Source organism: Myotis lucifugus, unplaced genomic scaffold, assembly GCF_000147115.1.
Source record: "Myotis lucifugus unplaced genomic scaffold, Myoluc2.0 scaffold_1136, whole genome shotgun sequence".
Classification (NCBI taxonomy): Eukaryota; Metazoa; Chordata; class Mammalia; order Chiroptera; family Vespertilionidae; genus Myotis; species Myotis lucifugus.
In genome coordinates, this window is record NW_005872184.1 from 1 (window position 1) to 68,916 (window position 68,916).

Sequence of the window (68,916 nt, forward strand, 5' to 3'; positions counted from 1 at the left end):
GGCGAGTCTACCTTGCTCTCAAAATGGGAACCTTGAGTTTAAAGTACATGTAAGTCAATGGTCTCTTGAGGGAGTATAGACCCAGCCAGTGCGATTTGCTTCCGCAACCAGAGGGGAAACAGCTACCAAAGCTTGCAGTGTTCAAGGCCCGGCTCCAGCTGGGCTCTGCACCTGGAATTGCAGGGCCTCATTCCTGTAGGATCATCTTTCTGTGCAGCCCTAAGGCTCTGCTTTTCTCACTCTCAGCCATGCCCACGGCAGAGGATGGGGACTTGGGGTACTGGCTAATGGCCTAGCATTCGCATTCCTCAGCTCTCTTTTGTGCTCTGGCCACCTGCTTCCCTCTGTGTGGCCATTGGATATCGACCAGGGCTGGGGCACAGTCAGAGCTGGACTTGTATTTGCATGTGGCAGAGGGCCTCTGACCTGGAAGGTTGTTTGTCCTAATTGTGTAACTGATCTGTCCATTAGAACCTGCCAAGAATCACGGATTCATTTCCCATTAACCAGGAAGTGACCGAATGTCATCATGGGGATGTTGGGAAGTGAACTTTTCAAGGTGATATTGTATTTGTAACCCTGAGTGCCACTATTACTGAGTACCAGAGAAAACCAAGCACCGTTTTGAAAAATGGAGTGACACTTTATTATTATTACGCGTGGGCCCAGAGAAAAATGCCTTTTAAATTCTGGTCTAAGAAACATGGAGAAAGCTTCTCTATTTATACTTTTTCTAGCTCTTTGTCCCCCAAATAAGGGTTTTTTCTGGTCTCTTTGCAAGTTTTTAAAGATCCCTATGTGCTGGGGTTTTGAGACATCAACCAAAGGCCTGGCCTGGCCAGGCCATCACTGATAACTTCACCCAGGGAAGGTTTATGGCCTCTCTGGAATGGGAGTAGTCTTATTTTTCCTATTATTTAAGCAAGCAAACATTTATAGTTGCCAAACTAGCAGAGTTAAAATTTCAAACAGCAGTTTTTATATAAGATGGATGCTTCATTTTCCACTGGTTTTATGTACATGAGTGAAATCATTGACTCTTTTGGGTTATTGTTGGGGACAGAGTTATATTGACCCCTGAGGACAATGTGCTTGATATAATTAATTTTCTGCTGAATAAAGTTTGTGGGCCTTTTTATAAGATAAGGGCCCAGAATGAGGGCCAGGAGTAATCTTAGAGGGTCCAAAGAGTCTTGGACTCTCTATTTTGCCTGGGCTGTCTTAAGCCAGGTGTGATGAAGCCACGTCAGGATCCCATTGGCCTTGACTGCCATGGGGGTGGTCCTTTCCAGGTAGGAGTCCGTCCTTGAGTGGAAAATTTCTTTACCTAAACAGAGTTACCAGGGCGGAAGGGATGAACCGGATCAGAAGTTGGTACAGGCAGAGCATCTTGGACGTGCTTCTGGACTGCTTTCTGGGTTGACTGTAAAGCCTGTAAGAACCCGAGTAAAGATTGGTTATAGATTGGGTTTCTGTGTAAGCTGGTGAGGTGGGTAGGTCAGGGACTGGAAGAGTTACTAGAATCTGTAAAGGCCCCACTGGTTTTAGGGTCGCTCCCCAGGTGGCTTCATCTGCAGCCTATTTTCCTCTTGCTTCTGGGGATTCCCCTTGTCTCACATAGGTAGAGGTGGAAAGACTTAGTTACATTTGGTGGTGCTATTTGGCCCATCATCCTTGCTCTGCTCATGTCTGTCTTACTGCCTAATATATTACCTCAAGGATCCTGGCTTTGAATTCTTTTAGGGAAAATGGACGTTGGATTTCTTCTGTAATTACTTCCTGCTGAGGTGGGTCAGAGGTTTCTCTCAGAGCCAAGAGATCTTTGTTATCTGTCAGATGGACAATGAGGCCTTGGCACAGAAGGAGGTGGGCTTGTGACCTGGCAGAGACAAACCATATTATAAAATTTAGTATTATTGAGCAATTAGAATAGTAAGAGTTACAACAAATGGTCTGGTGGAAGGGAAAGAAAATATTTCACTTATAATAATTCCTACTGAAATAAAATTTTTCTCCTTAAAATTACCGCTCTGTTTATTAAAAGAGCCAAATCAAGACTAATTTATCTATTGTAATCTATTTGGTCTGATTCTTTGGATAAGAGTAACAAGAATGGTAACTGACTACCTTTGCTGGAATTTCATGATTGAATCTTATGTGCCCCATAGGACCAGGAAGCCAAGCCATCCAGCAGCCGTCAGGCCTGCCTGCAGTATCTGCTGAGTTAGGTGAATTCCTCACCTATAGTGACTCCACCTGGGCCCGGGTCCTAGGCTTCAAGGCCCATCTAAGCAACCCTTCTACTCATCATGGCTCAGAGTGTGTGGGGGTTCTGCAGGGATGCAGAGGTGCCCTTATTGCTCCCCTTCTACTCTGACCAACTGCCAGTGATGGTAGGATGTGGGCCTGATGCTGCAGTGCCAGTAATTTTCAGGGCTACCAAGCAGGATACCAGGCTTTTTCCATCGCACTCTTATTGACTTCAAGTCTTCAGAGCTCAGACAGGATTCTTTAAAACATGATACTCCAGTCAAAGTTTTCGGTTAATAAAACCACTATTGGAAACTGGTCTTATTGAATTTATGAAAATAAATGTATTGCCATGATTTATTAAGTATTTCCCAATTTTGGAGGAATTGTATAAGGAGAAAAATATACTGACCTGCTTTAAGATCTTCTGATTTTCCTTACCAGTCCTTTTTATGGACTCTCCAGAACAAAACAGTAACTGTTGGATTTCTTTTATCAGTACGCCCTTGCATAATTATTTACCCTCTGTTTAGGGAGGCAGAATGTAAATTATTTACTCTTCCTGGCTTACTGGCCTGTATTATTTGATTATTTTCCTTTTAACATTTCTCTTCTCCTTCTTATTACATACACAACCTTTATAAATTTTACACTTCTAAATTAGCCTTCAAATCTTTTTTGTATGTCCTTTAAAAACGCATAGCCTTGCTTCAGACCTTCTACTCAGTAATTCCTTATTCTTAGAAACCTTAATCCTTTAATGATTACTAAAAAGTAAACAGCCAGCATTTCTCAGATTACTAAGAGAAGGTAAATTAAAACTTGTCTTGTAAAAACTGCTATATTCTTCTTTATGCATTTTTAAAATATATTTTATTGATTTTTTTTACAGAGAGGAAGGGAGAGGGATAGAGAGTTAGAAACATCGATGAGAGAGAAACATCGATCAGCTGCCTCCTGCACACTCCCCACTGGGGATGTGCCCTCAACCAAGGTACATGCCCTTGACCAGAATCGAACCTGGGACCCTTGAGTCCGCAGGCTGACACTCTATGCACTGAGCCAAACCGGTTAGGGCACAATTTTTAATTTAATAAGGAAGGGTTAAAGAGAACAAAACGGGGCAGAGAAAGCTTATTGTGCTTAGGAGCAGCTAGCAGCCTTGAGTCCAGCATAGTTCAGATAAGTAAAAATCAACAGAAACCTATCTCTTCCCTCTTCCTGCCGGTACCCCCACTTTTCTGTATTAACCATTTACTCTGTCCTTAGCTGCTCTCCCTCCCAGATTTTCCTTCTTTACTCTAAGCCCCAGAGGATCTCAAATACTCCTCCTCCTTTACCACTTTTGATCTCTCCAACCATCCCCCTGTTCCCCAGCCCAGGGCTCCTCTATCTCAGCAAGCTGAGAAGCCTACCACCCTACCCAGCAAGTCCTACCGCCACCACCCTATTTCACACCCGAAGAATAGTTTTCAAGTCTCCTCTTCCCCTAGTCAGAGTGGATGCTGCCCCTAACAGAGACCCACTGTACATCTATCAGGAAGGGCAGGCAGGTCGCAGGTCTCGGAACCACATGATAAAAATTCAGTAGTCCCTCTCCCTCACCCTACACAGCCCATGAGAAAATGTACCAATCTTAACCAAACAAGCCTTTGTTTAAACTTCTCTGGGTTGCAACCTTTACAAATTAACCCTAGAATTCCAAAATGTTAAACTAACACAGCAAAATCATAAATCAGGGAAAAGCAAATTAGAGTCTCTACTGTACAAACATAGACAGAAATTCCATTAGCTAAGGGGGCTAATTATCTCCATGATAGAGAGCAAGAACAACCTTGAGAAAAGAATTCCTAGCAGTTGCTTCGGACAGCCTCACCATACACAATGAGGCTTCCCCCTAAAGCGGGGATTGCCCTATATTTAAACAAATTAAACAACAAAAAGAGATAACAAATACTCTCATGTGGACAGCCAGACGGCACAAAGTAGCTTTCGCTTCACACAGACTGTCACACTTACATTTATATACCAGACAGTCAGAGTTTTTGGCTTCTACCAGACATTAACTCAGAGTTTAAACAGTCCACCTGATTCCTGATTAATTTGCCTGAGGAAGTCGCATGACCTCCAGGGAGTTGATCAAGCTCCCCCTTCCACTCACTCGGAGTGGGCCTGACTGATAGGGGCACCTACCTTACAGTTTTTGTTGACAGGTCCAGAAGTGTCCGTCCACTCTCTCCAGATGCTGGCCGAGTCCTAGACTGAGGTCCGGGAGTGCCTAGAGTCCCCCAGTTCAATTCTGCTAAATCACCAGAGTGGCGCCTCCCAGAGGCCTATCTGGCTTCCCCAGTCCCCAAACATGGTCCACTCACCAGAGGCCAAAAGGCCAGCATGTTTGGCTTTCTTCTCGGTCAGGGAATCATTAATGTTATAGAAGAGAGGAGAAAACCCATGCAATGCTTAGAAAAGGGAGTTATATCTTAATTATGATTATGCTCAGGCTCAGAGAAAAATGTGTCTTTCAAATTCTGAGCCCCCCAACATGGAGGAAACTCACTCTATTTATACTTTTTCCAGTTCATTGTCTCCCAAATAACGGTTTTCCTGGTCCCCTTTGCAAGTTCTTAAAGAACCCTATGTGCTGGGGCTTTAAGACCTCAATCAAAGACCTGGCCTGGTGCCAGCACTGATAAATTCGTCCAGGGAAGGTTTATGGCCTCTCTGGTATGGGAGTAGTCTTATTTTCCCTATTATTTAAGCAAGCAAGCATTTACAGGAGCAAAATAGTAGAGTTAAAATTTCAAACAGCAGTTTTTATATAAGATGGATGCTTAACCACCTCATGTGGCTCTTCAGTGTAGTGCCAGCAGAGCTACCTGGAAGGCTTGGCTGAGTCATAGGGTCAAGTTGGTTCCACTCTGGACCCAGTGCATCAAAAGCTCACTACTTTACCGTTGTGAGGTCCCTAGGCGATCCAGATGTTTGGCCAGTTTTGGAAACCAATGCTCAAGGAAAAACAACCATCCTAGCAGCTCTCTGGCTGTCTTTTACCTCCACAAGGAGAACCAGAAGCCGTGGGGCCCGGGCTTCTCCATCCGTGTAGCCCTTCAGAAGGTGAAGAGGGTCCTGCTTAACTCCACAGTGTCAGATGCCAAATAATCTCCTATAACTGCCCATGTCCCACTAGTAAAAAGCAGCTGCTGACACAAATCCTTCCCTCTGCATTTCCAGGGTCTGACTGCTTCCTGGCTTCAGGTAATTGGCCTGGGTCTGGAACATCTCTGCCGAGTGTCAGAGAAGGTGAGGCACTGCGCAGGTGAACCCTGAGTAGGGAATTGTGTGCACATGAATTTGGGGTCTTTGTGCATGTGTGAGAATGTGAGTTTCTGTATAGGAACCAGGAGACCCAGTGGTTGAAATTCCCAGCATCCTGCTGTTGACAGATTCAGCCCCTACCTCCCCACACCCCACCTCCAGCCTATATCCAGGTGCCTTACTCTAAACACCCCTCACTGAGGAGCATTGGCCTGGGGTGGTGTCAGGGACTCTGGGTGAGGCACGTGCATGCTTGGTCATGGACAAAGTGCCCACAAGTGGCCTTGAGCTGAAAATTACAACCCCTGGGCTCAACAGAGATCGGGTGGGTGATAACCTGAATCCCCTCCTGCAGGTCCTGGCTCTTATTGTCACCATTGACCTCCCCTTCAAAGCCTTTATCTGACCATTGAATGTAAGGCTACTCCAACCCCAGTCACCATTACAAAATCCAGGTTAATTTTCTTATTGGCAGTTGTGGACATCTGAAATCATCCTGTTGGATTTTGTCAGTGTAGCAAAGTCATTAAGAGGACGCTGGAGCCCTGGCTGGATTGTCTCAGTGCACAGAGCATCGGCCTACAGACAGAAGGGTCCCAGGTTTGATTCCAGTCAAGGGCACATGCCTGGGTTGCAGGCTTGATCCCCTGTGAGGGTCATGCAGGAGGCAGTCAATCAATGATTCTCTCGCATCATTGATGTTTCTATCTCTCTCTCCTTCTCCCTTCCTCTATGAAATCAATAAAAATATATTTTAAAAAATAAAAAGAGGAAGCTGGAGCCAGACTGCCTGTGTTCACACCCTGTGCAGCTGAGGTCCTGAGCAAGTCACACACACTCTGTGCGTTAGTTCCCTTCATGGTAAACATGGAATATGAATAGTGCCCCCCTCACAGGGCTGTGAGGAATAAATGGACTGGCACAAGTAAGGCAGCCAGAAGAGCAAAGGCCCTGATGAATGCCGTGCAAGCATTCCTTCTTGGTGTTACTGTGATTAGTATGATCACCTGAGTCATACAATGAAGTCCCAGGGCCTATAATAGGGCTGGGGACCACCTCACTCTCAATAACTGTTGAGTGAATAAATGAATAAACAAATAAATGAACTGCAGTCCTCCCCCAAAATGTGCGACCCCACAACTTCTCTGTAGCTTGACTCAGCTCCTAGCTGGAACCAAGAGAGAAGCTGTGAGACTTATTTTGGAATATGGTTCTGGGCACAGCTTCCTTTCTTGAATAACTGGGTTTAGCTGGACAGCAGGAGCAGTGGCTTCATGCTGCCCTCTGCTGGTGTCTATAAGACAGAAATAGCAAACTCAGAGAGCCAACATGGAGGGCCAAGTGAGTGGTGGGGCCTCTGTCTTCAACTTCAGATAGTCCTGCTTTCTTCCCTTCTGCCCTGACTGCTATGCCCAGTTAGAATGCATTTCCTAAATACCCCTCCCCTGTAGGGCCAGGTCCAGACATACTCTCCCACTGGGTGACCAGATAGCCCTCATGTCCAGCAATCCCTGGAACTGGTGGAATTCTTTGCTCCTTGTCTGTGTGTCTCTCTCATGTCCACACCTTCACTGTGAGCTCTTTAGAGTGCCACCCCATCCTCCTTCTTATCTGCCCGCCTCAGATCTCTGTGTCTAGGCTGATGTCAGAATCCCTACAAGGACAGGACTGGCTCTGTGGAGGCTGGATGTGTGGGCCTCCCCTTTAGCTACCTCTGTGTATCTCTGTGAATTTCAACCAGAATCAAGCTCTATGCTGCCCTCTTTCCCGCTCTCAGCATCAGCCAGGAGAGACTGTGCACTTCTCTCAGAACCAGGTTCCTTTTTACAACATTGCTAAGCGTTTACCTCTGACTTTTGTGGTGCAGAGGAGTTCAGGCTGAGGACCTGTAACTAAGGAAACTTGAGAGACTGTCCTGGGACCCATGAGGACACCTAGGAGACCTCAGCCCACATAGAGATGGTGGGGATCTCCTGCAGGTCTCCAGTGGCGATGACATTGTTGTCCCACTAGCTGTCAGTCTGTGTTGTAACTGAACTTGGGCTTCCTGGAAGCCCAGCTGATGGGAGCACCAGGATTATTGCAGGAGACCCAGAAGGTGCCTTCACTTGCTCACTGATGCAGCTCAGTGACTCCCCCTGGTTGGGTTCCCTGGGGTCCTGCAGAGCTCTGTCCACTTACACCAAGAACAGCAAACACTAGCACACGTGTTGCCCCTCTTCTCCCCCATATCAGCAGCAGACATGGCCACTCAACTGCCATATACTCAGCCGGGATGAGATCCCGGGGCCATTTTAACCCTGCAGTGACTACCAATGGATCTGAGATGGTGTGTGGAAAAGAACCTATTTCCCAGCTCTGCCTGGTGCTTCTGCCAAGTTCAGCTTCTTGTTCACTTAACAAACCGTGGCATTGGGACCACAAAAGCACTATCAGAGTCCATAGGAGAGTTGCCTGTGTGACCCGTTACCCAGCAAGTACATCCTCTGGAGAGAAAACCTTGGCCACCTGTGCTGACCCTTTCTCCTGCTCTGTCTGCAGTTCCTAGGTGAGCCTCTCTCTTTACTTGAGGTCTGGTTCCCAAGCATTCTAAGGGCAGGGACCAGGAAAGGTGGGGTGCATTTAGGATGCACCATGTGGAAGGGGTCTGAGGAGTCCAGAGGCAGAAGCACCCACGGTCTGAGATGGAGGATGGATAGATGCTTCAGAGATGGCTTAACACCACACTCAATGTTCATGCTTTTATTTTGTCATTTTTAATAATGAAAGTAAATTACCTTTTCCTCTAGTAGAGTTTGAACTCTAGTCCATAAATTTTTGGAAGCTTATTGCTGTTTAATTTGAGTTTCTTTACTATTAATATTTTACATTTTTCATGTTTCTTTACAATTGGCCATCAGTATATCTTATTTCATGAATTTTCTCTTCTCATTCTTAGCTATTTCTCTTCTCATTCCTACTTCAATAGTCATCAATTTCTTCTTGATTTATGTTATATACTTTGCAGATAAATAAGCATTTCAATTTTAATCTTACATTACTTCATTTTTGGCAGAGAAGTTTTATATATTAATTAATTCTGATTTTGAATTTTATATGTAAGTAAAAAATCTGATTTTATTTTTCCTCTAAATGCTTAACCATTTAACTGTGAATTATTAATTGAATCATTCATTATTTTCCTATAAACTTGGTAATCTATTTTTATCATGCATATATGACATATATGTATAGACATACTAGGGCCTGGATTTGGTGACCTTTACATTTGGTCCATCTATTTCTGTGTTAGTAACACATTATTACAATTATGTTAGTTTTATAAAACCTTTTGACATAAGAGGACCAACTCCATTCTCATTGTTTTTTAAGTAATTTTTCTGACTGTTCTGGGATGTTTATTTGATCATAAGGCCTCCTGATGAGGTCTTCCAGCCTCACTCCTTTTTGGAACTGAGTCTTTGGAGAACTCACATCTCTCTCCTCATCTTCCTATCCTCTCAGGCCCTCTGTGGCCAGGGCCAGGCGTCCTGGGCTTGCTCAAAACTCAGCAGCACTTGTACCCTCCCCTTCCTCCCCCAATCCAGCCCTCTGATCACAGAACTTATTCCCTTGGCCTGAAGTTGTCATCTGACCTTTGGCCTTGGCCTGACACCAGCCACTTACATGTGAAATGAAGCATTCAGGGAATTAATAAAAGTGCAGAGAGGCTGGCAGTGGGGTCACAGTGCTATTTCCTCAGGTCAATGGGCCTGGAAATGTCTTAAAAACACTTTATTCAACCGTACAAACAGGCTTACAAATAGGAAATCAGGATTTCATTCACTCAACTCTTTCATTTTTTTCACTCTGTCTTCTCACTAAACAAATATGAAAAGTACTGTTTTGCTCAAGTAGGGAGGACCTTCATGAATCCCAATGGGCCCAAGGTTGTTTGATCAGGCAGCCTGAGAGAGACTGTATTGCTTAGGTAACTGAAAGTCAAGTAGGTTAATATTCAAAATTTATGTAGTAAAAATGGGCTACATATGCTGCAGTGACTACCTCCAAATCTCACTCAAGGTCCAGAAAGATCCATCCTGATGAATATTTAGCTTATAAATATTTTGTTCCCTTTAGTAGATACCTGGGTTCTTGGCTCTAGTATATAAACACCGGTAGCTTGAAAAGGTCAAGCACACCATTAAGCCTGAATTAAGGATATCCAAAGATAAGAGTGATTGAGACTATTCTGAACTTCAGCAACTCAGTTCTCAGTGTTTTATGTCGAGGGAATTCAGGACAAAGATAAAAGATCCTAACACCAGCAAACATCAGAGTGTGCCCCACTGTCAGCTCATGATGGGAAGTGGGTTGGTTGAGTAGCAAGAAAGTTGAGAACCAGGAGGTGATCTGAGACTATACTATTTAACTGAACAGGGCTTCCCCATGGAGTTGCTGTGGTTTTCACTCTCTGCAAGTGGAAGGACCCCAGGCTGCTCCCAGGATGACACCTGGCACTGTGAGGGTCATAGCATCTCCTGAGAGGTCAGAGTCATGCAGTCCTGGCTTCACTTGGCACCCAGGCTACTACACTAGGGACCAAGGCTACAATGGGTGGGGCAGGGCTAATAATGTTTTTTTTTTAATTTTGTTTTATTGCTTAAAGTATTACAAAGAATATTACATATGTCTCATTTTTTTTCGCCCCCTTGACATTCCTCTGGCCTCCCCTATCCCCCGGTGTCTTGTGTCCATTGATTATGCTTATAGGCATGCATACAAGTCCTTCGGTAGATCTCTTACCACCCCTCCCATCCCCCAACCCTCTCCAACCTTTTTGCTATAGTTTGACAGTCTGATCGAAGCTCCTCTGCCTCTGTATCTATTTTTGTTCAACAGTTTATAATGGTCTTTATTATCCATAAATGAGTGAGGTCATATGGTATTTTTCTGTCATTGGCTGGCTTATTTCACTTAGCATAATGCTCTCCAGTTCCATCCATGCTGTTGCAAATGGTAAGAGTTCCTTCTTTTTTACAGCAGCATAGTATTCCATTGTGTAGATGTACCACCGTTTTCTAATCCATTCATCTGCTGATGGGCACTTAGGCTGTTTCCAGATCTTAGCTATGGTAAATTGCGCTGCTATGAACATTGGGGTGCATATATCCCTTCTGATTGGTGTTTCTGTTTTCTTGGGATATATTCCTAGAAGTGGGATCATGGGGTCAAATGGGAGTTCCATTTTTAACTTTTTGAGGAAACTCCATACTGTCTTCCATAGTGGCTGCATCAGTCTGCATTCCCACCAGCAGTGCACGAATGTTCCTTTTCTCCGAATCCTCTGCAGCACTTGTCATTTGTTGATTTGTTGATGATAGGGCTAATGATGTTTAAGGCCCGTGTTCACCTCTGGCCATGAATGTGAGTGTAGGAGAGTCTCTGTGCTAAGAAAGGGTGAAAACCTGAATTTTCTGAAATACTTGCCTTAGTCCTTGCTTTTCATTGGGCTGTGTCTACAGAGCCCAAATGACCCTCCTTACTTGTTCTCTGTGCTGCAGAGCGAACCGAACCCCTTGCTGAGGTGGATCTAAAGCTTCTCCTAGGGCCCGGGGTCTCCACATTCCTGGCCTTCAACCCCACAGGACACATCTTTTCTCCCTATTGAGTCAGTTATACCATTTCCCTCCACTCTTATCAAAGAAATAGGTTACCTTATGAGTGGGGATGGGAAGAGGTCAGTTTTAGAGAGACTGCCAGACTACCATGACCTTCCATGGGTCCCAATGGCCATACTGTGCTGTGTGGTCCACCCTCAGGCCTAATCTGTTGGGCCAGAGGCGGGCATCTGAGACAGGCAGATTCACTTCCACAGGAATTTTGACCTGATATCAAGCAAGCGTTTCTGATCTTTGTGTGACACATGACTCTGTGCTTGGGCAGCTGAGAGCCTGAAGCAGAAGAAGGTGGTGGCAGAAAGAGGAAGAGAGGCGAGGATGCACAGAGGCAGAAGCAGGGAGACCGCACAGCGCTGCTTGTGCACCCGCAGTCCTTGAGCCACCTCAGAACTCTTCATTCTTACAAAAAAAAATGCCTCCCTGGGCTTAAACCATGTCCACTGCTTTTTCTTTTGTATTGCAATGAAATACCTTTCTAAGCTCCCTGGCAGATGGAGTCTGGTGTGACTTCTGAATTGAAGAGTATTTGCTCACTGTTGCATAAGTGACATCTTTCAGAAGCTGCCAGGACTTGGGGCTTTTTTTTTCAGTAACAGGAAAAAGGTCTTAGCAGAGAGACTGAGCTGTGTGCTGTTGGGAGGTGTGGTTTTTGTTGTCCTTTTCCTTTTTTTTTATAACCTATCAATAATCACTTTATTTAAATTATTTTTCATTTTTAAATTATAGGTGACATACTGTGTTATATTAAGTTTGGGTATACATCCTACTGGATAGTCATTTCATAACTTACTAAGTGATCATCTTGATCAATCTCTTCCCCATCTGACACCATGGTTATTACATGTGGCTTTTTGCTTTCAGACCTGCTGTCCTACATCTGAGGTGTGGCTGCCTGTGGTGGGAAGAGGGGTGTGGCCTCCGGTCCCTGGGAACAAAGGAGGGCTGCTTTCCTGTCTTGTTGCCTCTCCTATGAGCCTGGGCTTCATCCAGGTGTCCTTCCAATTTCTGAAGCACAAGTGTCATTAAAGTCAACAGAGGCCTTTGGTCTAAAAGTTGACAGGCCAGAAATATAAGGTTTGGGATCTGATGACCTTTCAGGAGACCAAGTTGTAGCACTGACACACCTGGGGCCTTGAGCAAGTCTCCCCCGCTCTCTATGGGAGGAGGAGGAGGAACTGCCCAGCTGTCTCTGAGGCGGCGTGTGGGAAGAACCTCCTGGAATGAGGCCAGGGCAGGGATGGGGGTGAACCTGAGCATGGCTGGACCCTCTGTGCCTGAGATCTCGGCTGGAATGGGGATTGTGCAGGTGGGACTCCCTTCCATGAGCCAACAGGCAGTCACAATGACAGGGTAGAATGAGGTCCTGGTGTGCAGGGATGCGGAGGAGGCTACTCAACTGGGCCACACAGTCCTGCCAGGGAGGCAGATGTCCTGTCAGGTCATCCCATGGTGATATGCACCTTCCTGGGCTCAGGCCTTGAAACAAGGAGCAGCCACTGGAACCGCCCAACACTGGGGCTCCAGCTGGCATTGGCCAAGGGGTCCGGGGCTCCGGGAGGTCCTGGGAAGGCATGTAATGTGGGTGCCAGGGATCTGAGCCCTGGACAGAATGAGCTCATCCCTGGAGTGAGGGTGAGGAGGGGAGAGAAAGGAGAGCTAAGGCTTGAGCAGGTCACCATTAAGTGGTCAAGAGAGGAGGAGGGGCTAGCAAAAGAGGAAGATAAGGAACTGCCATAAGGGGACACCAAAGCAAGAGGAGGGAGTGACAGCGGAGGGAGTGACAGAGGAGGGAGTGACTAGCTGGGTTGACAGTTTGAGGAGGCAGAGGGCTGAGGAGGAGCCTTTGGATTTTGGGACCTAATTTTATCCCTTACAACTGAGAATGCAGGCTGGCCCCTTCTTCCTACGACAGAGCAGGCAGTATATGAAGCCAGTTTCATATTTTATTCTGAGAGAGGAGTTCCATGGGAGCCCTTGGCTGGCGTCATCCCATGGCTCTGTGCAGAAGCCCAGCCACAGAGCCCTCAGCTCTTCCTTGTCATGTTGGCAGCACATGTGTCTGGGCCAGCTTCCTGGTCCTTGGCTCCCCCACCCACCCCGAGGGCTCAGAACTCGCAGATCACAAGGCGCTTCTCCCCACAGGGCCTGTCGTTCCACTTGCCGTTGGTGTACATCTCCACACAGTGCTCATTGCCTCCGTCGTTGTTGGGCTCCCAGGGGGCCCAGTTGGTATAGACCAGGGACTCCCCTCCTGGGTAGGTGAACCTGCCCTCCACCTTGGAGAAAGTCATGCTCAGGAATGCATTACCCTTGTCCTCAACCTCGACCAGCTGTTGCAAGGCGTGGTTCTCAGCTTCAGAGCGTGGGGAGGGCAGCTGCCCCCCAGCCTGTGCGCACACTTGCTTTGCCTTCTGGAAAGGTTTCAGAGAGCCTGCTGACTTGAAGACCTTCTGGCCAACAACTCGGCCGTGGGGGAAGAGCTCCACTAGGAGGAGAGCACAGTCAGGTTGGGGTTCTGGAGGCACCTGCCAAAGCTCCAAGGCTCTGAGACCTCTATGCTCCAACCAGAGCCTCAGGCCTCCCATATAGGGCCTCAGAGCACCAGGGAGGACAATGGTTAGACCCCAGGTCTGCGGTGCACTCTGGGAGATGGATCTGCCTGTCTAGTTACAGGTGAGAACACTGGGCTAAGAGAGGTTAAGTAAGAGGCTCCACATCATTTGACCATAACATGTAGAGCTGGGGAGTCACGCTTATCTGATCTCACACTAGAGCTGAGACGTGCTCTTTCTATTGCACCCCATGTTGCATAGCAGAATCGGTTTCCCAGTTACTGGGTGGGACTGGGATGCTTTGGCATCGTGCAGTGAAATGGCATCGTGCAGCCTCTGAGAGCTGGAAACAAGGATGGTGCTCCCTGTGATCTCACCGTGGACCCTGCATAACAGCAGGGCATGTGGCATTGACAGCGAGGTCTCTGCCGCGTGTGGATGTGGGAAAGAAGAGGAGAGGGTGGGCCATCTGAGGGCAGCGCTGTGCTAATCTCTGCACTGTGTGAGCCCAGTGCTGGCCTCTAGGTGTGCATGTGGGGGAGGCTGGAGAGCTGGGAGAGAGGACAAGGACAGCTGAGAGGTGTGCATGGGCGTCAGGGGCAGGAGAGAGTCAGTGCTGAGAGAGGCCTGTCTGGGAGTCAGAGGGCCAGGTATTGAGCCCCGCCTTGGCCATGACTGTCCAGGTGGACAAGGGAAAGTCACTTCCTTTTTCAGGGTTTCCAGTTCCTCATCTCTAAGATGGGAATACAATTTATAAAAGCATCATCTCTGTGACATTCAACTATATGTTCTCATTCTATCTCATTTTCCATCCTTTATGTATATGTGTGTGTGTGTGTGTGTGTGCTTTAATATATTTTTATTGATCTCAGAGAGGAAGGGAGAGGGAGAGAGAGATAGAAACATCAATGATGACAGAGAATCACTGATTGGCTGCCTCCTGCCCGTCCCCTATTGGGGGTCAAGCCCACAGCCCAGGCACATGCCCTGACCAGAGATCAAACCATGATCTCCTGGTTCATAGGCCGTCGCTCAACCACTGGGCCATGCAGGCCAGGCTCCTTTTCCATCCCTTTAACTTCTGGGTTCCTGCATAGAAGCCTTCAGGGCTCCTGAGAGGGCTGTGCTCCAGCCCCAAAGGGCTGGTGAGGAGCCCAGGCTGCACCCCGATTCACTGTGACCCTTCCACAAGGGTTCAGGGGCCAGACTCTCCACAGGCTCAGGAGGGCACCCGGAGCAGCCCTGGACAGGAGTTCCTCTGCCATTCACTACATGCACCCAGGTGGGTCTGTGTGTGCATACATGAATATGGCCACGTGCCCATCTGGAGGCACATGGGAGCACTGAAGGTCCACCTGGTGTGTGTGAATATGCGTGTGTACTCATGGGTGTAGATGATGTGAGGTGAGTGATGGCATGTGTGTAATACACACATGTGTGTCAGGTGTATACCATGAATTTTCCTTTGTTTGCATCAGTGTGCATGTGAGTGAGTAAGCACACATGCATGTTTGTGGAGAGGGAGACATACCAAATGCTTGAAACCTCACCCTTGGTACGTGGGTACTCAGTGGCCTTAAGTATGTAAGAGCCAACCCTATGTCTCACCCCTGCATACTCTCCTCCTTAAGAAACTCCTCTTTGGATCAATGAGATTTGCTGAATGATTTGAGTTCAAAGCTGACATGGGGAAAGCTGGGAGGAGGGGAGGGAACTTAGGGACTGAGGTGGAGATGCCCACAGGCACAGGCACTGGGCTGTGCTCCTGGAGCCTCTGACTCCTCAGCACCCAGGTTAGGGGAGAGTCTCCACCATGAACACCCAGGGAGCAGCGGGAGAGCCCAGCACTGGCAGAGCCCAGAGGCAGCCTGCCCCCTGCCGGACCCAGGGCCTGTCTCAGGTGAGACTCTCAATGGCCACATGCCAAGGTCAGACCCTCACAGCCTTGAACCCAAGCATCCCAGCCCCAACTCTCAGGACAGTGTCTGGAGTCACTTCTGCTGTGACCTGGGCAGCTACATCTTGAGGGGTTTGCACACCCAGCCCCATAGAGATAAGAAATGCATCCTGGGTAGTGGGGTGTCCAGGAACCAGCACAGGTTGGCGGGAGGGAAGGTCTGAACTGCACTGGGCTTGGGGCATTGATCTGGGTCAGGTCACAGGTGGCTGTGATGGTGGGGGCTGGAGCCTGGTAGCCTTGACCATGCTACCGCCAGCCCAATGAGTCGGTGTAGAGGCCATGCCCTGCTCCATGTCCCTTGCATCTGCTTCCAGCTCCTCGAACATGTGGCTGCCCTGCTGTGCCCCACCCTATCCTTAGCCCCAGGTCCTGCCCCAGTCCCAGGTCCAGCCCATTGTCCAAACCCAGTAGCATCCTAGAGCCCCCAGTCCTAGAACCAGGCCTGCCTCAGGCCCGGCCAACTCCAAACCCAAACAAGGACCCCGCCTGGGGTCTGCCCTTGGCGACTGGCTCAGGTTCAGTCCAGGTCCAGGAACTCACCTTTCTTATACTGAAGGAAGGCTATCTGCAAGGCCTTCATCTGCCGCCACAGAGCAGCGATGTCTGCAGGGGAGAGAGGCCCAGTGAAGACCAGTCCCTCACAGTCAGGGATCAGCTCAGAGTCCGGGTCCCAAGGGAAGGGTGCTCAGTGACAGGCTTTCCTGGGGGAGGTTAAGGAGCTGGGCCCAGGAAACCCACAGCCGCTGACACAGCTGCCCCTCCTGCCTACAGTTCCCTGAGGCTCTGTTGTGAGCACACTGTGCCCTGAGCAAGTCCTGTCACCCCACTAACTCTGATCCAGATGGCATTTCACAGCAAAATCTGAGAGTCAGGGAGCACATCGCTGGGGGGAGAGATGGCCTGCACATCACTGAAGTAACCCCCATTCCTGGGTTATTTGGTGCTCCAGGCTCTCTTTTGGGAGTTGGTTTAACTGGGGGTTCTACATTGCCCTGCATTCCTGAGGGACCCTCTATTCCAGCAGGCTTGGGCACACCTGCAGGTCCAAGAGGTCCTGGGAAAAGAACCATCCAGTCAGTGCACTGAGTCTTCTCAGAAGTGGGAGAGCATGAGAAGGTGAGAGCAGTCATAGAGGTCAGAGAACAGCACCGTTCTACAGACACCGCCCAGCAGTACTACAGCCTTCCCTGCCTGAACCCAGTGCCACCCGCAGGGCACCCTCCTTCCTGGGATGGGTATGTGCATCCTCCTGCATGGCCTAGTGGCAGGCATTGCAGTCCACGCCCACTGCTCACCACGTGGCCCCGAGTCTCCCTTCCATCCAGGTTCTCCAGCAGAGTAATTTTCCCCTTTAAGGACATACATCATCCCCATTGCCCCTGTCTCTCCTGGTGAACCTGTAGCAGCAGAAGAAATGGGCATAAACCTGGCCCTGGGCCTAGGAGGAGCAGCACCTGCAGGTCAGCCCTGCATTCCTTCAGGTTCCTCAGGTGTAGACATTCCACCTCCACACTCCTCAGTCCAGCGGTGACCCAGGAGACGGGTGTGCACATCCCCGTTTCACAGGCGAGGAAACAGGCCTGCCAGAGCTGGAGGGGGTCATGCCAAAAACTGTCTTATTTCCATGCAGTGCACCCTCCCTGGCCTGAGGCTGCAGGATTACAGCAGGGGATCTGCCAGCTTTTGCCGGGGATCATGGGCTCCTGGCTTTCCCCTTCCTAGGACCAAACTTTATATCAGAAATGATCCCTGACAAGAGTCACCAGGGAAATGCAAATCAAACCCACAAGATATCATCTCACACCTCCTAGAATGGCAACTATAAAAAACACAAAAGCTCACAAGTGTTGGTGAGGATGTGGAGAAGAACCCTTGTGCACTGTTGGTGGGATTATAAATTGATGCAGCCCCTATGGAGACCAGTATGGATTTTCCTTAAGATATTAAAAAGATCATTTAAAAAAAAATTATGATCCAGCAATAGCACTTCTGGGTTTTATCCAAAGGAAATAAAATAGGTGAGAGATATCTGTACCCTCATGTTCATTGCAACATTTTTTACAGTAACCAAGAGATGGAAACAACCTAATAGTGCCCATAATGGATGAATGGATAAAAATGTCACACACATACACTGGAATATTATTCAGCCATAAAAAAATCCTACCATTTGCCACAACAGGAATGGATCTTGAAGGAATTATCCTAAGTGCCATAAGTCATACAAATTAAGACAGACAGTATGATCTCACTTATATCTGGATTCTAAGAAACAAAATAAAGAACCTGAACTTACAAATTCAGAGATCAGATTATTGGTGGTTACATAAGATGGGAGCTGGGTGGTGGGCAAAACGGGTGAAGGTCAAAAGCTACAAACGTCCAGTTATAAAACATGAGCTCCCTTTCCTCCCCTCTGTAGTGCATTTAGGTTAATCCTTTTGATCAGGCCTGAGTGTGGGGCCACAGGGCCTCATCTTTGCCAACCTCTCATGCAGTAGAATTTAGTTAGATATTTCACAGACTGCACAGAAATCATTACACCACAATGAACAACTATAAGTGCCACAGCTTGGTTCTACGGGGCCCCAAAGACCAGTCATTTACCCATGATATCCTCATTCTTGGGGTGAGAAGAATCAGAAGATCCTAGGGGAGGAATCCTGACAGCTAGGGGAGGGGAATAACACCTTGGGGCTCAGGGCAGCCTGTCATTTGCCAACTGGTAATGAGGTGCTTTAGGTGGACTGCATGTCTAGGGGACTTCTTCCCAAGGAGGTGGGCTTCCATTACCAGGGCTTCCACGGCAGAATATCGAGTTGCTGAGTTGGTTACAATTCCAGTGCCCACCCATGCCCACCAGGACAAGCCCATGGTCCCAGCTCTACCTGGATCCTCCTTCTCGCCCAAGGGGCCTTCTTTTCCATCAAGATCAAGCAGTTCAATCTCCAAAGGGCTACACGTGACCAGGGTGCAGTTTTCAATCAAAGGTTTCTGGGGAAGGGTTGTCACTTCTTCTCCCCATGACCTTGGAGGCTGTGTGAGCAGGACCAGCATGGAGAGGAGAAGAAGCATGGCCTTCGGGGTGGACAGAAAGAGAAAGGACGTGCTCTTGATTCCAGAACATGGGTTAGTGCTTAGCACAGCGCCCTGAATTCAGAGAGGCACTTTCCAACCGCCTTGCAACTTCTGTGGGATCAGAAGCGGCAGGACTCCAAAAGCAATTTAGGACAAGGCAGCCATACAGTCTGGCCTGGGAGGGCATGAGTTACCCAGCTGAACTCTGACATGGTTATCAGCAACATCTACCTCTTCTCAGATGCCCCGTTTTGTCCCTTCTAGTGACTTCCCTTTCACTGCCATCTGCACGGCTAGGATGTGAACTCCTCACTGAGGCCACCTGTCACATCAGGAAGGACTCATGAAGTGCCTTTGGGCAGGACTGTTCCCTCTTTGAACTTCCTTCTCCCTCTGTGTATCAGCAAGGTGGCCGGGCAAACCCATTTCCTGTCACTTGTAGCCTTGGATGGACCAGCACTGGTGGTTTCAGAGCTTGTCTGGAAAGAGCCAGAATGCTCAGTGACATCTTTCCTAACACAAGATGGGCACATGGATACATGTTTGCCAGGTGGTCTGCCATTCCTGGACTAGACACTGTCTCTATGAAGAAAGTTCCAGATGGAACCCAGAAAAAGTTCTCAGAATAGCTAGAGAGACCCTGGGATGCTTAGAGTGCTGCCCCTCCACCTGGGACGACTTGGGAGAGGGGCCTCGTGGAGGAGGGCATGTGAGGTGAGCTCTGTCAGGAAAAGGGTGGTTTTAGGTGGGGAAAAAACAGATGTTCAATAGGGTGTCCAGTGACAGGTGAGAGGGTCTCTGCAGCTAAGTGAGGTCAGGGTGGGTGCAGGACCTGGTCACTCCCAATGGTGGGCTTCTTTCCTCTTGAGAGAAACTGTAAAGTTATCAGCCAGGAAAGCATACACAGGAGTGGCAGAGGCTAAGAACAAGCCTGAGGGACAGAGCAAAGGGGAAGGGATCGCCAGGCAGCCTGAGGAGGAGGCAGTGGAGGGCCTTCCTGGTCATAGAAGTGTTTTCTTCTGGACCTGCTGGTGGTTCTGGGCTGCGGGGGACCCTGTTTGCACCAGTTCTTTCTCATTCTGAGTTTACCACTTCCTTGGGCATCATGGGAGTCTCTAAACACCAGGCAAGCTCACAGGCCAGCAGCATGGCACTTGCTGGGGCAGAGGCTCAGCCATGAGCACCAAAGGCTCCAGCCAGAGCCAGGACATTGCCCCCTGGTGTGCAGCTGCCACATCTAGGGCCCTGTGCCCACATCTGGGGAAGAATGAAAAGCCACAGGCATTCTGCCCCACAGCTCAAGATGGCACAGAAGGCACCACAGCTCACTGTAGCAGAAAGGGCCTGGCCAGGAGCCCCCTCACAGGGTTGGGGACCTAGGACTTGGATGAGGCCTCCTCCCTGACCTATAGAGGTATTGGGCAGAGCCACATCCCCTTAAACCCACATACTCTTCCCTTTATGCCTCAATGTCAGACTAAAGTATTATTGAAATATGACGCCTCTAAAAATTAATAGGAAATTAGTAAACTTGTTCAGTGGGTGTATTTTTAGAACAAAATATGAGCTAAAAGAAAATCATGTTTATCCATGTCCAACGGGCAGTTGGTCCCAGGATGGACTTTGACCCCAGGCCTGGGAATGCCGGGGCTGTTTCTCCTCCACCACCTTCTTTTCTGAAGAAATCAGGGATGGAGAGAGCCAAGCGAGAATTTGAAATTGCATTCCCACCTCAGGCTTCCTGACAGTGGCATCTGGGGTCCTGATGGGTGTCATATCCCACTCACCCACCCTCCCCCAGCCCAGAAGTCTAATCTCCCACTGAGCAAAGGAAGCAGAGTGAGGGGCATAAGAATGGTCCTTCTTCCCCCACTATGCTGCCCTTTCATAGCCACACCCACACTCACACCTCCCAGAGCAGAAGAGCTACATAGACCCTGTCTTCCTCAACACCAGTACATTAGAGCACCCCAAATGGGCAGGGGGACATTCGCTGGACACAGAGGAAACAAAAAGACAGTCCCTCAGTGACACTCACCATTGCTTCCTCCAGGGTCAGGGTCTCCAGGCAAATGAGCGTTTCCTTGGCCCACAGGCACAGGCTATTTATGCTGAACCACCAGGTGTTGGTCTTCTAAGAACTCTTTTGGACAATTTTCTTCCTTGTTGACTCACTCTCACCCCCACCTGGGTTCTGGAAACTTTCCCAACACCACACACATATGCCACCTTAGAGTTTACAGAGCACCCTCAGTCCATGGCCTCATCTGCACCTCACTGAGCCCTGAGAGTTCAGCGGCATCATCAAGGTCTGGGTTTTACAGATTTCCACGAATCTGAGTTCCAGAGAAGACCAAGCCATGGAAGCAGAGTGAGGGGCAGATGAGAAAGCAAGTTGCACAATAATCTACAACTATTGCAAAAGCATATGCATTTGTATATTTCAAGAGCATGGCTTGTTGTACCAACTTCTCTTTGTCCTTCACGTCAACATTACTACCCAGATAGTGGGAAAGAGCTGGAAGCTTCTTGGCATTTCTGGGCAGGGGTGGAGGAGCGAGAGGGGTTGCAGAGGCTGCAGCATTCTGTGAGGACAGTGGCAGGGGAGCTGCCACCTGCAGGGGTCACTCTTTTGCTTCCTGGTCTAGATGTTGGAGAGCCCCTCACTTGCTTTCTATGGGATGGAGTTCTTACATCCTTGCCTTCATCTCTCCAATTCCATAGCTGGTGTTTCCTCTGTGTATTGCTTTAGGAAGCAGTTTGGACCCCTGAGCCTCTGATACACTATTGCGGGCGTCCCCCAGGAAACTCTCACTTCCAGTGGCCATGGGGCAGTTGCCTGACCTACTGCTGTTGCTGTCATCTCTGCTCCCTTCTAGATCCCTGTGACTTCACCTCTTGCATCAAGCCTTTGCCTAGGTCCACACACCAGCTGCCGAATGCCTGCAATGCTCTCCTTTGGCCACTCCATTGGTGGTGCCGAATGCTCCTGGGTGTTGTTGCTGCTGTGGCATCTCCTTGTGTATTGTAGAGGCTATAATGCCAGTTTCCTCGGCTGGTAGGAAAGGGTCTTGTTTCCCATAATGCAATTTTTTGAAGGAGGATCCCATAGTAGAGCCACTTGTGCCCAAATGATAAAACTCTTTCAATATTAACATCCCCATCCTAGGATGTTTGTGTGCCTCCCAGAGATCTGAATCAGCATGGAGTCTGAACTGAACCATTGCTCTCCACTCCCCACAGAGCCTTCCTGACAAGTCTTATCCTGGTTGCTAGACAAACTCATATTATTTTCAGTCTTTTATTTCAAAAGCTCTATATGTTTTCTCTTTTTGCAACTTAGCTTCTATTAACTGCTACCGCCTAGCCTATTAAGTACTCCCTCTCAATGCCCTGGCATCCCCCTATAACACAGACTGTAGTGTTTCCTTCATCTAACTCCACATTAGAACAGAGTCTAATTTTATTTATGATCCAACCCAGACACTTCTGTTACAATGATATCCTTTGCCTTCCTCAGTTACACCAACACAGGTGAGAAGAGTCAGATCTGAAATGATGATCACAATGGCTTTCATGAATAATAACCAGTCAGAAATGAAGTGGCCTGTAGTCCCATAGCTGACATCAAGAATACACTGAAAAAAAAATTTAAAATAGGCTGGAAGAAGCAGAGGAGAGAATCAGTGATTTAAATGACAATGTAAGAAAAACAGTCAGAGCAACAACAACAAAAATTTTTTTTTAAAGAGAAACACAAGGATAGTGTAAGGGAACTTTGGGACAACATGAAGCGTAACAATACACACAAATAGGGGTACCAGAGGGAGAGGAGAGTGAGCAAGGGAGAAAGAACCTGTTTGAAGAAAGAATGAAAGGAAACTTCCTAACCTGGACAAGGAAAATGTCATACAAGTTCAGAAAGTCCCAATAAACATGAGGACAAAGAGACCCACATCAAGATACAACACTATTAAAATGGCAAACTTTAAAGACAAAGACAGAATCTTATGGGCAGCAAAAGAAAGTCAGTTACCTACAATTGAGCTCCCATAAAGCTGTCAGCTGATTTCTCAACAGAAACACTATAAGCCAGAAGTGAATGGCATGAAGTATTCAAAGTCATGAAAAGCAAGGATCTGAATCCAAGACTACTCTAGCCAGCAAAGCTATCATTCACAATTGAAGGTGAAATAAATAGCTTCCCAGACACACACACAAAAAACACATACAAAAGCTAAAGGACTTTATTGCCATCCAACCAGCATTGCAAGAAATGCTGAAGAGACTGTTTTAAGAAGAAAAAGAGAGCCCTAACCAGTTTGGCTTAGTGGATAGAGCATTGGCCTGCAGACTCAAGGTTCGATTCTGGTCAAGGGCATGTACCTTGGTTGTGGGCACATCCCCAGTGGGGAGTGTGTAGGAGGTAGCTGATCGATGTTTCTCTCTCATCGATCTTTCTAACTCTCTATCCCTCTCCCTTCCTCTCTGTAAAAAATCAATAAAATATATTTTTAAAAAATAAAAAAGGAAAAGAAAGAGAGAGAAGGGAGGGAACGTAGGCATAAAGACTAAAAATGGCCATCAAAAAACATGCAAAAAATAAAAATACAGCACCAATGGCTTCCCTAGTAAATTCCACCAAATATCCAAAAATTTGATGCCTATTCTTCTGAAAACTTCCAAAATATTGAAGAAGAGGCAATACTTCCTAACACATTTTATAAGGCCAACCTAACCCTCATACCAAAACCAGGCAAGAATAACACAGAAAAAGAAAACTACAGACCAATATCATTGACAAATGAAGATGCAATAATCCTAAACAAAATACTAGGCAATGGAATGCAATGATACATTTTAAAAAATAATACATTGTGATTAAGTGGGGTTCATTCTAAGGGCAGAAGGATAACTCAGCCAGCAGATAAAATCAATCAGGGTAACACACCACAGTTACAAAATAAAGGATAAAAAGTCTTATGATCTTATCAATAGATGCAGAAAAAGCATTTGATAAGATACAACATGCAGGGATGATTAAAATACTCAATAAAATGGGTCTAAAGGGAAAGTACCACAACATAATAAAGACCATATATATGATAAACCTCCAGCCTTTATCATACTTAATGGTGTAAAACTGAAAATTGCAGGATATAAAATCAATGTAAAAAATCCACTGCTTTCCTATATATTAACAACAAAACCTCAAAAAAATAAATGAAAAAAAAGTCCTTTTGCAATTTCAACCATAAGAATAAAATTCCTTGGAATAAACTGAACAAAGGATGTGAAGGACCTATGTACTGAAAACTACAAAGCATGATTAAAAGACATTGAAAAAAACACAATAAAATGAAAAGATATTCCGTATTCCTGAATAGGAAGAATCAATATAGCTAAAATGGCCATATTACCCAAAATAATATTTAGATTTAATGTGAGTCCTATCAAAATCCAAAGTCATTTTTTTAAACAAACAGAACCAAAAACATAAGTTTTGTATGGAACCAGGAAGACTCCCTAATAACCAGAGCATTCCTGAGTGAAAAGAACGAAACCAGAGGTATCACACTACCTGCTTCAAATTATACTACAGAAATATAATAATCAAAACAGTATGACATTAGCAGAAAAACAAACACACAACAGAATTGAGAGCCCAGAAATAAAACCACATGTATATGGGCAAATAATTTTTGACACAGGAGCCCAAAACACCATAAAGAGTAAAGAAAGCCTCTTCAATAAATGGCACTGGGAAAGTTGGAAAGCCAGATGCAAAAGAATAAAACTAGATTACAGTTTTTCCCTAGGTACAAAAATTAATACAAAGTAGATCAAGAACCTAAATATAAGATCTCAAACAATTAATTGCATAGAAGAAAACATGGGTCCTAAACATAGGGACCTTGGTTGTAGAGAACATTTTATGAATTTGACCGCAAAGGAAAGAAAAGGAAAAAATAAATGACATGAACTATATCAAACTAAAAAGCTCTGTGCAGCAAAAGAAACTGACAACAAAACAAAAAGGCAACCAACTGAATGGGAGATGATATTTGCAAACAACAGTTCCAACAAGGGGCTAATATCCAAAATACATAAAGAACTCAGACAACACCAAGCAAACAAACAATCTGATAAAGAAATGGGCAGAGGACCTAAACAAGCAGCTCTCCCAAGAAGACATACAGTCAACAGAATATGAAAACATGTTAAACTTCACTAGCTACTAGAGAAAGGCAATGAAAAACTACAATGTGATACCACATCACACCTGTTGGAATGGCTATTATCAACAAGACAGGTAATAACAAGTGTTAGAGAGGTTGTGAAGAAAAAGGAACGCTCATTCACTGCTGGTGGGAATGTAAACTGGTACAGCCACTATGGAAAACAGTATGGATGATTCTCAAAAAATTAAGAAGAGAGTTATCATAGAATCCAACAGTCCCTCTTCTGGGTATCTACCCCCAAGCTCAAAAACATTTATTCACAGAGATATATATACCCCTGTGTTCATTGAAGCATTATTCACGGTGGCCATGACATGGAGACAACCCAAGTGTCCTTCCATAGAAGATTGGATAAAGATGTGGTACATACATACTATGGATACTGCTCAGCCATAAGAAAAAATGAAATACTGCCATTTGTGATAACATGAATTGATCTTGAGAATATTATCCTATGCAAAAAATGTCAGTCAGGCCTGTTCAACATGGCTCAGTGGTTAAGTGTTGACCTGTAAACCAGGAGGTCACAGTTCAATTCTCGGTCAGGGCACGTGCCCAGGTTGCGGGCTCGATCCCCAGAGTGGGCTGTGTAAGAGACAGCCAATTAATGATTCTCTCTCATCATTAATGTTTCTATCTCTTTCTCTTCCTCTCCCTTCCTCTCTGAAATCAATAAAAATACATTAAAAAAGAAAAAATGGAAGTCAGAGAAACATAAGAACAATATGATTTAATTCATATGTGGGATATAAAACTGAAACTCATAGACACAGACAACACTATGGTGATTACCAGACAAAAGAAGGTGGAGGGTAGTAGAAGGGGGAAAAAAACAAAAGCCAAATGTATGGTAATGGAAGATGATTTGACGAAGGTTTGTGGGCACACAATGCAATGTTTATGTCATGTATCATAGAAATATATATTTGAAACCTATATGATCCTATTAACCAATGGTACACCAATAAATTTAATACAATAAATAAATAGATATATTTCAAAAGAAAGAAAAGAATTAAATTATTTCATTCTAGTTGCCAAATTAATAGGGGCATTGAAATCACAAGGGTCTTGGCTACCTGAGGACACTGAAGCACAGCACAGAGATTACCTTGCCTGAGGTCCAACTCTAAGAAGAGGAATATGCCCAGAGGGACATAAAGCAGGTGAAAGTATGATTTTTAATTGGGGAAGTCAATGGCTGAGGTGCAGGCAGAGGGAATTTCTGACTTGATTCCAGCATAGATCATGCCTCCCCCACCAAAATGAAGAATAAGCACCAGGAACAGCTTGATGGGCAGATGACCTCATGGAGGCCTGTGAGTCCTGCCTGTAGATGGGTCCTGGCTGCTGCTGGGAGTTAGAGGCCTTGAGAGCTCAGCCAGTGCATCTGGGCAGCACTGGGTGTTCTGAGGTAGGAGAGGCGACATGTGCGAAGCTGGAAGTGTTGAAGGAGTTTGGAGACTAGGAGAGCAAACCAAAATAAGGTTGAACCCAAACTAATTTATCTGGCTGCTTCCTCCCTCCCCCCAATAATCCAGAGTTCATATGAGGTGTTTTTGGTTTTATTTTTTCTCTCAGTAACTTGAATTCACACCAGGTGGCAACCTTCCCTGTGACTCCTCTATCAAGCTGCTTCCAAAAAACATTTCCAGCAGACTTTCAATTCCTTGCTTTAATTCTTTTCTCAACTCCAGTCACTAGTGCCTCTGTGCCTACTCCATTATTTCAATCTCATTGGCAAAGGTCAACAAAGGCCCTAAGTTGCCAGCCTTATGGTTAATTTTCCTCCCTCAGTCATCAAAACTTTTTTTTAAGACTCTCTTACTTCAGATTCTTATTTTAAGCTTAGTTTCATGGTATATGCACCGAGTCCTTTATGCTTTTGGAAATATCCCATAACATATACCAGTGTATGGTATGTGAGCCTCGCACCCTGTGGGACTCTGAGGAAGGCCATCTGGAAGTGGACCGTGGGACCTTGGGAGCCTGGTGAGTGTGTGAGCCCAGACTGCAAACTGCAGGGAAACAGCTGGCATTTTGGTCTCACACAGTTTTCACACAGGTACACCCCACCCCTGCCCAAACCTCCTTGCTTTGATTTCTGGACTCTCTATAACCATGAGGTGTGAAAGCCTGTGATGCGGAAACCTTCACCAGCAGGCCCCACCGGTGTCCACATAAGTCTAATGAACCCAGGTCCATCACAGCCAGTCCTCTGGTTTATTTCTTTAAAACCAGCAGGCAAGCCCTAGCCGGTTTGGCTCAGTGGATAGAGCTTAGGTCCCAGGCTCCATTACTGTCAGGGCACATGCCCGGGCTGTAGGCTCTATCCCCAGTATGAGGCGTGCAGGAGGCAGCCAATCAATGATTCTCTCTCATCATTGATGTTTCTATCTCTCTCTCTTGCTCTCTGAAATCATAAAAAAAAAAATCAGCAAACAACATACTGATGTTTTTCTCAGACCTTAGCTCTTTGCAGAACAAGTCCCGTAGTCCAGTTATTGGAGGCAGGACAGGAGGTGGTGTGAATGTAGTGGGGAAATCTCAGGTGGCAACCATGATTGACAGTTGGGGACCACCTGGAAAATGCCAATAGGACTATTTTTGGTCCTGGAATCAGTGGTGTGAAAGCTGCCACTGGCAAATGAAAGGAAAATAAAGAAAATGGGTCTCTTGCCTGGCCAGAGTGGCTCAGTTGGTTGAGCATCATCCCATGAACTGAAAGATCACCAGTTCAGTTCCTGATGAGGGCACATGCCTGGGTTGCAGCTTCCATCCCCAGTAGGCAGTGCGCAGGAGTTAGCCAATTGATGTTTCTCTCTCTGTCATTTTCCCTTCCTCTCTTTCTCTAAAGTCAATAAAAACATTTAAAAAAAAAAAAAGTAAATGGTTCTTTTAAACCCCCAAAATTCTTCTGGGGGCCCTGAGGAAGCTGTGGTTCCAGGGACAGTGCAGGAATTGGTGCCTCCCCCAAACTCTGTGTGGGCAGTAGGAGCAGTAGGGGTGACTGCCCCACCCCACTGTGAGAGGCAAAAACTGACACTTTTAAAACTGAAGTGGTGGAAGTTGTCCAAGCCTAATACCCTCCCTCATCTCCAGCCTTTTTAAAAGTTGGCAAGGACACTAGGTAATTAAGTAACACACTAAAGGAATGCAATAATCACCAAGAATCCAAATGGTGGTTTAAGTTTAGTGAAGGTCTTTCAAAGTTATTAACATAAAATACATGTTTGTTTTGCCTGGGTTTACAAAACAAAGTTCATGTTATTTATCTCTGTTACAAAATTTGTCAATAAAATGGCTTGGGTAATAATTAACTTTAAAATCTCATACAGTTAATAAGAACAAATAAATTTGAATCTGGGAATGAATATATTTTGTACTTTATTTGAAGTATGTCGCTTGAAAATGTGAGTCTATTTGCCAATGAAAAACACCTATTTCTAGAAGTTGTAAAATGTATTCATAAATTTGTCAATCCAAAAATATGCTAATTACTTGCTTTTAGATGTCACTACAAGTTAAGTTTTCTAAGGATTAAGAATTCTAATTCAGTTGGAAAAAAGTATATGGTTTTGTAGAGGCCTTGAGAGCTCAGCCAGTACATTATGTACATGAAACCATATTATGGTTTCCTGAGTATTACACATTACAGTAGTTAATGTGTAAGTTGTCTGTCTCCCTAGCAGCCTGGGAGAAACTCAGAGTCAAAGCTGGTGTGTCTGTGTCCCGAGCACAGGGGCCAGCACACCAGAGGTGGTAGCGGATGTTGGCTACACGGGATGAGATGCAATTCTTTCCCTCACTCTCTCCACTACCAGGTGAGGACCATGTTGTGGTTTGTATCACTTCCCACCCTTCTGTGTGTGGTGACAGTGTCCTTCTCAGAACCCACAACCAGTGAAGATGCCCAGGAGGCCTGCTCAGTGATTGCCTGTGACATCCCGGTCACCAATGGCACCCCAGGCAGAGATGGGCGAGACGGAGCCAAGGGGAAAAAGGAGAACCAGGTACCCAGGCTGGTCTGACTTCTTGAATCTTTACTCCCCAGAGGGATCTGGGACAGAGCCATGAGCAGGCTCCCCTTACATTATGATGGTGATGAATCTCTCAGGATAATTCCTGTACATTGTCATTCTCTCCTAAACAAAGACGCTGCTGTGACCTTCTTCCCACCTTTCCACGCAGGAATCGGTGGTGTGTGCTTGTCCGTAAGAGGTGGTACCTGCAGCCCGGGCTGCTGGCACTGGAGGCAGGTGGTTTCTAGAGTCAACGTGAATCTAGTGCTGAGCTTTTGGAGGAAAAGAATGACACTGGGCCACATGTCCTTCATCTTCCAACAGGGCAGGGCTCCGAGGCTTGCAGGGCCCTCCAAGGAAACTGGGGCCTCCAGGAAGTAGAGGGGCTCCTGGGACGCAAGGAGTGAAGGCCCAAAAAGGAGATCGTGGAGACAGTTCAGGTAAGGAGCTCATCTCAGCATGGCGTGGGCTGAGGGGCCAGCCTGGGAACTGGAGGGCCAGGTGGGAGGGGCCCTTCTCCGCTGCCCCACTGGCAGACCTCCCCTCTGCTTCCTGACCCAGCACTCTCACTCCTCCCAGTCCTACTTGGGGCCAGAAGGGATTCCCACAGGCGCCTGAGAACAGACTTGCAACCCTGCTGGCCACCCCTGGCGTCCCCTGCAGATGGACCAGCTCCCTCAGCTGGAGCAGCCTATGCCAGGCTCCAGGATGCCCAGGAGGAAACCGGTCCTCTCGGGTGTTGGGTTTAAGTTTGTTGTCACAAGAGTGGCATGAAGATGGTCTGCTTCATAAGATCCCTGGTGCAATAGAGTAATGAATAGGGTAACTGAATAAATTCATCCAAAGTGAAATAAAGTAATTAGTAACAAAACAAAAATGATGCCCTCACAGAGATATTTTCCCACTGGCCCATCACAATGATAAGAATACTAATGATCCACCACGCCACGGGACACCCCAAATCCCACTGGGCCGGGAGATCCGGAGTCAAGACCCGCCCACCCGCCCTAGCCTTGGCTTGCACACAGCCTCCTGGTGACCAGTCTTTCTTTGTCACAACGTGACAGCGTCCCGGCCAAGGGGTTTTTATAATAGAGATTAAAGAGCTCGCCTAGAATAAGGAATGAAAGCATGGTTAAGAAAATTTTTCAAAACAGAGATTGAGTTCGGTCTTTTCCTATAAATGAGTGTAATATTACAGTATTTAAGCAGTATGTGAAGAAAAGGATCCAGAACTAGAGTTTGAAAGTTACCATTATTGCTAGTGTTATTCCTAGTTTCAGAGTTACAGTTTATAAAAGTTATGAATTATGTCTGAGAAGGAATACAGTTGTTTTGTTTTCTCTCTTCCTTTTGTTTTCTTATTTTTCTATAAAAAGCATACTTTTCTCCCCCCTAAAATATAATCTGTTCTTGAATTTAGGGTCTTTTTCTCAATATGTGCCCTTCTCCCGTTGCTTTGCAGTTACGGAGACTGAGCTGGCTAACTAAGAGAGAGAGCTGAGCAGCCTGGCGGAACTGGACCGCATCAAAAAATGTAAGCCTCTTCCTGCCTCACTGGGTTCCCGCTCTCCCCTTGTGCTTGAGTGCTCTGGGCTTTCAGGAGGTGGAATAGAACTAACAATTGTGTACACGGATTATATACCAGGACCTGTGCTAGGCTGGTAATTTCTCATAATATGGTTTCATTCTGTCCTCTCAACACTGCTGTTTGTGAGCATTATGCTTATTTAACTTACAAGTTAAAGGAAATAGGTCCAGGATTTACAGATAATTCATTCACCATCACCCAGGTGGGAAGCAGCAAAGGAAAGCTTGCATGGAGGTCTGCTGCCTCCAAATCCTTGCTCCTTCCTCAGCACCCACTGTTCTCAGATGGCTGTCCCTGCCCCTTTCTATCCTGGCATCCAAGCCTGGCAGCGGTGCCCACACCTGTTTCCCTGTCCACCTGCACTGGGCAGTTTGTGCCATAAGACTGTCTCCAGGACAGGCTCCCCCAGGAGAGGCGGGGCTCTGCCAGGGCCTTCCCTATGCTGAGGAGCTCCCCCTCACTAGGACCTGACCCGAGGGGCTTGCACATGGGCTCCTTTTCAGAGTCCTGACTCCCCAACAAGGGCGTGGTCACCTACTGGCCTGGGCTCCAGGCCAAGTCAATCCCACCCATCCTTTGTGATTTCAGTGCACACCTTCTCCTTGGGCAAGAGATCTGGAAAGAAGCTCCATGTGACCAACGGTGAAAAGATGCCTTTTTCCGAAGTGAAGGCTCCGTGCGCTGAGCTCCAGGCCACCGTGGCCACCACAAGAACGCCGAGGAGAACAAAGCCATCATGGACGTGGCCAATGACCATGCCTTCCTGGGCATCACAGATGAAGCTACCGAAGGCCAGTTTGTGTATGTGACAGGAGGGAGGCTGACCTATAGCAACTGGAAGAAGGATGAGCCTAATGACTTTGGCTCAGGGGAGGACTGTGTGATCCTTCTAAAGGATGGGATCTGGAATGATATCTCCTGCTCTTCCTCCTTGGTGGCTGTCTGTGAATTCCCAGCCTGAAGAGGCAGTTCCTCAACCCCTCCTTGGCTCTGCTGAGCTCTCTGCTGCCCTAAAAGAAAATTCAGTGATGTTTTTCTCATGCCCAGTGTTGACTCATTCTTTGGTGGGGATGGGAGGAAAATGAAGGGATGGATTTGATTATGGGATTAGGGAGTGAAAAGAGGCTGACATGAGGGTTTCTCTTCCAGTTCTTGGCAGAGGACACCCTCTGTCTTGCCTAAGAGCATAGCACTGGGTCACAGTCACACCATGAAAAGGGCCCAGCCTAGCCCTCTCCTTTCTCAGTGAGGACACTGTGGCCTGTCACAGGGACTCATGGAAGGCCACATCTGTGTCAGTCAGCAGCGGATCTCAGCCTCCGAGAGATCCAATTCCTTTTCCCAAAGCTGCCACCACTTGATGCCCTTGATCCTTCCCCATCGCTAGCCCAGTGCTGTGACATGGATATGTCTTTAGCTGCTCATGTGCTGCACCAGAAAACCCTTCGCCTACTGTAACACCTCGCAATATCCAATGTCCATGTTAGAAGTCCAAACCAGTAGAGAATGTTTATAAAAGTTTATCTGAACTGACCAGAGGATACACCTGGAAGCCAGACAACAGCCCGAGAAAATGTTTCTCAGAATGACAGTTGTAGCTTCCTTTTTGCACTTGGAATTGAGGAGGGAACTAAGGGAGAAAACTGAAAGTGGAGGAAAGCCAGGCAGGAAATGGATTGCAGGGTAGGTGACGAGATTCCGAGCTCCCTTGAGGGTGGTTTCTCTTGAGGGGTCTGCAAAGAGGCAGTTCAAAGGTGTGTTAACCCTTTCACTAAAAAATTAGATGCCTGGAGTGTGACTACTCACTGTGACCTGCCCAGTTAGAAATCTGTCATCTGATCACCCTGTGAGGTTACAGTCCATGGAACCCCTTTGCTTCCACATCAACACGGTACCATGTTTAGTCCCAGGAATCCCGAAGTGGCTGTGGCCTCCTTATAGCCACCAGGGCAATCATGAGGACAAAAAACAGGCTTTCCTCCCAGCATACTTTTAGGACTGATTTGATATGACCCCTGCCAGCATCACTGTGGGGACAAAACGTCAGGCAGACTCCTGACCTCCCTCTTCACAGGGCACTATCAGTCTCAGTCTGTCCATGGTCAGTGTTCCCTTCCTCTAGGGACACCCTCATCCCATTATAGGTCAATGGGTCCACTATCAGTAGACACAAGAGGAAAAACTCCCCAATGGTGAGCTTCACACCCTGTGGGTCAAATGATGCAGCGTCAACCAGTAGGCGAACCAAACCCCCTCTGAGCAGGATTCTGATGCTGTGGGCTCACAGTCCTGCTCATGACCATGCATGTTTGTAGCAATTTCAGGGTTGGTGGAGCTGAGATGTTGCAGAACCCATTTAGCCAATTGGGGAGAGAGTGAATTTCAGCTCCACTTTGAGGCCATTCACCAAATAAGATTGAAATATAGTTCATGAATATCCCAAATGACACTTAATAAAATGTTTTTATTAAAATTAGTTTTCTATTCTATTTTTCTTTGTATCTGAACTACCAGAGAGAGCATCATAAACTTAGGAAGTGCTTGATGAGTATTTGTTGAATGGGTACACCGCAAAAAATCCCCACATGGATGCATGGATTGGATCTGACAAGTGAATGTAGGGAGGGGCCTCTCCCAGGTGCCCTCCTTCTGCAGGACTGCAGGGCAGGGGTGAGAGGTGGCCTGGGAAATGCTGAAGGCTGGCAAGGTAGGGGTGACAGGGCAGGACCTGGCCTCTAGCACACCTAGACTGTCACATTTCTGTGTTTTCAATCCCAGGAGACTCTCCTTCAAGCACTGCACTTGGGTGCAATAGCAAGAATAATTTTGTGATGTCGAGCAGAATAATACTCTATTTTCAATTAAAGTCCATTCTGCTTACCAGAGGAGTGGGAGACTACTTCAAGTTTAGAGGCACCTATCAAACCAATGGTCAAGGCAAATAGAAAAAGGGAAGAACAGAAACTTTTAAGAAGAAAGGAAGATACACATATGATGACTCAGCAAAGAAAGATTACTGCAACCAAGCATGAAAGTTAAGGCCTAAATTTTCTCACAGCCAAGAAAACCAGGAGAACACGGACTGGTAACCATCATATAATTCTTTTTATTTTCTGTAAGGGGTAGTGGGATTATGTTCTCCCCTGAGGAGAATGTCTTTATGTTTATACTGTGCATAAAGGACAGTATCTTTAGATATAAAATTGTAGAAGACAGTCATGTACTTCAAATAGATTGTTTCCCCATATGAATGGTTGCCCCCTAGTCAGGGAAATAGTAAAAATCTACAGGATAAGCTCAAATTCTTCCATTCCCCTTCCAGCCTTCTCCTCTGCCTGTTCTTCCCCTGACCTTGCACCTGATCCTCTTTTCAGAGCTCCTCTCTCTAAATGCATCTGACTGCCACCATTCTGCCTCGAACTAGGATTGAGGCCACCACCTCCCTGAAATTCACTTCCCAATTCTTATCAGCAATAGGGGGACCTATACAAGTTAGCTCCGATGAAGTTGGCATAAATCTAAAGATACAGGATTCTCATGAGGGTCTAAAGATAGAAACTACATTTCATCCAGGCTTCCCAGGACCTGGAACAAGAGGGACATATGGATTCAAGGAGATTCTCCAGACAGCCTCTCTCACTCCCTCGCAGGCTAAGGGCAGGCAGTTCCCTTCACCCAGGGCTATGGGATGACGACATCTCTTGCACAGGGGACCTAATGAAACCAGGGGCTCCAAGGACAGACCTTTGGGCCTTAAGCAGCCCATTCCCCTTGGACGTCAGGAATGGGGAGGACTGAGCAACCTCTTGAGCCCCGCTGTTTGCCATATCCCTCCCCAGGCTGGCTTTTGGACCAAGAAACTGGCAGGCCTATCTGAGCTGCAGTTTTTCTCTGCTGCCTCTTGGAAAGAGTGAGAACCCGAAGGTCATGGCTCAGCACATTCCTGGACGGGAGGCTGGTGTTGAGACCTCTGTGGAGCCTAGGCTCTGACTCCAAGGTTGTGCCCAAAGGTGAACCAGGCCTGGGTGTCTGAGCCATGTTGAGGCTGGAGGAGAGGCAGTAGGTTGGTGGGAAGGGCAAGGTTGGCAAGCATCTCCCTTCTAAGTCATTGAGTGGCATGTGAGCTCCCGGGCCTCAATCTCTATCTAAATTGCTCTGTCAAGGCTTCTCCCTGCTAAAGCTGAAGGAGTCAATGGTCACACAGATTCAGATCCGTGGGGCCCATTTCAGGAGCAAACGCTGCAGGATCTCAGAACTGTTTTCAGTCTTTGTTACCTGCCATTGTGTCCAAAGTCATTGTGGCCTGAACCGGATCACCTATTTCTCAAGTCCATAGAAAGCCAGACCGAGAAAGTTAGAATGGCGAGTCCACCTTGCTCTCAAGATGGGAACCTTGAATTTAAAGTACATGTAAGTCAATGGTCTCCTGAGGGAGTATAGACCTAGCCAGTGGGATTTGCTTCCACAACCAGAGGGGAAACAGCTACCAAAGCTTGCAGCATTCAAGGCCCGGCTCCAGCTGGGCTCTCTACCTGGAATTGCAGGGCCTCATTCCTGCAGAATCATCTTTCTGTGCAGCCCTAAGGCTCTGCTGTTCTCACTCTCAGCCATTCCCACGCCAGAGGATGGGGACATAGGGTACTGGCTAATGGCCTAGGATTCGCATTCCCCAGCACTCCTTTGTGCCCTGGGCCACCTGCTTCCCTCTGTGTGGCCGTCAGAGGTCCACATGTGCCGGGTCACAGTCAGAACTGGACTTGTATTTGCAGGTGGCAGAGGGCCTCTGACCTGGAAGGTTGTTTGTCATAATTGTGTAACTGACCTGTGCATTAGAACCTGCCAAGAATCAGGAATTCATACCCATTAACCAGGAAGAGACCCAATGTCATCATGGGGATGTTGGAAAGTGAACTTTGCAAAGTGATGTTGTCTTTGTAACCCTGAGTGCCACCTCATGTGGCTCTTCAGAGGGATGCCAGCAGAGCTACCTGGAAGGCTTGGCAGAGTCATAGGGTCAAGTTCGTTCCACTCTGGACCCAGTGCATCAAAAGCTCAGAGGCCATCACTGTGGTGAGGTCCCTAGGCGATCCAGATGTTTGGCCAGTTTTGGAAACCACTGCTCAAGAAAATACAACCATCCTAACAGCTTTCTGCCTACCTTTTACTTCACAGCGAGACCCAGAAGCCAGGGGGCCAGGGCTTCTCCATCCGTGTAGCCCTTCACAAGGTGAAGGGGGTCCTGCTTAACTCCACAGTGTCAGATCCCAAATAACATCCTTCAGCTGCTCTTGTCCCACTAGTAAAACACACCTGCTGACCCAAATCCTTCCCTCTGCATTTCCAGGGTCTGACTGCCTCCTGGCTTCAGGCAATGGGCCTGGGTCTGGAACATCTCTGCCGAGTGTCACAAAAGGTGAGGCACTGTGCAGGTGAACCCTGAGTGAGGAATTGTGCACATGAATTTGGGATCTTTGTGCATGTGTGTGTGTGTGAGTTTTGGTATAGAAACCAGGAGACCCAGTGGTTGAAATTTCCAGCATCCTGCTCTTAGCAGCCTCAGCCCCTACCTCCCCACCCCCCCACCCCCATCCTATATCCAGGTGCCTTACTATGCACACCCCTCACTGAGGAGCATTGGCTTCAGGTGGTGTCAGGGGCTCAGGGTGAGGTATGTGCATGCTTGGTCATGGACAAAGTGTCCACAAGTGCCCTTGAGCTGAGCACTACGACCCCTGGGCTCAACAAAGATTGGGTGGGTGATAACATGATCTCCCTCCTGCAGGTCCTGGCTCTTATTGTCACTACTGTCCTTCCCTTCAAAGCCTTTATCTGACCATTGAATGTAAGGCTATTCCAACCCCAGTCCCCATTACAACACCCAAGTTTATTTTCTTATTGGCAGTTGTGGACATCTGAAATCATCCTGACCATTTACTTGTTGGATTTTGTCAGTGTAGCAAAGTCATTAAGAGGACGCTGGAGCCCTGGCTGGATTGTCTCAGTGCACAGAGCATCGGCCTACAGACAGAAGGGTCCCAGGTATGATTCTGGTCAAGGGCACATGCCTGGGTTGCAGGCTTGATCCCCTGTGAGGGTCGTGCAGGAGGCAGCCAATCAATGATTCTCTCTCATCATTGATGTTACTAACTCTCTCTCCTTCTCCCATCCTCTCTAAAATCAATGAAAATATATTTTTTTAAATGAGGATGCTGGCTCCAGACTACCTGGATTCACACCCTGTGCAGCTGAGGTCCTGAGCAAGTCACACACACTCTGGGCGTTGGTGCCCTTCTTGGTAAACATGGGATATAAATAGTGCCCCCCTCACAGGGCTGTGAGGAATAAATGGACTGGCAAAAGTATTGCAGCCAGAAGAGCACTGGCCCTGATTGACTGGCAAGCATTCCTTCTTGGTGTTACTGTGATTAGTATGATCACATGAGTCATACGATGAAGTCCAGGGCCCATAACAGGGCTGGGGACCACCTCACTCTCCACAACTGTTGAGTGAATAAATGAATAAACAAATAAATAAAGGAACTGCAGTCCTCCAATATGTGTGACCCCACAACCTTCTCTGGAGCTTGACTCAGCTCCAAGCTGGAACCAAGAGAGAAGTTGCAGGACTTATTTTGGAATATGGCTCTGGGCACAGCTTCCTTTCTTGAATAACTGGGTTTAGTTGGGTAGCAGGAGCAGTGGCTTCATGTTGCCCTCTGCTGGTGTCTCTAAGACAGGGCTAGCAAACTCAGAGAGCCAACGTGGGGGACAGGTGAGTGGTAGGGCCCTTGTCTGCAACATCAGATGTTCCTGCTTTCTTCCCTTCTGCCCTGATTGCTATATCCAGTTAGAATGCATTTCCTTAATGCCCCTCCCCTGTAGGGCCAGGTCCAGACATACTCTCCCACTGGGTGACCAGATAGCCCTCATGTCCAGCAATCCCTGGAACTGGTGGAATTCTTTGCTCCTGGTCTTTGTGTCTCTCTCATGTCCACACCTTCACTGTGAGCATTTTAGAATGCCACCCCCATCCTCCTCCTTACATTCCTGCCTCAGATCTCTGTGTCTAGGCTAATGTCAGAATCCCTGCAAGGACAGGACTGGCTGGCGGAGGCTGGATGTGTGGGCATCCTCTTTAGCTACCTCTGCGTATCTCTGTGACCTTCAACCAGAATCAAGCTCTATGTGTCCCTCTTCCCCGCCCTCAGCATCAGCCAGGAGAGACTGTGCACTTCTCTCTGAACCAGGTTCCTTTTTACAACATTGCTAAGTGTTTACCTCTGACCGTTGTGGTGCAAAGGAGTTCAGGCTGAGGACCTGTAACTAAGGAAACTTGAGAGACTGCCCTGGGACCCATGAGGACACCTAGGAGACCTCAGCCCTCATAGAGATGGTGGGGATCTCCTGCAGGTCTCTAGTGGCGATGACATTGTTGTCCCACTAGCTGTCAGTCTGTGTTGTAACTCTCCTTGGGCTTCCTGGAAGCCCAGCTGATGGGAGCACCAGGATTATTGCAGGAGACCCAGAAGGTGCCTTCACTTGCTCACTGATGCAACTCAGTCGCTCCCCCTGGTTGGGTTCCCTCAGGTCCTGTGGAGCCATGTCCTCTTACACCAAGAACAGCAAACACTAGCACACATGTTGCCCCTCTCCTCCCCCATATCAGCAGCAGACATGGCCACTCAACTGCCACATACTCAGCCGGGATGAGACCCCGGGGCCATTTTAACACTGCAGTAACTACCAATGGATCTGAGATGGTGTGTGGAAAAGAACCCATTTTCCAGCTCTGCCTGGTGCTTCTGCCAAGTTCAGCTTCTTATTCACCTAACAAGCCGTGGCATTGGGACCACAAAAGCACTATCAGAGTCCATAGGAGAGTTGCCTGTGTGACCCTTTACCCAGCAAGTGCATCCTCTGCAGAGAAAACCTTGCCACTTGTGCTGACCCTTTCTCCTGCTCTGTCTGCAGTTCCTGGTGAGCCTCTCCCCTTACATGAGGTCTGGTTCCCAAGCATCGCAAGGGCAGGGACCAGGAAAGGTGGGTGCATTTAGAATGCACCATGTGCAAGGGGTCTGAGGAGTCCAGAACAGAAGCACTCACTGTCTGAGATGGAGGATGGATAGATGCTTCAGGGATGGCTTAACACCACACTCAATATCCATGCTTTTATTTTGTCATTTTTTATAATTAAAGTAAAATACATTTTCCTCTAGTATAGTTTGAACTCTAGTCCATAAATTTTTGGAAGCTTATTGCTGTTTAATTTGAGTTTCTTTAATTACTACTAAGATTGTACATTTTTCATGTTTCATTACTATTGGCCATCAGTATATCTTATTTCATGAATTTTCTCTCCTCATTTTAGATATTTCTGTTCTCATTCCTGCTTCAATATTCATCATTTTCTTGTTGATTTATCTGTTATATAAATTTATGTAAATTTATATAAATTTATTTGCAAATAAATGTGCAAATAAATGAGCATTTCAATTTTAATCTTACATTGCTTTACTTTTTGGCAGAGAAGTTTTATATTTTAATAAAAAATCAGATTTATTTTTCCTCTAAATGCTTACCCATTTAACTGAGAATTATTAATTGAAACATTCATTATTTTCCCATAACCATGGTAATCTATTCTTATCATGCATATAGGACGTATATGTATAGACATACTTTTAGTGGCCTTTATATTTGGCCCATCTGTTCCTGTGTTAGTAACACACTATCATAATTATGTTCGTTTTATAAAACCTTTTGACATAAGAGGACCAACTCCATTCTCATTGTACTTTAAGTAATTTTTCTGACTGTTCTAGGTTGTTTATTCTATCATAAGACCTCCTGATGAGGTCCTCCAGCCTCAATCCATTTTGGAACTGAGTCTTTGGAGAACTCACATCCCTCTAGTCCACTTCCTATCCTCTCAGGCCTCTGTGGCCAGGGCCAGGCGTCCTGGGCTTGCTCAAAACTCAGCAGCACTTGTACCCTCCCCTTCCTGCCCTGATCCAGCCCTCTGATGACAGAACGCATTCCCTTGGCCTTAAGTTGTCATATGACCTTTGGCCTTGGCCTGACATCAGCCACTTACATGTGAAATGAAGCATTCAGGGAATTAATAAAAGTGCAGAGAGGCTGGCAGTGGGGTCACAGTGCTATTTCCTCAGGTCAATGGGCCTGGAAATGTCTTGAAAACACTTTATTCAACCGTACAAACAGGCTTACAAATAGGAATTCAGGATTTCATTCACTCAACTCTTTCATTTTTTCACTGTCTTCTTATGAAACAAATATGAAAAGTACCATTTTGCTCATGTAGGGAGCACCCTTCTGAGTCGCTCTGTAGCTCAAGGTTGTTTGAGTCAGGCAGCCTGAGAGAGACTATATTGCTTAGGTAACTGAAAGCCAAGTAGGTTAATATTCAAAATTTATGCAGTAAACATGGGCTACGTATGCTGCAGTGACAACCTCCAAATCTCACTCAAGGTCCAGGTAGAACAATCCAAGTGATCTTCAAGAGCAGCTATTTCCCCTGCATTTGCTCAGGTTTCGGGAATGCCGGGTTACACAACATGTTGTAACCAGCAATGCTGCTGCGCCCACCATGGCAGCGGAGAATAGGGTGTTTCAGACAGTGCAACTGCCCTTATCTGCTTCTACCCAGAAGCGACACAGGTCACAGACCAGCCTTCATAAGGTCTCTCGTATTGAAATATTCACAGACACACAAAAGCTACAACAGTAAAGCCTATGAGAAGACACCTGCTATTGGCCATCAGGGGGCCTAATGGACGCGGCGTGGACAATAATAAGTGTCTTGGTCTCTCAGTAGCTTCTTGATCCCACAAAGAGATGGCTTTCCTCTATTCTCCTGGTTAAAAGGTTTTACAAATATCCACTCATTTCAAATCTTCCTGTTGAGTGCCTCTATTGTGTGCAGGGACACAGTTCTTCAGCTTATTCCTCATATCAGGGATGTTCAGGGCTTATAGCATCTATGAGGGTATGATGAGGTGCCTGGATAGATATTTAGCTTATAAATATGTTGTCCCCTCTGGTAGATACCTGGGTTCCTGACTCTAGTATATAAACACCGGTAGCTTGAAAAGGTCAAGCACACCATTAAGCTTGAATTAAGGATATCCGGAAGACAAGAGTGATTGAGAATGCCCTGAACTTAAGCAACTCAGTTCTCGGTGTTTTATATCAATGAAATTCAGGACAAAGATAAAAGATCCTAACACCAACAAACATCAGAGTGTGCCCCACTGTCAGTTCATGCTGGCAAGTGGGTTGGTTGAGTAGCAGGAGGGTTGAGAACCAGGAGGTGATCTGAGAATATACTATGGAACTGAGCAGGGGCTTCCCCATGGAGCTGCTGTGGTTGTCACCCTCCCACGTGGAAGGACCCCAGGCTGCTCCCAGGACATCACCTGGCACTGTGAGGGTCATAGCATCTCCTGAGAGGTCAGAGTCACACAGTTCTGGCTTCACTTGGCACCCAGGCTACTACACTAGGGATCAAGGCTACTATGGGTGGGGCAGAGCTAATGCAGTTTAATGCCCGTGTTCACCTCTGCCCATGAATGTGAGTGTAGGAGAGGTCTCTGTGCTAAGAAAGGGTTAAAACCTGAATTTTCTGAAATACTTGCCTTAATCCTTTGCTTTCATGGGGTTGTATCTACGGAACCCAAATGAACCCTCCTTACTTGTTCTCTGTGCTGGAGAGCGAACTGGACCCCGTGCTGAGGTGGAACTAGAGCTCCTCCAAGGGCCTGGGATCTCAACAGTCCTGTCCTCAACCCCACCGGACAGTTCTTTTCTTCCTATTGAGTCAGTTTTGCCATTTCCCTCCACTTTTGTCAAAGAAATAGGTTGCCTTACATGCTGGGATGGGAAGTGGTCATTTTTAGAGGGACTGCCAGACCACCATGACCTTCCATGGGTCCCAATGGCCATACTGTGCTGTGTGGTCCACCCTCAGGCTTAATCTGTTGGGCCAGAGGTGGGCATCTGAGACAGGCAGATTCACTTCCACAGGAATTTTGACCTGATATCAAGCCAGAGTTTCTGATCTCTGTGTGACACATGACTCTGTGCTTGGGCAGCTGAGAGCCTGAAGCAGAAGAAGGTGGTGGGAGAAGGAGGAAGAGAGGCGAGGATGCACAGAGGCAGAAGCAGGGAGACCGCACAGTGCTGCTTGTGCACCCGCAGTCCTTGAGCCACCTCAGAACTCTTCATTCTTAGAAAAAATGCCTCCTTGGGCTTAAACCATATCCACTGCTTTTTCCTTTGTATTTGCAATGAAATACCTTTCTAAGCTTCCTGGCGGATGGTGTCCAGGTTTGACTCCTGAATTGAAGATTATTTGCTCCCTGTTGCATAACTGACATATTTCAGAAGCTGCCAGGACTTGGGGCTTTTTTTTTCAGTAACAGGCAAAAGGTCTCAGCAGAGAGACAGCTGTGTGCTGTTGGGAGGTGTGGTTTTTGTTTTCTTTTTTTTTTTTTTTAACCTGTCAATAATCACTTTATTAATTTAAATTATTTTTCATTTTTAAATTATAGGTGACATACTGTGTGATATTAACTTCAGGTGTACATCCCAGTTATTAGTCATTACATAACCTACTAAGTGATCATCCCGATCAATCCCCTACCCATCTGACACCATGGTTATTAGATGTGGCTTTTTGCTTTCAGACCTGCTGTCCTACATCTGAGGTGTGGCTGCTGAGTGTTGGAAAGAGGGGTGTGGCCTCCGGTCCCTGGGAACAAAGGAGGGTTCCTTTCCTGTCTTGTTGCCTCTCCTATGAGCCTGGGCTTCATCCAGGTGTCCTTCCAATTTCTTAAGCACAAGTGTCATTAAAATAAACTGGTATACAGAGGCCTTTGGTCTAAAAGTTGACCTGCCAGAAGTATAAGGTTTAGGATCAGATGACCTTTCATGTGACCAAGTTGTAGCACTGGGGTCTAGAGCAAGCCACCCCCCACTCCCCTCTATGGGAGGAGGTGAAGGAACTGTCCAGCTGTCTCTGAGGCGGCCTGGGGGAAGAACCTCCTGGACTGAGGCCAGGGCAGGGCTGGGGGTGAACCTGAGCCTGGCTGGACCCTCTGTGCCTGAGATCTCAGCTGGAATGGGGATTGTGCAGGTGGGACTCCCTCCCATGAGCCGACAGGCAGTCACAATGACAGGGCAGAATGAGGTCCTGGTGTGCAGGGATGCGGAGGAGGCTGCTGAACTGGGCCACACAGTCCTGCCAGGGAGGCAGATGACCTGCCAGGTCAGCCCACGGTGCTGTGCACCTTCCGGGGCTCAGGCCTTGAAACAAGGAGCAGCCACTGGAACCGCCCAGCCCTGGGGCTCCAACTGGCATTGGCCAAGGGGTCCGGGGCTCCGGGAGGTCCTGAGCAGGCATGTAATGTGGGTGCCAGGGATCTGAGCCCTGAACAGAATGAGCTCATCCCTGGAGTGAGGGTGAGGAGGGGAGAGAACGGAGAGCTAAGGCTTGAGCAGGTCACCATTAAGTGGTCAAGCAGAGGAGGAGGGGCTAGCAAAAGAGGATGATAAGGAACTGCCATAAGGGGACACCAAAGCAAGAGGTGGAGGTGACAGAGGAGGGAGTGACAGAGGAGGGAGCGACAGAGGAGGGAGTGACTAGCTGGGTTGAGAGTTTGAGGAGGCAGAGGGCTGAGGAGGAGCCTTTGGATTTTGGGGACTAATTTTATCCCTTGCAACTGGGAAAGCAAGCTGGCCCTTCTTCCTCTGACAGAGCAGACAGTGAAGCCAGTTTCGTATTTTATTCTGAGAGAGGAGTTCCATGGGAGCCCTTGGATGGCCTCATCCCACAGCTCTGTGCAGAAGCCCGGCCACAGAGCCATCAGCTCTTCCTTGTCATGTCAGCAGCACAGGTGTCTGGGCCAGGCTCCTAGACCACGGCTGTCCCGCTCAGCCCGAGGGCTCAGAACTCGCAGATCACAAGGCGCTTCGCTCCACAGGGCTTGTCGTTCCACTGGCCGTTGGTGTAGATCTCCACACAGTGCTCATTGCCGTTTTCGTCGTTGGGCTCCCCAGGGGCCCAGTTGGAATAGACCAGGGGCTTCCCTCCTGGGTAGGTGAACCTGCCCTTCGTCTTGAAGTCAGTCATGCTCAGGAATGCAGCACCCTTGTTCTCAGCCTCCAGCAGCAGTTGCAAGGCGTGGTTCTCAGCTGCAGAGCGTGGGGAGGGCATCTGCCCACCGGCCTGTGCGCACACTTGCCGTGCTTCATAAAAAGTTTTCAGAAAGCCTGCTGCCTTGAAGACCTTCTGGCCAACACCTCGGCCGTTGGGGAAGAGCTCCACTAGGAGGAGAGCACAGTCAGGTTGGGGTTATGGGGGCACCTGCCAAAGCTCCAAGGCTCTGAGACCTTTGTGCTCCAACCAGAGCCCCAGGCCTCCCATATAGGGCATCAGAGCACCAGGGAGGACAAAAGTGAGACCCCGGCTCCGCGGTGCGCTCTGGGAGGTGGATCTGCCTGTCTAGTTACAGGTGAGAACACTGGGCTCAGAGAGGTTAAGTAAGAGGCTCAACTTCATGTGACCATCACATGCAGAGTTGGGGGTCACCCTTATCTGATCTCACACTAGAGCTGAGACGTGCTCTTTCTATTGCACCCCACGTTGCATGGCAGAGTCGGTTTCCCAGTTACTGGGTGGGACTGGGAAGCTTTGGCATCGTGCAGCCTCTGAGAGCTGGAAACAAGGATGGTGCTCCCTCTGATCTCACTGTGGACCCTGCATAACAGCAGGGCATGTGGCATTGACAGGGAGATCCGTGCCAGGTGTGGATGTGGGAAAGAAGAGGAGAGGGTGGGCCATCTGAGGGCAGCACTGTGCTAATCTCTGCACTGTGTGCGCCCAGTGCTGGCCTCTAGGTGTGCATGTGGGTGAGGCTAGAGATCTGGGAGAGAGGACAAGGACAGCTGAGAGGTGTGCATGGGCGTCAGGGGCAGGAGAGAGTCAGTGCTGGAGAGAGGCCTGTCTGGGAGTCAGAGGGCCAGGTATTCAGGCCGGCCTTGGCCATGACTGTCCAGGTGGACAAGGGAAAGTCACTTCCTTTTGGGGGTCTCCAGTTCCTCATCTCTAAGATGGGAATACAATTTATAAAAGCATCACCTGTGTGACATTCAACATCACTTTTCAGTCCATCTCATTTTCCATCCCTTTAAGTGAGTTAGTGTGTGTGCTTTAATGTGTGTTTTTTTTATCTATTTTATTGATTTTTTAAAGAGAGGAAGGGAGAGAGATAGTTAGAAACATCGATGAGAGAGAAACATCGATCAGCTGCCTCCTGCACACCTCCCACTGGGGATGTGCCCACAACCCAGGTACACGCCCTTGACCGGAATCCAACCTGGGACCTTTCAGTCCACAGGCCGACACTCTATCCACTGAGCCAAACCAGTCAGGGCTTAGTATATTTTTAGTGATTTCAGAGAGGAATGGAGAGGGAGAGGGAGATAGAACATCAATGATGACAGAGAATCACTGATTGGCTCCCTCCTACACACCCCCTACTGGGGATCCTGCCCTGACCAGGGATCGAACCATGATCTCCTGATTCATAGGCCGACACTCAACCACTGGGCCATGCTGGCCTGGCTCATTTTCCATCCCTTTGACTTCTGGGTTCTTGAATAGAAGCCTTCAGGGCTCCTGAGAGGGCTGTGCTCTAGCCCCAAAGGGCTGGTGAGGAGCCCAGGCTGCACCCCGATTCACTGTGACCCTTCCACAAGCGTTCAGGGGGCAGACTCTTCAAGGGCTCAGGAGGGCACCCAGAGCAGCCCTGGACAGGAGTTCCTCTGCCATTCACTACATGCACCTGAGTAGGTCTGTGTGTGCATACAGGAATATGGCCACGTGTCCATCTGAAGGCACATGGGAGCACTGAAGGTCCACCTGGTGTGTGTGAATATGCATGTGTGCTCGTGGGTGTACATGACGTGAGGTGAGTGATGGCATGTGTGTAATACACACAGGTGTGTCAGGTGTATACCATGAATTTTCCTTTGTTTGCATCAGTGTGCATGTGAGGGAGTGAGCACACATGCATGTTTGTGGAGAGAGGGAGACATACCAAATGCTTGAAACCTCACCCTTGATACGTGGGTACTCAGTGGCCTTAGGTAGGTAGGAGCTAATTCCATGTCTCGCCCCTGTGTGCTCTCCTCCTTCAGAAACTCCTCTTTGCATCAATGAGATTTGCTGAATGATTTGAGCTCAAAGCTGACAGGGGAAATCGGGGAGGAGGGGGGGAAATTAGGGACTGAGGTGGAGATGCCCACAGGCACAGGCACTGGGCTGTGCTGCTGGAGCCTCTGACTCCTCAGCACCCAGGTTAGGGGAGAGTCTCCACCATGAACACCCAGGGAGCAGCGGGAGAGCCCAGCACTGGCAGAGCCCAGAGGCAGCCTGCCCCCTGCCGGACCCAGGGCCTGTCTCAGGTGAGACTCTCAATGGCCACATGCCAAGGTCAGACCCTCACAGACTTGATCCCAAGCACAGCATCCCAGCCCCAACTCTCAGGACAGTGTCAGGAGTCGCTGCTGCTGTGACCTGGGCAGCTACATCTTGAGGGGTTTGCACATCTAGCCCCATAGAGATAAGAAATGCATCCTGGGTAGTGGGGTGTCCAGGGACCAGCACAGGTGGGCAGGAGGGAAGGTCTGAACTGCACTGGGCTTGGGGCATTGATCTGGCTCAGGTCACAGGTGGCTGTGATGTTGGGGGCTGGAGCCTGGTAGCCTTGACCATGCTGCTGCCAGCCCACTGAGCTGGTGTCAGGCCTACTCCCTGCTCCGTGTCCCTGGCATCTGCTTCCAGCTCCTGGAACATGTGGCTGCCCTGTTCCGCCTCACCCTATCCTTAACCCCAGTTCCTGCCCCAGTCCCAGATCCAGCCCATTGTCCAAGCCCACTAGCATCCTAGAGCCCCCAATCCTAGAACCAGGCCTGCCTCAGGCCCGGCCAACTCCAAACCCAACACAGACCCTGCCTGGGGCCTGCCCTCGGCGACTGGCTCAGGTTCAGGTCCAGGTGCAGGAACTCACCTTTCTTATACTGAAGGAAGGCTCCCTGCAGGTGTCTTACCTGCCCCTGCAAGGCCTCTAGCTGCTGCCACAGAGCAGCAATGTCTGCAGAAGAGAGAGAGGCACAGTGAAGACCAGTCCCCCACAGTCAGGAATTGGCTCAGAGTCCGGGTCCCAAAGGGAAGGGTGCTCAGTGACAGGGTTTCCTGGGGGAGAGGTAAGGAGCTGGACCCCAGGAAGCCCACAGCCACTGTCATAGCTGCCCCTGCAAATCCAGGGTCTCCACGCTCACCAGGGGCACCTTTCTCCCCTTTGACACCTGGGGGGCCTCTTGTCCCTGCAGAGCCCTGCACGCCTGGGGCACCCACTTCTCCTGAGGAAGGTACAGATTAGGACAAAGGCTGCTGACAGTGTCTGCAGGCTGGATGATTTCCCCAGCTCCACGTAGAGAAGGGGAACTGGGGGGCTGTGCACCCCACTGTCTGGGCTACTTCTGATGTGGAGGTTTGGGGGGGGCAGGGGCCACAGCAAGGCCTGCCAGTGGTGATGGCCTGGCTTCACTGGCACGCTGAGTATCCTTAGGTCACATCATGGGTTGCCAACTTCATTCCTCCCTCTCCCTTCCGGACCTACACAGGCCAACCTCCTACCTTTGGGTTCTGGCTCTCTTTTGGGGGTTGGTTTACCTTGGGGTTCTACACTCCTCTGTATTCTTGAGGGACCCTCTCTTCCAGCCGGCCCGCGCACACCTGCAGGTCCCGGAGGTCCTGGGAAAAGGACCAGCCAGTCAGTGCATGGAGTCTTCTTAGAAGTTGGAGAGTACGAGAAGGTGAGAGCACTCATAGAGGTCAGAGAACAGCACCATCTTACAGACGCCACCCAGCAGTATTACAGCCTTCCCTGTGTGAACCCAGTGCCACCCGCAGGGCACCCTCCTTCCTGGGATGGGTATGTGCATCCTCCCGCATGGCCTAGTGGCAGGCATTGCAGTCCACGCCCACCGCTCACCACGTGGCCCCGAGTCTCCCTTCGGTCCAGGTTCTCCAGCAGAGCTATTGTCCTCTTTGGGGACATCCAGCATCCCCATTTGCTCTCTAGCTCCTGGTGAACCTGTAGCAGCACCATAAATGGGCATAAACCTGGCCCTGGGCCTAGGAGGAGCAGCACCTGCAGGTCAGCCCTGCATTCCTTCAGGTTCCGCAGGTGTAGACATTCCACCTCCACACTCCTCAGTCCAGTGGTGACCCAGGAGACGGGTGTGCACATCCCCGTTTCACAGGTGAGGAAACAGCCCTGCCAGAGCTGGATGGGGGGTCAAGCCAAGAACTGTCTGATTTCCATACAGTGCACTTTCCCTGTCCCAAGGCTGAGGATTTACAGCAGGGGATCTGCCAGCTTTTACCTTGGCCATGGACTCGTTGCTTTCCTCTTCCTAGGACCAAACTTTATATCAGAAATGATCCCTGACATGAGTCACCAGGGAAATGCAAATTAAACCCACGAGATATCATCTCACCCCCCCTAGAATGGCGACTATGAAAAACACAAAAGATGTCAAGTGTTGGTGAGGATGCGGAGAAGAAGAACCCCAATGCACTGTTGGTGGGATTGTAAATTGGTGCAGCCACTATGGGGACCAATATGCAGTTTCCTTAAGACATTAAAAAAATAATTTAGCCCTAACTGGTTTGGCTCAGTGGATAGAGCTTCGGCCTGTGGACTGAAGGGGCCCAGGTTTGATTCTGGTCAAGGGCATGTACCTTGTTTGTGGGCACATCCCCAGTAGTGGGTGTGCAGGAGGCAGCTGATCCATGTTTCTCTCTCATCAATGTTTCTACCTCTCTATCCCTCTCCCTCCATCTCTGTAAAAAATGAATAAAAAATATTAAAAAATAATAATAATTTTTTTTAAAAGTATGATCCAGCAATACCACATCTGGGTTATATCCAAAGGAAATAAAACACTAATTTGAAAAGATATCTCTACTCTCATGTTCATTGCAACATTTTTTACAGTAGCCAACAGATGGAAACAACCTAATAGTGTCCATAATGGATGAATGGATAAAAATGTCACACACACACACACACTGGAATATTATTTAGTGACAAAAAAAAATCATACCATGCCGAAACCGGTTTGGCTCAGTGGATAGAGCGTCGGCCTGCGGACTGAGGGGTCCCGGGTTCGATTCCGGTCAAGGGCATGTACCTGGGTTGAGGGCACATCCCCAGTGGGAGATGTGCAGGAGGCAGCTGATCGATGTTTCTCTCTCATTGATGTTTCTAACTCTCTATCTCTCTCCCTTCCTCTCTGTAAAAAATCAATAAAATATATTTTAAAAAATCATACCATTTGCCACAACAGGAATGGATCTTGAAGGAATTATGCTAAGTGCCATAAGTCATACAAATTAAGACAGATACAATATGATCTCACTTATATCTGGATTCTAAGAAACAAAATAAAGAACCTGAACTCATAAATGTGGAGATCAGATTATTGGTGGTTGCCTAAGATGGGAGCTGGGTGGTGGGAAAAACGGGTGAAGGTCAAAAGCTACAAAAGTCCAGTTATAAAATATGAGCTCCCTTTCCTCCTCTCCGTAGTGCATTTAAGTAAATCCTTTTGATCAGGCCTGAGTGTGGGGCCACAGAGCCTCATCTTTGCCAATCTCTAATGCAGTTAAATATTTCACACACTGCACAGAAATCATTCAACCATAATGACCAACTATAAGTGCCGCAACTTAGTTCCACGGGGCTCCGAAGACCAGGCATTTACCCACAATTTGCTCCTTCTTGGGGTGAGAGGAATCAGAAGATCCCAGGAAAGGAATCCTGACAGCTAGGGCAGGGGAATAACACCTCGGGGCTCAGGGAAGCCTGTCATTTGGCAACTGGTAATGAGGTGCTTTAGGTGGACTGAATGTCTAGGGGACTTCTTCCCAAGGAGGTGGGTTTCCATTTCCAGGGCTTCCACAGCAGAACATCCAGAGTTGCTGAGTTGGTTACGATTCCAGTGCCCACCCATGCCCACCAGGACAAGCCCACGGTCGCAGCTCTACCTGGATTCCTCTTCTCGCCCAAGGGGCCCTCTTTCCCATCTTGTTCATCATGACCAGGCAGGCCATTCTCCACAGGGCTACATGTGACCAGGGTGCAGTTATCAATCAAAGGTTTCTGGGGAAGGGTCTTCACTTCTGCTCCCAATGACCTTGGAGGCTGTGTGAGTAGGACCAGCACGGAGAGGAGAAGCATGGCCTTCAGGGTGGACAGAAAGAGAAAGGACATGCTTTTTTATTTTTTAGAATTTTTTAAAAATATATATTTTATTGATTTTTTACAGAGGAAGGGAGAGGGATAGAGAGTTAGAAACATCGATGAGAGAGAAACATCGACCAGCTGCCTCCCGGACACCCCCACTGGGGATGTGCCCGCAACCAAGGTACATGCCCTTGACCGGAATCGAACCTGGGACCCTTCAGTCCACAAGCCGATGCTCTATCCACTGCGCCAAACCAGTTAGGGCAAAGGACATGCTCTTGATTCCAGAACACGGGTTATTACTTAGCTCCCGGAAGTCAGAGAGGCACTTTCCTACCACCTCATCCCTTCTGTGGGATAAGGAGCAGCAGGACTCCAAAAACAATTTAGGACAAGGCGGCCATACAGTCTGGCCTGGGAGGGCATGAGTTACCCAGCTGAACTCTGACATGGTTATCAGCAACATCTACCTCTTCTCAGATGTCCCATTTTGTCCCTTCTAGTGACTTCCCTTTCACTGCCATCGGCACGGCTAGGATGTGAACTCCTCACTGAGGCCACCTGTCACATCAGGAAGAACTCATGAAGTGCCTTTGGGCAGGACAGTTCCCCTCTTTGAACCTCCGTCTCCCTGTCTGTATCAGCAAGGTGGCCGGGCAAACCCATTTCCTGTCACTTGTAGCCTTGGATGGACCAGCACTGGCGGTTTCAGTGCTTGTCTGTAAAGGAGCCAGAATGCTCAGTGACATCTGTCCTAACACAAGGTGGGCACATGGCTACATGTTTGCCAGGTGGTCTGCCATTCCTGCACTAGTCGTTGTCTCCATGAAGAAAGTTCCAGATGGAAACCAGAAAAAGTTCTCAGAATTGCTGGAGAGACCCTGGGACGCCTAGAGTGCTGCCCCTCCACCTGGGACGACTTGGGAGAGGGGCCTCATGGAGGAGGGCATGTGAGGTGAGCTCTGTCAGGGAAAGGGTGGTTTTAGTTGGAGAAAAAACATGTTCAATAGGGTGTCCAGTGACATGTGAGAAGGACTCCGCAGCTAAGTGAGGTCAGGGTGGGTGCAGGACCTGGTCACTCCCAATGGTGGGCTTCTTTCCTCTTGAGAGAAACTGTAAAATTAGGAGCCAGGAAAGCGCACAAGGGAGATGCAGAGGCTGAGAACAAGCCTGAAGGACAGAGCAAAGGAGATGGGATCGCCAGGCAGCCTGAGGGGGAGGCAGTGGAGGGCCTTCCTGGCCACAGAAGTGCTTTCTTCTCCACTTGCTGGTGGTTCTGGGCTGCGGAACCTGTTGGCACCAGTTAGTTCTCATTCTGAGTTTACCACTTCCTCGGGCATCATGGGAGTCTCTAAACACCAGGCAAGCTCACAGGCCAGCAGCGTGGCACTTGCTGGGGCAGAGGCTCGGCCATGAGCACCAAAGGCTCCAGCCAGAGTCAGGGCATTGCCCCCTGGTGTGCAGCTGCCACATCAAGGGCCCTGTGCCCACATCTGGGGAAGAATGAAAAGCCACAGGCATTCTGCCCAACAGCTCAAGATGGCACAGAGGGCACCACAGCTCATAGAAGCGGAAAGGGGCCTGGGCAGGAGCCCCCTCACTGGGTTGAAGACCTAGGACTGGGATGAGGCCTCTTCGCTGGGCCTGTAGCGGTATTGGGCACAGTCACATCCCCTTAAACCAACATAGTGTTCACTTTATGCCTCAATTTCAGACTAAAGTATTATTGAAAAATGACTCCTCTAAAAATTAATTGGAAATCAGTAAACTCCTCCAGTAAGTGTATTTTTAAAACAAAGATTTGAAGCTAAAAGAAAATCATGTTTATCCATGTCCAACGGGCAGTTGGTACCAGGATGGACTTTGACCCCAGGCCTGAGAAGGCCGGGGCTGTTTCTCCTCCACCACCTTCTTTCTGAAGAAATCAGGGATGGAGAGAGCCAAGCGAGAAGTTGAAATTGCATTCCCACCTCAGGCTTCCTGACAATGGCATCTGGGGTCTGGGTGGGTGTCATATCCCACTCACCCACCCTCCCCCAGCCCAGAAGGCTAATCTCCCACTGAGCAAAGGAAGCAGAGTGAGGGGCATAAGAATGGTCCTTCTTCCCCACTATGCTGCCCTCTCATACCCACACCCATACTCACACCTCCCAGAGCAGAAGATCTACATAGACCCTGTCTTCCTCAACACCAGTGCATTAGAGCACCCCAATGGGCAGGGGGACATTCGCTGGACACAGAGGAAACAAAATGAGAGGCCGGCACAGACACTCACCATTGCGACCTCCAGTGCCCAGGGTCTCCAGGCAAATGAGCGCTTCCTTGGTCCATAGGCACAGGCTATTTATGCTGCCCTGCAACCTGAGCCACCTGGTGTTGGTCGTTTAAGAACTCCTTTGGACAATTTTCTTCCTTGTTGACTCACTCACACTCACCCCATCTGGGTTCTGGAAACTTTCCTAACACTACACACATGTCACCTTAGAGTTTACAGAGCACCCTCAGTGGATGACCTCATGTGCATCTCACTGAGCTCTGTGAGTTCAGCGGCATCATCAATGTCTGGGTTTTACAGATTTCCACGAATATGAGTTCCTGAGAAAACCAAAGCCAGGAAAGCAGAGTGAGGAGCAGATGAAGAAGCAAGTTGCACAATAACCTACAACTATTGCAAAAACATATGCATTTGCGTATTTCAACTGTCAGGGCTTGCTATGCCAACTTCTCTTTGTCCTTCACCTCAACATTACTACCCAGATAGTGGGAAAGAGCTGGGGGCTTCTTGGCATTTCTGGGCAGGGGTGGAGGAACTAGAGGGGTTGCAGAGGCTGCAGCATTCTGTGAGGACAGTGGCAGGGGAGCTGCCACCTGCAGGAGTCACTCTTTTGCTTCTTGTTCTAGATCTTGGAGATCCCTCACTTGCTTTCTATGGGATGGAGTCCTTACATCCTTGCCTTCATCTCTCCACTTCCTTAGCTGGTGTTTCCTCTGTGTATTGCTCTAGGAAGCAGCTTGGACCCCTGAGCTGCTGTTACACTATTGCGGGCGTCCCCCAGGAAACTCTCACTCCAGTGGCCATGGGGCAGTTGCCTGACCTACTGCTGTTGCTGTCATCTCTGCACCCTTTAGATCCCTGTGGCTTCATCTCTTGCATCAAGCCTTTGCCTAGGTCCACACACCAGCTGCCTATGCCTGCAATGCTCTCCTTTGGCCACTCCATTGTTGGTGCCAACTGCTCCTGGGTGTTGTTGCTGCTATAGCATCTCCTTGTGTGTTGTAGAGGCTATAATGCCAGTTTCCTCGGCTGGTAGGAGAGTGTCTTGTTTCCCATAATGCAATTTTTTGAAGGAGGATCCCATAGTAGAGCCACTTGTGCCCCAAATGATAAAACTCGTTCATTATTAACATCCCCATCCTAGGATGTTTGTGTGCCTCCCAGAGATCTGCATCAGCATGGAGGCTGAACTGAACCATTGCTCTCCACTCCCCACAGAGCCTACCTGACAAGTCTGATCCTGGTAGCTACACAAACTCCTATTTAAGGTGACTTTTATTTCAGAAGCCCTATATGTTTTCTCTGTTTGCAACTTAGCTTCTATTAACTGCTACCGCCTAGCCTATTAAGTACTCCCTCTCAATGCCCTGGGATCCCGCTGTAACACAAACTATAGAGTTTCCCTTGTCTAATTCCTCATTACAACAGAGTCTAATTTTATTTATGACCCAACCCAGACACTCCTGTTACAATGATAACCTTTGCCTTCCTCAGTTACACCAAAACAGGTGAGAAGAGTCAGATCTCAAATGATGATGACAATGGCTTTCATGCAGATGACCATGAACCTCCCTGTGTGAAAGATGAGGTCTAGGAAGATCACCCAGTTTCTTAGGTTGCTGGGCACTGAGGCTATGCTGCAGCCTCAGCATTACCTGCAGCCCCTCATGGACTTCAGTAGCTGCACTTTTGTCAGAGCTGAGCTGCAGCCTTGATGTTTGGTTTCCCAGGTGCTTGCCCACATCATTGCTGAAACTGCAACTCAGCAGACCCGTTACCTTTCTTATCAGTGCTAGACTGTAGGGCAAGCATGTCAAACTCATGGCCTATGGGCCGCAGGCCTCTTTAAATAAGTAAACCAGGTATGTAACATGTAGGCTGCAAGTTTGACATGCTTGCTATAGGGCAGCAACTGTCAAACAGTGCACTGCAAGAATCTTTCAAACATGCAATACCTGACTATTGAGTCAGGGGCACTGACATCTTTTCCATTGATTTGTCAAATAAGCAAATGAGAGTAGCTGGGATTCCAGGATAACTGCAGAGTAGCTGGAGGCTGTGTCGCTTGCTTCCAGAGTCAGACCGGATTTACAGCTAAATTACAGAGCAATCCACTTGAAAAACAAACTAAACTACAGCTGAGCTGAAATACTAGAACCAAGGAGCACAGGAAAAGCCAGGTAGAGACTGGTAAGAGGGGTGGAGAAGCTGAAAGGGAGATCCCCCTCATGCGGGGACAGCTGAGAAGCCTCAGGGACAGCACAGCTGCAAAACTCCCTCCCCCTAGGAATGTGGGGCCTCAACCCCACGCAGGGATCCCCAACCCAGAGCAACAGAGACAGGAGTGGAGCCCATGTACAGCAGGTGGTGGGAATCAGTGGGGATCCTGTCCACCTGGGAGACTCCGACCGACCATCCTAGGGAAGGAGCGCTCCCATTGCTGCAGCACCAGCCTGGAGTTGGCTCTGGACTCGGCCATACTTGGGTTTCACATCCAGTAGTGACTTTGAGGGGCCCTCTGTTCTCTGGAAAGGCTTTAAAGAAAGACCCTGTCCGTGATTAAACTGTGTGGGCTGGTGGTGAGGAACGGTCTCTCCCATCTCACGCACAAAGTTGGCACCCCTTCCCCAACCTGTTGAGCTCCTAGGCCTGCCCCGTCCTGTTGGGTGCAGAGGCACAAGGAACTAGCTCAGGACCGGGACTTTTCGGCCCATACTGCTGGTAAGATGGTGCAGGAGAGCCGAAATGTCAGCCTGTCCAGCTGGGTTAGGAGCTGAACGTAGCTGAGAATTTCAGCCCTGCCCTGCTGAGACAGACCCATGGAGAAACCTGAGTGCTGTGCAAAGTTGATTTTCACTCCTCTTTCTTGGCCTGGCGGTGCAAGGGCTCCAGGGAGCTGCACAGAGCTGGGATTTTTGGATTGTGTCTCCCTAGGAGGCTTCTGTCTGGGAGCCAAACAAGAGCGAGGGCTGGTCTCTGAGGCTGCTTTGCAGGGAAGCAAATCTGAGCTCCCCTAATGACCCAGGCAGGAGAAGGAGTGCCTGCCCGGTCTCCTACAAGTTGTGAGCATCATCTCCAAAGGGAGACTGTTTGGATCAGCCGTGCCAAGTCCCAAATATCCCCAGTGGGTGCAATTCTGTGGGGGGAGAATGGCTCAGAGGGGAGGATATGTAAAGTGTGAGACCCTCGGAGGCTATTGCCTGGGACCAGGAAGAAATGCTTAGCCCATCCCTGCAGGCTGGGCCAGTATCATCCTCAATGGGAGACTCCTTTGGTCTGTACCCCTAGCCAAGGGTGGCTGAACTTGCTCTTGAAGAGGAGACAGCTGGCTACACCCAACCTGAACCTACAGCAGGCCCTTCTAGGGGGAACTAGAGTTGGAGACCCTGGCAGAAACTGAGGGGTTTGGCTTTGAAACAGGTACTAATTTCCCCTCATTGGTGCAAACTCAGGAGGGGCAGAGGGGTGAGAAGAGCCGACTATTGAAGACAGGTCTGTCAGCAGCTCTAAGCTGGGAGAAGCTGAACTTTTTACACAAATCGGCCCCTCCCACACACATGCAGGTCTAGCTCACACAGACACAATCAGTGACTGATAGCAACCTGCACATGACACCCATTCCCGTGGACCCGGAACCAACACAATCAGGGAAGGCCTTCAGACCTCACTAGAGCTCATCACAACGAGCCACACAAGTGGCTCACCCAAAGGGGGATCCCAGCGGGCACCAGATTCTGCTGGGAGCAGCCCTGCCTGAGAGGGCAGCCCCTGCAGAGCATCTCATACCTGGTGATTGAGCTTCACCCCTATAGTCACCCAGCCTGGAGGCTTAACTCAAATGGGCCAACTTAACCCACACAAGGGACATTCCTAGAGCACCCAACTTGAGAGAACAGAGACCAGCACTGGGCCCCACAGACACCTACTTCATAAGGCCACCCCACGAGGATGGGGCGTCACAGCAGCTCTATCTCATGTTAACGTAAAAAACCATTGAAACCTGTAAAGATTTTTTGTGAGTTTATTTGAGCCAAACTGTTAACATATGGCAGGAAACAGAACCTCAATGAATTGAGATAATGCTCCAGAGAATGGGGAGTTCATACCTTGTTTTTCTAAATTTCCATCACAAGGAAAATGCATAAGTGGGTTCCATGAAATTCATTGGTGATAGATTAAGGAGGTGGAGAAAGCAAAGGGAGGAAATCTCTGGGATAGGATAAAAAGTGAAATGATGGACATGTGCTTCTTTTACACAGATGGATACAGGATAGTTTAACATAGTTAACAGTTGACGATTAACTTGATAACAATGACAATGAGGGGAAGTCCTGGTGCCATTTGTTGTGCCCTGATGGGTCTGGAAAACAAAAGGGAAGTTACTAGTACAAGTTACCCAGACATTTCACAGATATGTTATCTTAGATGCAAAAAACAAATGGGCTCAGTAAAGATCTAAGTTGATCTTTGTCAGGCCTAGCACATGACCACCTGCTATAACCTATTTTTAGTTAAAGTTTAATTTCAGACCATCCTTTGTGGTTACTCTAGGTCTCTGATTTTGCAGGCCTTCCCTGAGCTTGTCAGTTAGCATGTGGCCCCTTTTGTCCACCCTCATACAAGGAAACAAACAGAAAGAGACAGCAAAAATGAGGAGACAAGGAAACAGAATCCAAATGAAAGTAAAGGAGGAGTCTCCAGAAAAAAATAGCTAAATGAAATGTATGCAAGCAATTTATCAGATATAGAGTTCAAAGCAATGGTTATAAGGAACTTAATAAGAACTACAACAGCATGAAAAAAAAGACCATAGAACTTAGGAGGGGGGAGCAGTGGAGGTGGGGAAACAGAAATGAAGAATGATATCAAGAATACACTGGAAGGAACGAAAAGTAGGTTAGACAAAGCAGAGGATCAAATCAGTGATTTGGAAGACAAGGTGGAAAGAAATACCCCATAAGAGCAGCAAAAAGAAAGAAGAATTAAAAAGCATGAGGACAGCTTAAGGGAACTCTGGGACAACATGAAAGGTAACAACATCCATATCATAGAGCAGTGATGGCAAACCTGTGACATACGTGTCAGAGGTGAGACGCGAACACATTTTGTGTAACATGCATCAACAGAGACAAAAAATTGCATAATTCAAATATTTGTCTCTCGAGACAGCCAGAGTTGGGCATCACTCGAGTAATATTATTACTCATGTTACTCATGATCAATAATGCAATTCTAAAACCGGATGTAAACATGTACATCGGTGTTGCATAGCAAAGATACATAGTGAAAACATCCAAGATACATTGTTCCAATATTGACATTAATATAAAAAGGTTAAGAATTGCACTATAAAGAAATTAATCTTTACTCATGACATTTTATTTTTATTTTTTTAAATATATTTTTATTGATTTTTTACAGAGGAGAAGGGAGAGTGATAGAGAGTTAGAAACATCGATGAGAGACATTGATTAGCTACCTCCTGCACATCCGCCACTGGGGATGTGCCCGCAACCAAGATGATTGCCCTTGACTGGAATTGAACCTGGGACCCTTCAGTCCGCAGGCCAACGCTCTATCCAGTGAGCCAAACCAGTTAGGGCGACATTTTATTTTTACTCGAGTGACATAATGCCCAATTCTGGAAACAGCCTCGTTATTGTCAACATGTGCCTCGCGTAAGCTTCCCGTGCGTTTGGGTGCATTCGGCAAAGGGACGCACTTGATCGCCATGTTCGTTAGGAGACAGGAGTGGGAGGGTTAGAAGAAAAAGATATACAGTGCACCAGTGCTCAACGAGACATTCTGCATGTCGGATAATTGATTACAGCACCATATATTTGTTGGTTATACATACTATCTTTGAATTGTTTTGCACCAGGAGTCAGTGCAACAACACTGCAAAAAGTTAATAGGTAAGAAACCTATCAACCTTTAAAAAAAAAAACGCCGTGATTTATATTTATTTATTTTTGCAGCCTTATGATGGGGAATCAAAAAAATAAAAAAGCAAGATTGAATGATAAAGGAAGTGGAAGTAGCAGTAGCTGACCCTTTCAAGACATATGGACCGAGATGTACGGGATTGTCGACAAAAACAACAGATCATTGTGCATACTGTGTAATGAAACGGTAGTAAGCAGAACATGGAATGTAAAGAGACATTTTGAAACTAATCATTGTCAGCTCTTGAAAAAAAGTATCAATGAAAGGAAGGAATACATTTCTAGGCAGCTACACCTCTATAAAAGTCAATCAAAGTCCATCATTAAATTTGTAAGATGCTCTACAAATTTAACATCCGCAAGTTACTGTAGTGCTCACTCCATAGCTCAGCATGGAAAAGCCCTCAGTGATGGAGAATTTATTAAGGAAACATTTCTAAGATGTGCACCAGCAAAAAAACAAAACAAAAAAACAGATGTGCACCAGCTCTATTTCATGATATGAAAAATAAAGATGATATTATTAAAATAATTTCTGAGTTACCACTCAGTAGAAATACTATCAAAGACAGAATAATAGATCTTAACAAAAACGTACAACATCAATTAAAAAAAGACTTAAATAGTTGTAAATATTTTTTGATTTCTCTTGATGAAACTTCTGATGTCACATCAAATGCTCAGTTGGCCATTATTGCTAGATATTCTGATGGTCTCACAATGAGAGAAGAGTTGATAAAATTAGAATCAGTGTCAATAAGTACATCAGGAAACAAAATATGTAAGGTTGTTATAAAAACATTCAGTGACCTAAACATTGATATCTCTAAAATTGTGTCAGTCACAACAGATGGGGCACCAAATATGGTGGGAAAAAATTTGGGATTCCTGAAATTGTTTATGGAAGCTATTAGACATCCACTTGTACCTTTTCATTGCATTATCCATCAGGAGGTGTTGTGTGCCAAATCAGGATTCTCAGAATTGAATGATTTAATGTCAGTTGTAACAAAAATTGGGAATTTTATAGCTTCTCGACCCCTTCACAAGAGAGAATTTTCTGCACTTTTACAGGAAGTTGATTCAACCTACAGTGGACTACTGATGTTCAATAATGTGAGATGGCTGAGTCGAGGTAAAGTACTTGAGCGATTTGTGGAGTGCTTTGAAGAAATTACAGTATTTATTGAGAAGAAGGATCTAGCAAACTTTCCTCAGATCAATGATCATAAGTGGGTCAGCAATTTGATGTTTTTTACAGATCTCTCTGTTCATATGAATGAACTGAACTTAAAATTACAAGGTTTTGGCAAAAGTATTGACGTTATGTTTGGATACATCAAATCCTTTGAAAGTAAACTTAAAATTTTCAAGCGAGATATTGAAACTAAAACTTGTAAGTATTTTCCTCAGATAAAAAAGTATTTTGAGAAGGCCAGTACAACGAGTGTAATGGAGTCCATACTTATGTACCAGAACATAGTAAACTCGTTATTTGAACAGTTCAGCGAAAGATTCGACCAATTTAGAAGCCTAGAACAGACCACTAAAATAATTAAGTATCCGGATGTAGTTGTTTACAGTTCTTTGGAATTAAAGGATTTCCAATGGATGCAAATTGACGATTTAGAGATGCAACTTGCAGATTTTCAAGGTAGCATTTGGACTCATGTGTTTGTCGACTTAAGGTCAAAACTTGAAAATCTGGAACGAAATCGTTTGAATAATGAAGAAGAGTGCAACTACAAACAAGAAATTTTGAGTGCTTGGAACAGAGTACCTGAAACTTTTAACGACATAAAAAAATCTAGTGATGGCTTTGCTAATAATTTTTTCATCAACATATTTTTGTGAGACTTTGTTCTCAGCATTAAATAACATTAAAATGAACAAAAGAAACCGGCTAACAGATGAAGTTAGTGACACTTGCTTGGTTGGCCTTGAAGTGCACCAAGTATGAACCTGCAATCAAAGAATTAGCAGACAAACTTCAGCCCCCAAAAAAGTCACTAATTTCTAGTTTTCGTACCCTTTGATTATCATTGTTTTTATGATTATTTTTTCCTAAATGTACATTATTTTTCTGTTTTTGTTCATTTTATACATATTTTTGGTTGATTTTTCTTTGTTAAATGGCATTTAAATATATAAAATAAATATCAAGAATATAAAACTTTTTTTTACTATGGTTGCAAATATCAAAAAAAAATTATGAGTATTTCTATATGTGACACGGCACCAGAGTTAAGTTGGGGTTTTTCAAAATTTTGACACGCCAAGCTCAAAAGTTTCGCCATCACTGTCATAGAGGTACCAGCAGGAGAAAGTAAGCAAGGGATAGAGAACCTGTTTGAAAAAATAGTAACAGAAAACTTCCCTAACCTGGTGAAGAAAAAAGACACACAAATTTAGGAAGCCCATAGAGTCCCAATCGAGATGAACCAAAAGAAACCCTGCCACATCATAATTACAATGGCAAAATCTTAAAGGCAGCAAGATGGAGACAGTTGGTTACTTACAAGGGATTTCCCATAAGGCTGTCAGCTGATCCTTCTACAAAAACACTTCAGCCCAGAAGTGAATGGCATCAAGTATTTAAAGTAATGAACAGCAAGAATCTGAAACCAAGGCTACTCTATCCAGCAAGGCTATCATTTAAAATTGAAGGTGGGCTCTAGCCAGTTTTGATCAGTGGTTAGGGTGTCAGCCTGCAGACCGAAGGGTCTCGGTTTCGATTCCAATCAAGGGCATGTACCTTGGTTGCAGGCTCCTCCACGCGCTGGGCCCTGGTCAGGGCATGTGCCAGAGGCAACCAATCAATGTGTTTCTCTCACATCAATATTTTCTCTCTGTCTTTCCTTCTCTCTTCTACTCTCTCTAAAAAATCAATGGAAAAATATCCTTGGGTGAGGATAAAAAATAAATGAGTAAATAAATTGAAGGTGAAATAAAGAGCTTCCCAGACCAAAGAAAGAAAAAGGAGATTTTACCACCAAACCAACATTGCGAGAAACGTTAAAAGGTCTGCTTTAAGAAGAAAAAGAAATAGAGAGATAGAGAGAACCATAGGTATAAAGTGGGAAAAAAGCCAGGGGTTTCAAGATGGTGGCAGGTTAGGTGTATTTTTCTTGTACCTCCTCCCAAAACCAATTGGGAAATAAAAATAAATTGGGGGACATTACCCTGAATTACCAACTGAAGACTAGCTGAAGAGGAGACTCTTAAGGAAAGGCACAAACCACCTCAAGACTGGTAGAAAGGGCAGGGTCATGAGAGGGATGGCCCAGTTCCCACAGGTGCCAGGCCAATGGTGTGGAGTGATATCTTGGCTATGGGGGTCTCCTCCTGAGAGGAGTGAGGCCTGCACCCAGGTTGGGCTCCCCAGTCCAAAGCACCAGAGCTGGGAACAGCTGCCATGTAGCATCTAGTGGTGAAAAGTGGTGAGGCTTATATTCACCAGGAAGAGACGGGGCCTGCTAGAGACAAAAACACTTCTTTTGGAAGGATCAGAGCACAGGATTTTCATTTGCAGTGTCTCACTCTGGGCTCCAGCAGAGGGAAGGTGGTGTGGACTAGAGTTACCTTGCCATGACCTTCAAGGTGGGGTTCAGGATCTGAAGGAGGGTCTGACACACAAATGAAAATACTATACAGGAAATATGAATTTAGAAGGCATTGGGGGCCAGGGAGCCTCTTTCTTAAAGAGACACACCGAGACTGGGTCCCTTTTGCTTTTTATTTACTCTCAAAACACATTTGCCCTTTAGCAATGCATACAGGCAGATCAAAGGTAAAGTTTGGTGATCAAAGGTAAAGTTTGGTAAACAATGTAAAGATTATCAGGCCGGAAAATTGCCTTGAGCGGCTGCCAGGACACCTGTGCTTGGTTATCTCACCCCCCACCCATATCGTAGCAGCCATTTTTCCTGAGAAATGAAAACCCCTCCCCACAGCAGCAGCCTACGGAAAGGCAATTACCCCACACTCTAGATACAACTTGCCCCACCTTCTAGAATCCTGCTCACCCTGTTGTATCATCAATCAGCAAGCTAGACAAGATGAGCCTTAATGAGCCAATTAGTTAGGACTCATCTTTATTGCATGCAGGTTCAGAGCAGAATACCTCTGTCAAATTCTGAACAAACTAAGGAAGGAGCATTCCCTTTTTATATCCTTCTAGGTCAGCGGTTCTCAACCTGTGGGTCACGAACAATGAAAATACATCCTGCATATAAGATATTTACATTACGATTCATAACAGTAGCAAAATTACAGTTATGAAGTAGCAACGAAAATAATTTTATGGTTTGGGGTCACCATAACTTGAGGAACTGTATTAAAGGGTCGCAGCATTAGGAAGGTTGAGAACCACTGTTCTAGGTCTTTGTGTAAGTTATTTTGTAGACAACTTGTAACCTTGAGTATATATCATATCTAACAAACACCTGTCATATCTATACAGACAACTTGTAACCTTGAGTACATATCTATACAGGCACCTTGCATGGGAATATTATCAGTATCAGAGTATCAGCCCCTTATGTGAAATGGCTAGCTTCCAAGGTCAGACAGTTAAGTTTATCTTTTCTATTATTCAAGCTAAAAAACAAAGTTATTTTTACAGAATAAGAGACAATATAAAAAAACAGAGTTGACTTCTGGAACAAGGGAGTAGCAAGAAATAGCAGAGAACTTCAAAACAGCAGTTTCAAACAGCAGTTTTCCCAAAGGAGGGATCATTACTATGCTTCAACCCCACCCTGTATCTTGACCCTGGCTGAGGAGGCAGCAGCAGAGGCCATGCCTGGGCAGTCTCAGGGAGCATTAGTGACTGGCTTTGGGGCAGGGCCACTTACCCCACTTTTCTGGGACCCTAACTGTCCCTTCCCCCTCACGAGAGAGCTGATAGAAACTCCCACCTTCCAGCAGACCGCACTGCCCTGCCTAAGAGGGCCTCTGCCCTGCCAAGGTCAGGGAAATATTCTAGTACAGACTCAAGCATGTGGCTCTGGGAGGGGGACACAACCAGGATCTACCCTGGAGTCTTAATGGCTCCTCCCTCTCACAGGAGATCCAGTGGTCCCATCATCCTGATTCTGCCAAAAGCCCTTTCAGAAACAGCCTTTTCAGTGACTAAGTTTGACAGCTGCCTGGCAGGCGGGGCGGGCGGAGGTGGGAGGAAGAGGGCAGAGGCGGATCCCAAGGTGCCCTGGGATATTTGCTGGCCTTCCTCTGGGCTCTGTGGTGCTAATAGCCACCCTTGGAGCTCAGTGTAGTCTTTACCACGTGCAGGCAAGCACAGTGGAGGCAGCCACAAACTGTGCATCATTTGAAGCTTTGAATAAGTTGCCAAGAGTCCAATGTGGACAGCTTCTGACCCAAAGTACCTCCCAGGAGGCCAGGAACTGGCATACAAAACTATCAGTCTAGACAACATGAGAGCAGGATGCAAAGGGAGATCCAAGCAGGCACTAAACTCTGCCATGTCAAACCCCACTTTTTTTCTCATTATTTTTTTATTGTTTTGTTATTATTTTTTCTCTTTTTTTTTCATTTCTCTTATTTTTCTCTTTCAGTTGCTTACTCTGTTTTTTCTTTTTTCACTTCTTTTTTTCCCTTTCATAATTCTTTTCCTTTTTTCTACCATTTTCCTTTTTGTATACTTTATTCTTATTTTTCTCTCCCTTATTTCCATTCATATTATTATGTCTTCCCCTTACTTATTCTTGTTTTCTTTAAATTTAATTTAATTTTACTCTTGTTCTCTTTTCTAATTCTCTCTTCTTTGTGATTGATTTTGCTGTTTTTGTTTGGTTTCTTTTTTAAAAACTTTTTGTTTGTTTCTTACTTTTTAAAAAAATTATTTATTGTTTAAAGTATTACACACAGTGTTACATATGTCATATGTCTCCTTTTCCCCCATTATCTCTCCCCAGCTCCCCTCCCTCCCCCGAGCTGTTTGGTTTCTTGTTTGGTTTAGTTCTGTCAGAAGCAGTAAACAGCCTGCACAATGTGGTCAGGGTTAAGCCTCACAGTCAGCCAACCTGAGGGAAGATCCCACCAAAAAAAGGAAGAACAACAATCAAGACCCAATTATAGCCCTGTCCGGTTTGGCTCAGTGGTTGAGTGTTGGCCCATGAACCAAAGGGTCACTGGTCTGATTCCCAGTCAAGGGCATGTACCTGTGTTACAGATTTGATCCCCAGCCCTTCATGGGGCATGTGAGGAGACAACCAATCAATTGTGTCTCTCTTGCATCAATGTTTCTCTCTTTCTTTCTCTCTCCCTCACTTTCTCCTCCTCCCTCCCACTCTTTCTAAAAATCAATGGAAAAAATATTCTCAGTTGAGGATTAACAACAATAACAACAACAAAGACCCAATTATATCAGGACAGCTCAAATAACCCACACAAGAAACATTCCTAGAGCATCCAGCTCAGGAGATCAAAGAGACTGCACCACTGGGTCCCACAGGACACTTACTACATAAGGCCATCCCACAAAGACTTGGAGTCATAGCAGTTCCTTCTAATAATAGAAACAAATACAAAGAGACAATTAAAATGGGGAGGCAAAGAAACAAATCCCAAATTAAAGAAAAGAGGGAATCTCCAGAAAAAGATCAAAATGAAATGGAGGCAAGCCATTTATCAGACATAGAGTTCAAAGTAATAGTTATAAGGATTCTAAAAGGAACTTAGTGAGAACTATAAGGACCTTAATGGTAACTACAAAATACTTAGTGGAAACTACATTCGCATGAAAAATGACACAGAAAACATGAATAAGAACCAGTCAGAAATGAAGTTTACCATAGCTGACATCAAGGATACAATGAAAAAAATTTTAAAGTAGGCTGGATGAAGCAGAGGATAGAATCAGTGATTTAAAAGACAATGTAGGAAAAACAAACAGAGCAACAAAAACAAAAAACAGTTTAAAAAAAACACAAGGATAGTGTAAGGGAACTTTGGGACAACATGAAGCGTAACAATACCCACAAACTGGGGTACCACAAGGAGAGGAGAGTGAGCAAGGGAGAAAGAAACTGTTTCCAGAAAGAATGAAAGGAAACTTCCTAACCTGGAGAAGGAAAATGTCATACAAGTTCAAAAAGTCCCAATAAAGATGAAGACAAAGAGACCCACATCAAGATACATCACAATTAAAAGCGCAAACTTTAAAGACAAAGACAGAATCTTAAGGGCAGCAAAAGAAAGACAATCAGTTAACTACAAGTGAGCTCCCATAAAGCTGTCAGATGATTTCTCAACAGAAACACTGTAAGCCAGAAGTGAATGGCATGAAGTATTCAAAGTCATGAAAAGGAAGGATCTGAATCCAAGACTACTCTATCCAGCAAAGCTATCATTCACAATTGAAGGTGAAATAAAAAGCTTCCCAAACACACACACACAAAAACACAAAAAGCTAAAGGACTTTATTGCCACCCAACCAGCATTGCAAGAAATGCTGAAGAGACTGTTGTAAGAAGAAAAAGAGAGAAAAAGGGGGGGAACATAGGCATAAAGACTAAAAATGGCAATAAATACAATAAACAAGTACCTATCTAGATATATAAAAGCCTAAGCAACCAGCCTACCAGACACTAACCATCAGGGAGCAGAGGCTCAATGCAAGAGCTGCTGAGGAACAGCAACATTGCAGAGTGCCCTCTCGCACTCCGGGACCCCTCAGGGGATGTCAGAGAGCCAGTTTGGGCTGATCCCAGCAGGCCAGTCTGAGGGACCCCACTGGTGCATGAATCCGTGCACCAGACCTCTAGTCAATTATAACCTTAAATATAAGTGGACTAAGTGCTCCAATCAAAAGACATAGAGTAGCTGAATGGATTAAAAGAAAAAAAAAAGCATGTCCCATATATATGCTGTCTACAAGATACCCATCTCAGAACAAAAGACTCACACAGGATTAAAGTGAGGGAATAGAAAAAATTCTCCAAGCACATGGAAATGAAAAAATAGGGGGGTAGCAATACTTATATCTGACAAAATAGATTCCAAAACAAAGATTATAACAAGAGCCAAAGAAGGTCCCTACATAATACTAAAGGGATCATTCCAACAACAGAATATAAACCTGGTACACATATATCCAACCAATATAGAAGCACTAAAATACATTTTTAAAAAAACAACAAAAAACTCTTGGAGGACTTTAAGGAAGAGATTGACATTAATACAGTCATAGTAGGGGATCTTAATACCCCACTGACATCACTGGAGAGATCTTCCAGATGAAAATTCAACCCAAAATCAGTTGAAGAAAGGAAATAATAAAAATTAGAGCAGAATTGAATAAAGTAAAGAGCAAAAGGACTATACAAAAAATTAATACAAAGTGCTGGTTCTTTGAAAAAATGAATCAAGTTGACAAACCCCTGGCTACACTCACTAAGGAAAAAAGAGAAAAGACTCAAATAAACAAAATCAGAAATGAAAGAGAGGGAGTTACCACAGACATCACAGATATACAAAGGATCACACTAGAATACTATGGAAGACTATCTGCCACAAAATAAAGAATAGAGGCATATGTTCCTAGGAATATATAACCTTCCTAAAGTGAACATGAAGAATTGGAAACTCTAAACAGACTGATAAACAGTGAGGAGATTGAAACGACCATGAAAAACCATGTAAAAAATAAAAGTACAGCACGAGATGGCTTCACCAATAAATGCTACCAAAGATTCAAAGATTTGATGCCTATTCTTCTGAAAATCTTCCAAAAAATTGAAGAAGAGGCAATACTTTCTAACACATTTTATTTTTTTCCTTTTATTTTTATTTTTTTTTAATTAAATCTTTATTGTTCAGATTATTACAGTTGTTCCTCTTTTTCCCCCCCATAACTCCCCTCCAAACGGTTCCCACCCCAGCCTCTGCCCTTACCAGCCCCCCCCCGCCCCCCCGCCACTGTCCTCATCCATAGGTGTATGATTTTTGTCCAGTCTCTTCCTGCACCCCCCACACCCCTCTCCCCCCATGAAAATAGTTAGTCCACTCCCTTTCTAGGCTCCTGATTCTAATATATTCACCAGTTTATTCTGTTCATCGGATTATTTATTCACTTGATTTTTATTTATTTTTATTTTTTTTATAGATGTGTATTTGTTGTTCATAATTTGTATCTTTACCTTTTTCTTCTTCTTCCTCTTCTTAAAGGATGCCTTTCAGCATTTCATATAATACTGGTTTGGTGGTGATGAACTCCTTTAGCTTTTTCTCATCTGTGAAGCTCTTTATCTGGCCTTCACTTCTGAATGATAGCTTTGCTGGATAAAGTAATCTTGGTTGTAGGTTCTTGGCATTCATCACTTTGAATATTTCTTGCCACTCCCTTCTGGCCTGCATAGTTTCTGTTGAGAAATCAGCTGACAGTCGTATGGGTACTCCCTTGTAGGTAACTGACTTTTTTTCCTCTTGCTGCTTTTAAGATTCTCTCTTTGTCTTTTGCTCTTGGCATTTTAATTATGATGTGTCTTTGTGTGGTCCTCTTTGGATTCCTTTTGTTTGGGGTTCTCTGTGCTTCCTGGACTTATAAGTCTATTTCTTTCACCAGGTAGGGGAAGTTTTCTGTCATTATTTCTTCAAATAGGTTTTCAATATCTTGCTCGCTCTCTTCTTCTGGCACCCACATAATTCGGATGTTGGTATGCTTGAAGCTGTCCCAGAGGCTCCTTACACTGTCTTCATATTTTTGGATTCTTTTTGCTTTTTGCTTTTCTGGTTGGGTGTTTTTTACTTCTTTGTATTTCAAATCTTTGACTTGATTCTTGCGATCCTCTAGTCTGCTGTTGGAACACTGCATAATATCCTTTATTTCAGGCAGTGTATGCTTAATTTCTAGTTGGTACTTTTTCATAACCTCGAGGGTCTCACTAGATTTCTTGAGGTTCTCACTACATTTATCGGCGGTCTCACCAGTCTTTTTGAAGGTCTTACTAAATTTATTGGCGGTTTCTAGAAAGTTCTTGAAAAACCTTAACAGTGTGGTTTTGAACTCTATATCCAGTCATTTGCTTTCCTCCATTTCTGTCATTTGTGACCTGTTTCTTTGTCTCCCCATTTTTTATGCTTCCCTGTGTTGGTAGAGTGGCTTTGTGTGCTAGGTGTCCTATAGCTACACTAGGGTTCAGCTAGGCTTGTGAACCACTATAGCTCCCAGTGGCTCAGCCTCCCCAATTACCTGAGGTGGACACTCTTGGTGCACCCCTTTGTGGGCTTTGTGCATAGTCTTGTTGTAGTTAAGCCTTGATTGTTGTAAGTATCACTGGGAGGAATTGACCTCCAGGCCAATTGGCTGTGAGAATCAGCTGTGTCTGCAGTGGGAGAACTTCTGTGCTGAAGACACCCTTATGAGGCAAGACTTGCTTCAGTGGGGGTTTGGTGCTCACTGAGTCTGCCCCCTGAGTGTGTCCCTTATGGATCTAAGGAGTTGTAATCTGGATGGTCCCACTCTGACCACTGGGTACACTGGCTCTTGGATATCTAAGGAGGTGCTAATTTAGCCTCTGCCTGAGGCTACCCAGCAGGAGCTATGAGTAGATCTGCAGATTCCCCTTCCTTGTTTGGGGTTTGGAGGTGCCCAAATGAGGCCCAGCTGTGAAGCAATGCAAGCTGCTGTGGGGCCTTGGGCCTTCTCTTGGAAGTTCTGGGTCTGTC

General features: G+C 46.6%; 2 protein-coding genes and 1 pseudogene across 2 annotated transcripts; 1 reads left to right on the forward strand and 2 right to left on the reverse strand.

The window, feature by feature from the left end:
- Window positions 1-13,150: 13,150 nt before the first annotated feature.
- On the reverse strand, window positions 13,151-20,888 carry LOC102431982 (pulmonary surfactant-associated protein D-like). Its single transcript, XM_006107364.3, has 4 exons — window positions 20,854-20,888; window positions 18,626-18,815; window positions 16,278-16,340; window positions 13,151-13,710 (listed from the first exon to the last, which is right to left on the reverse strand). The coding sequence occupies exons 1-4, from the start codon at window positions 20,854-20,856 to the stop codon at window positions 13,331-13,333; spliced, it is 636 nt and encodes a 211-aa protein (XP_006107426.1). The 5' UTR covers window positions 20,857-20,888; the 3' UTR covers window positions 13,151-13,330.
- An 8,002-nt stretch (window positions 20,889-28,890) lies between these two features.
- On the forward strand, window positions 28,891-31,631 carry LOC102432296 (annotated as a pseudogene).
- A 12,003-nt stretch (window positions 31,632-43,634) lies between these two features.
- Window positions 43,635-50,001, reverse strand: LOC102432932 (pulmonary surfactant-associated protein D-like). Its single transcript, XM_023748089.1, is given in 6 exon segments — window positions 43,635-44,014; window positions 46,762-46,929; window positions 46,967-47,113; window positions 47,391-47,507; window positions 47,749-47,850; window positions 49,809-50,001. Coding segments are annotated over 6 exon segments (1,107 nt in total).
- Between the last annotated feature and the right edge of the window lie 18,915 nt (window positions 50,002-68,916).

Coding starts and splice junctions, on each gene's coding strand:
- LOC102431982 (XM_006107364.3), bottom strand. Junction 16,341..18,625: donor GGGCGAGAAGGAGGATCCAG/GTAGAGCTGGGA, acceptor TCTCCCCTGCAG/ACATCGCTGCTCTGTGGCGG. Junction 13,711..16,277: donor CTTCCTTCAGTATAAGAAAG/GTGAGTTCCTGG, acceptor CTCTCCTCCTAG/TGGAGCTCTTCCCCCACGGC.